General features: G+C 31.5%; 3 protein-coding genes across 7 annotated transcripts; 1 reads left to right on the forward strand and 2 right to left on the reverse strand.

Annotated features, from left to right (window-relative positions):
- Positions 1-30,747: 30,747 nt before the first annotated feature.
- On the reverse strand, positions 30,748-37,771 carry LOC111397767 (UDP-glucuronic acid decarboxylase 6-like). 3 transcript variants are annotated; one of them, XM_023024752.1, is made up of 13 exons: positions 37,595-37,771; positions 36,484-36,586; positions 35,223-35,309; positions 34,994-35,081; positions 33,976-34,067; positions 33,732-33,796; positions 33,563-33,651; positions 32,246-32,323; positions 32,048-32,141; positions 31,716-31,782; positions 31,558-31,621; positions 31,356-31,396; positions 30,748-31,142 (listed from the first exon to the last, which is right to left on the reverse strand). In XM_023024752.1, the coding sequence occupies exons 2-13, from the start codon at positions 36,571-36,573 to the stop codon at positions 30,957-30,959; spliced, it is 1,041 nt and encodes a 346-aa protein (XP_022880520.1). In that variant the 5' UTR covers positions 36,574-36,586; positions 37,595-37,771; the 3' UTR covers positions 30,748-30,956. The 3 variants fall into 3 exon arrangements, with proteins under 3 accessions (XP_022880520.1, XP_022880525.1, XP_022880524.1); XM_023024757.1 differs by lacking the exon at positions 37,595-37,771 and adding an exon at positions 37,464-37,541; XM_023024756.1 differs by lacking the exon at positions 37,595-37,771 and adding an exon at positions 37,303-37,393.
- A 14,544-nt stretch (positions 37,772-52,315) lies between these two features.
- On the reverse strand, positions 52,316-57,012 carry LOC111397780 (auxin transporter-like protein 2). Of its 3 annotated transcripts, none has more exons than XM_023024769.1 (9): positions 56,946-57,012; positions 56,577-56,734; positions 56,264-56,449; positions 56,048-56,160; positions 55,658-55,841; positions 55,433-55,530; positions 53,980-54,187; positions 53,645-53,902; positions 52,316-52,719 (listed from the first exon to the last, which is right to left on the reverse strand). In XM_023024769.1, exons 2-9 carry the CDS (start codon positions 56,718-56,720, stop codon positions 52,516-52,518), a joined length of 1,395 nt encoding a protein of 464 aa, XP_022880537.1. In that variant the 5' UTR covers positions 56,721-56,734; positions 56,946-57,012; the 3' UTR covers positions 52,316-52,515. The 3 variants fall into 3 exon arrangements, with proteins under 3 accessions (XP_022880537.1, XP_022880530.1, XP_022880534.1); XM_023024762.1 differs by lacking the exon at positions 56,946-57,012 and adding an exon at positions 56,804-56,897; XM_023024766.1 differs by lacking the exon at positions 56,946-57,012 and having other exon boundaries at positions 56,577-56,772.
- A 5,744-nt stretch (positions 57,013-62,756) lies between these two features.
- LOC111397795 (UDP-glycosyltransferase 76B1-like) lies at positions 62,757-65,074 on the forward strand. The gene is made up of 2 exons (XM_023024776.1): positions 62,757-63,286; positions 63,989-65,074. Exons 1-2 carry the CDS (start codon positions 62,812-62,814, stop codon positions 64,864-64,866), a joined length of 1,353 nt encoding a protein of 450 aa, XP_022880544.1. The 5' UTR covers positions 62,757-62,811; the 3' UTR covers positions 64,867-65,074.
- The last annotated feature ends 659 nt before the right edge of the window (positions 65,075-65,733 follow it).

Raw genomic sequence — 65,733 nt, forward strand, 5'->3', positions numbered from 1 at the left:
TTTGAAAATTTTATGTGGAATGGGGTGAGGTGTAATTTCCAATTTCCAATTTTTGAAAATTTTTTGGGGATAGGGTGGGTGGAGGGGATAGGTTCGGGGGGCGAGAGAAATTATTCATTGAAATATTATTAGTTTGGTGGGATGGGGTGGTATTATTGGGATGGGATAAGTAATTTCAATTATATATGTTATACCTCTTCCGACAAGACCCGAACTCATGCCACATCGTAGGCGGAACCATGAAGATGACCATGTGGAATATTCTTCTAGCCGAACCCGAGGGACGAGCTCCTTTGTGACTGAACCCACGTTTGGTCCGACCTCACAACATCCGAACCCCTAAGGATGAGCTCCTTTAGGGATGAACCGTCATGCAGGAGCCCTAACCAGATGGACAACGTCAGAAGAGATTGATTGACAGAAGATCTCCTAAATCAATTTTAGTGACACGATTGATTTGACTACCCCGGACACTATCGTCACAGCCAATCTGTTTGGTTGAATCTATAGCCGCAAGCTATGAATTCTGAAAGGCAAGTTGATATTACCATTCATATCTTATGATTGATTGATTCCCATAATGGGAGGTTGTGCTTACATGGATGAGGCCACGTGTCTTCTCATCTGACGGTTCTCACTCATTATCCCATACTATAAAAGCTCACACCTAGTGTCATTGAGAGGTAATGCAAGTTTAGACTCTAATTCCTTATAACTTTGCTCTACATTCACTATCTTCTTGGAAATTGACCCCCTTTATTTTATATTAGAACTCACATTAAGAGCTCTCCCACACTTAATACACATCTTCCCCTACTGACTTGATCGTTGGAGTACAATCGGTCAACTCTACCCCCATCGGAAAAGGCCATGTGTGTCTAACGGTTTGTCCTAGTGTGCAGGTTTACGACTTGTTTGGATGTGAGAGGTTTCGGGATCTATTGACAATTTGGAGATACATTTTTTGTGGTCAACAATATATATATATATATATATATATATATATATATATATAGAGAGAGAGAGAGAGATAAACTTGAAGACCTTATATATATATATATATATATATATTATTTTGAAATGTGATTCTTATATGTAAGAGTTATTTGTTGTTCTCATATTATATTCAAATACAAAGACAAGCTCAATTTAAAAAAAAAAAGAAAAAAAAAAGAGGCTTAATTCATACCTTAAATAACTAGCCCATACCAATAAACCCTTAACCTGTATTCCCTGCCCATATCCTGTATCTCATTCGCAATTCCACATCCCCAAATCTCTAATCCAACATGTCTCTTATCGGCAACATTGCCTCTCGTTGATACTTGTATTCAACAATCACACCGTTTGCAGCAATGACTGCTTGATTCCTCATCATCGGTCCCCTTCCACCACTAATACGCATCACCATCATTGCACACATCTATATATTTCATTTTTGAACATCTATCATTCACACTTTCACAAGTTTCCCTAACATTTCAATTACCAACAATCCCCAACCAATTTTGGCTTTTTTTCCATCCAAAATACTCCTAATCTTCACAATAGTTTCTATTTCAACAACTTGCTCTGTCACTTCAAAATCACTCTGTCCTCATCAAAGCTAATGTGTTTTACTAAGTTTTCTTCTAATTTCAAACCTACCGAATAGCACATTTGAGCTTCAAGAGCTTCGGCCCTTTACACAAACAAACCAATAAGAATGTTTCTAGCCGCTTACAATTAATTTCATAGATTGGCTTCTAGTCTATTTTCTAATTATTGGGCAATAGAAACTAAATTGCACCACAACAGCTTGTGTACAATCTCGTAAGTTTGCAGTTAATTTAACAGTGTAGCAATTTTTTTCATTAGATTGGAACTGGAAACTAGGTGATCAACCAACGGCTTGATTGAACTTTTTTGAGGTATGCCAATTTAGTTATTTGAACGCATTGCTTTTCATTTCGGTGTTTGTGGCATGTCAAACCCCATTTTTAAAAAAATAAAATAAAAAGTGGCGTACAATCCTATGTATAATTCATATAATAGTTCTTAGGGGGATTTGCTTAATGAGCCTAGTCAACAAAGTTTCTTGGTAAAATAGCCTACACTTAATAATGTTTGAAAAAATAGCATTTACTTTATTTCATCATGTGTTAAAGTCTCAAATACCCTTATTGTGAAATGTCTAAAATGCCCAATTTGAAATCAAAATTTACCAAATTCTCCAAACATAGATCCTACTTTCATTCTCACTTTTCATACACAATTTAAAATCAACAGCAAAATGGCATGCCGCCTTTTTAAATGATTGGGTGTCATTTTAACTAATTTCGTGTTCATTTTACTTTATTCACTCTTATCCACGTGAAATTATATAAAAAAGTGTTAATCATATTTGAAGTGAAGTTAGGGGTTCGTGACCCGAATGGCATGATGTTGCTATAAACCGTTCGATGACGTTTTAACTAATTTTTGTTTTCGTTTTACTTGCTCTCTCGTTTTCACATTAAAATTAACATAGACACGTTTTAACAATAATTAGAGTGAAATCAAGATCTCATAATGCCTTGCTATCATTTTAAATGATTAGGTGTCATTTCAACTAATTCCATATACATTTCATTTTATTTTCTTCCATATTTACATGAAAATGAACGAATGCATTTTTCATTACATTTAGACACCAGTATCAATACAAAGTTCCTGCGATAATGATGAGCACTATTGTTTTATGAGTAAACTACACTAGACTTAACTATGAACTAAGTTAGGTAATCTAAATTCAATTATATTCAAATTATGAGACAAGATGCTGAATAATTTACCTTATTTTTTGTATAAGTCTTATAAAATTTTTCGAGATATTAATGACTGGTTTTGAAGTGAAATCGAAACTTCAATAACCCAAAATAGCGTGATATCATTTTAAATTCCTGAGTGCCATTTTAACTATTTGTGTGTCTATTTCACTTTATGTTCATTCGTATCCATATGAAAACAAATGAATGCAAGTTTTCATTACATTTAGATACCAAAGTCGCTATAAAATTTAACGAAATAGTAACCAACAATATTGTTTTGTAAGTAAACTACGCTAAATATCACTATGAACGTATGTAATTAATTTGAATTCAATGATACTCCAACTGTGAGATAAGATACTCAATAAATTAGTATGTTTAACTTATATAAGTCGTCTAAGATGTTATGAAATATGATCGAATAGTTTTGGACCGAAATTGAGACCTCAAGACCTAGAACGACATATTAGTTTCGAAGTGAAATTGATACACCGTGGCCCAAAATGGCATTTGGTCATTTTAAACGTATGCTTGACGTTTCTACTCATTGAGTGTTTATTTCGGTTCATTCACGCTATAACCATGTGAAAGTTTAGGGATAAAAGATTCTACTACATTTCGACGTTGTGATCGACACATTTGTTTAAACTATAGTGAGTCACATCATACATTCTATTGAAAACTACACTATATTTAACTATAAAGGAAAATGTAACAAGTATGGTATACAAAACATAGCGTGTACAATCGTTCAACTCGTATGTCTTATCTATGATGTTCCAAACATTGTTTTTACTAGTTTCAGAGGGAAATTGATATCCCGTGACTCAAAACAACATCTAATCATTTTCAACGTAAAGCTGACATTTCTACTCATTTAGTGTTCGCCTCGATTCATTCACGCTTGTAACCACGTGAAAGTTTAGATATGAAAGTTTTAACTACATTTCGACGTTGCGATCGACATATTTGTTCAAACTATAGAGAGTCCCTTCATAATTTGGTAGAAAATTACACAACATTTGACAATAAAGAAAAACGTAAGTAGCAAGTATTGTATTCAAAACATAGCATGTGTAATTGTTCACTGTGTACCAACCATGTATGATGTTTCAAAGCATGTTTTACTCGTTTCGAAGTGAAATCCTACCACGTGACCCAAAACGGCATCGATCGTTTTAAACATGTGGATGACGTTTCTACTCATTTAATGTTCATTTCGATTCATTCATGTCCGTAACCACGTGAAAGTTTAGGGATGAAAGTTCTAACTACATTTTGACGTTGCAGTCGACACATTTGTTCAAGTTATAGTGAGTCATTTCATAATCCGGTAGAAAACTACACTACAGTTGACAACAATAGAAAAACGTAAGTAGCAGTTATGGTATTCAAAACATAGCATGTGTAGTCGTTCAATGTGTGAGAGTCATGTATGATGTTTCAAAGCACGTTTTACTAGTTTTTTAGTGAAATTGGTATCCCGTGACCCGAAACGGCATTTGGTCATTTTAAACGTATGACTGACATTTTCACTCATTTAGTATTCGTTTTGATTCATTCACGCGTTGTAACCACGTGAAAGTCTAGGGATGAAAATTTTAACTATATTTCGACATTTTGGTCGACACATTTGTTCAAATTATAGCGAGTCGCTCCATAATCTGGTAGGAAACTACACTATACTTGACAACAAAGAAAAACTTAATTAGCAATTATGGTATCCAAAACATAGCATTTGTAATCTTTCAATGTATGATATTTCAAAGCATATTTTACTAGTTTCGGAGTGAAATCGATATCCCACGATCGCAAACCGCATTTGGTTGTTTTAAACGTATGACTAATATTTCTACTCATTTAGTGTTCATTTTAGTTCATTCACACTCGTAACCATGTAAAAATATAGAGATGAAAGTTTTAACTGCATTTCGACGTTGTGGTCGACATACTTGTTCAAACTATAGTGAGTCACTTCATAATTTGCTAGAAAACTACACTTCACTTGACAAAAAAAAAAAAAAAAAAGTAAGTAGGAAGTATCGCATCCAAATCATAGTATGTGTAGTCATTTAGTGTGTAAGAGTCATGTATGATATTTCAAAGCATATTTCACTAGTTTCGGAGTGAAATTGATACCCCGTGACCCAAAACAGCATCTGATCGTTTTAAATGAAGGATTGTCGTTTAGGGTTTAGGTTTTAGGGTTATGGTTTATGTTTTAGGGTATAGGATTTACAAAATAGAAAAATATGTAATTATTCAACATGTACAATTCATATGTGATGTTCGAAACACTATTTTATAATTTTGAAGTGAAATCAATAGTTCGTGATGCTAAATGACATCTGATCAATTTAAATGGAAGGTTGCCATTCAGGGTTTAGGTTTTAAGGTATAAGGTTTAGGTTTTAGGGTATAAGGTTTAGAAAACAGAAAAACATGTAATTGTTCAAAATGTACAAGTCTTATATGTTCAAAACACTATTTTACTAGTTTTAGAGTGAATTTGAGATCTCTTGACACAAAACGGCATGCTATTATTTTACACGTAAGGGTCCCATTTAGGGGGTAGAGTATACAAAAATATAACACGTGTAATCGTTCAATATGATCAAGTGAAGTTGAGATCCTGTTACCCAAAACCACATGTTGTCATTCCAATTTTTATTTTTTAGTGAGATCAAGGACACAAAACAACATGTTGTCATTTTAAATGTATAACTGTCGTTTTCCAGATTGGTTAAATTTGCGTAGTTAAGTATACAATGTGTTTTTCCATCGATAAATATACAAGCTATCATAAAACTGTAACTATGTTTCAACCCTGACTACTTCAATGTTTAAATAAAACATTCATACAATGTAAAACATTGCAAAATTTTATAGTTGCACTAGTCAGCATCCATTACAAAATCAGCATTCAAGCACTTATTTCCAACTAAATCATACAAAACACTCCCATCTAGACAAAATTAGCATCTAAGTCCTATATCCTCCGATCACATAAAATTGAAAAAATACAATGAAAACAATTATGTTAATTTCAGAGTGAAATCGAGAATGTGGCCCAAAATGGCATGTACCACTTATCTATGAACGTCATCTAACATCTCCCGAAAGTAGTCAAGTTTTTTGAAGGGAACACTTCTGTGAAGGTCTCCTTTTAATTCTATCTTCAACGATAATCACATACTCAAATGGGTGATCCATTTCTACAATAAAAAAAAATCATAAAATATTCATGTTAATTAATCAATGAAAAGATGTAAATGATATGAATAATCTAACAATATGTGTTCAAGAAAGACGACCTAATTTAGTTATGTCTAATTCAAATGAAAATGAGTTATGATGAGAGAAACTAATAGACGACAATTCACAAGATCCCTTAATGAAAATGGCAAGAATGAAATCACTATCCAAATCCACAAGGATTATAAATTCTGTCAAAAATATCCCAATATAATATTCGATCATGCATTTTTTTTGCAATTCTGAAGTAATTGAATGTTAAAGTAAAACAAAGAGGTATTAGCTAAGATTAACAAAACATAAGCAGCTTTGGTTTAACACGTGCCTTAACGACCTAAGTCACCATTCCCCTAACTTTTACCTAATTAGTACTATCTTTACTTATAAGCTATTGCATAAGTCCCTAGTTCTTAACTAGAAAACCTATGATAAAGAATCATTTGCCCAATAATACTTTTACAGAACTTACCCTTTAACTTGTAGACTTACAGGCATCGTTAACACACATAGAATTTCGACAATTGTTCTCTGTTTTGGTAGAATCATTCTAAACCTATACATTATATGTAGATCCTCTAAAAGTTGTTCACCGTTAAAATTCTTTATTCCTACTATGGTTAAAATTGCATTGATTCATTTAATCATAGTTTTGGCTAACCAAAAACTTTTAAAAAATTCAAGGTGGAGAATGTGAGGGTGAAAAGACGTTCAATCTCCTTCAACATACATATCAATTACTTCAATAAAATCCAGGAAACTTATTTTTCATTAAATAATTACTTCTTTAATGCATAACTAATTGAATGAGAAAAAAAAATAGACAAACCCACATAAATGAATGCATACCCAATTCAACCACTAGTCTTATAAATCCTTACTTCCTGTTCTTGTTTAAAATTATATCTAAACACTCGTATACCCAATAAAACCATTAGTGCATACAAAAAGTAAAAAAGAAAGAATCAAAGAGCAACAAACTTCCCAAATTTAACCGTTGATCGAGGGGTGTCAATGCTACCAAAAAACCAACATGAATGGATTAGAAAGATGGTTAAGATACAAGAGACTTACTTTAAAGAAAAAAACAACTCAATGGGATACAATAACAAAATATTAACGTGTTGAGAAGCCAACATTTTTCACAAAATTCACACAAAATCTTTCAACAATGGAAAATTGATGACACCTTCATGCCTGAGGTTAGACAACTTAGAAATTGGTTCCTTGAATGAGCTGTTCACGTTGGTTGTTCATATTGGAAGTTGTTCGCTGCGAAGCTGTTCGAGATGGTGGTAGCTTTCCAAATGGAAGAATAATTATAGCTAATCTCATTTAGAGGAAGAAGATATAGAAGAATAGGCATTTGAAAAGGAAGAAATGATGGTGAGGCGTAACTATACAAATCATATCAGTAAGAAAAGGCTTTAGAAATTGCTACTATCTAAAAATTTTATTTGCATAAAATACAGGAATTCTTATTTAATACAACAAGACTCGAGTCACAAAGTTTATTAACACCTTATTGGGTCATTCATACATTAAAAATGACATTTTTAGAATCTTATGAATTGACATTTCGATTAAAGAGTCTAAAATCACCTCGTTCTCTCGACCTTGTGTATTGAGAAATTGCACTAAAAATTACCTAGGAAATAAATCATTATAACAAAGAGACGTGGCATAATTCCGAGCCCTCCATATAAATTTAGAAATATAGTAGCTGCTTCCATATAAATAGTTACTCAGATACAAAATTGCCCAACAACCCAATATTGCAAAAATCACAACTCCCAATGAGTTACAGCTTTTTTTTCTTTCTCCAATAATTCTTCAGCAAGAGAGCAAAGTATAAATAGATAAATGAATCAAGTATGAATATTTGATCTTTACCATTCTTGGAGATTGATAGATACAAATGAGCAACGCTTCCAACCAGTATTAATTAACTCTCACAAATTGATCCCTTATGAGCACACCATTTTAGGGTCCTGATTCGAGATCTCCTTCTAGCTACAATGCCTTTGTTTCTTACAAATTGAATGCAAAGATTCCGAAAAATCTATAGGGGTTTTGACAGATTTTCTTTTCTTCCAGGAAAATGATGTTCCGGTTCGAATTTTAATCCGAAAAGAAATGTTGGTGAAGTACGTAAGGGAAGAGATGGATTAAGGTTTCAAATGTTTTTACGTTCTAGAGAGAAATGGATTGGGAAAGGAAAACGAAAAGGGGAAATTTCTTTGGTTGGAATGAGGGCAATTCAGGTAGTTTGTTAATTTTAATTTAAATAATTTATTTTAATACTTTTATTCTAGTCAAAGGCTAAATTTGCAAAGTATATTATGAGAGAGGCTATTTGACCCAATTTCCACTAGTTCTTATAGCTACTTTATGTCCTTAAGTCACTATAAATATCATGTATCTTCGTTATCCACACAATTATCCTTTGTCTGAGAGTTTTGTTGGGGACTGCATTCTCTTTCTGAACAACTAGGATTTCAACTATGGAAATTTGATGGTCTTATTGGACATGACTCAATTCTTGATTGGGTTAATAGTCTTAAAAAATTCTTTGAATTTCACAACTTGAGTGAATCCCACCATTTTTATAGTGCTAATATAGCACTTATTGGATCTACTAGGTGTTATTGGATTTTTTTTTTTTTTTTTTTTTGCATAATATTGATAACCTAGGTCAATATCTTGTCATTTAAATGAATCTTATGTAATAAATATGCTTCTGTGTATTATCGAACTCAATTACTTAATCAAATCTTTTTACACTGTAGGTAAGGTATGTCCACTATTAATGAATATCTGGCCCACTTCTAAGAGCTGTTGTACAGTTGTGATATTTATATAGCTCTTCATATCATAGCATCTAGGTTTATTGATGGTTTGAATTCTAAAATATTAGTCGATGATATTCATGCATTTCAATTCTTAGATGAACTTACCAATAGGCCAACCAATAGCATATATTCTCCATCTTCATCAAACATGTCACAAGCTTGATCTATCACCCCAATCCAGGCATTCACCTTCCAATTCTAGTTGTGTATCTTTTTGAGAATGATAATGATTTTTATTTTATTTTATTATTATTTTTTTTTTATGTGCCAATTGAGTATTCTGATTGTGAGGATGAGAAATTATCAATCGTGCTACCACCTAAGCCTAAAAATTCAGAGGTCCTCGATCATGGGCCAAAGTTCTTGCCTAAAATTTTGTGTAATTCTAATGTTGATTTTGATATTATTTTACCTCTGCTCCCAACTCGGGTTGCATCATTTACCAAGGTCATTTTCTGTTCACAAACCATTCCTATCGACCTTCGATTGTTACCTACGAATTATCGTCATATTGGTTTGGCTCTATATTTTGTTGATTTTCACGCTGCATTTAAAAGTCAAATTATTTTCAATCATGAATATGCAGAGCTTGCATTTAAGATACTATTAGACACATGTACTTTTTGGTGATTTTTATGCCTTGTTACATGTTTCTTTAACACGATTTTCCACACATATAAATGAAAAAATTGGATCATTCACTTAAACATAATCTATATGACTGGCCCTTGCACTTAAATGAAGTTTTTATTTCCAATAAAGCAAAATTGTTTCCATATTGGGGCACGTTCATTCCATTGGTATTGTACTTATTTGTTTCTGCAAGCTAGTTAACCATGCTAGATCCTTTTGATCTTTGTTATGTACCATTAATTGAAGATTTGATGGATGATTTGCATAAGTTTTTTGTTTCTTGAATTCCCATGTTGGTACTTGGTTAGCAGGAATGATCATATTATTGCGGATGATTTGCAGCTTCAATTGTCATCAATAATTGTTCAATTTCATTATTTAGTTCATAAAAAAGATTGTCCTCCTTGGTATGTGTTCAGTTATATGATGTTGTCCAAGTTCCTATAAAGGCATTTGATCAAGATAAGAGATCGATCTCCTTGAAGCACAGAGTTTCAGTCTATTTTGTTGGGATTGTATTCTTTCAACCCGGAAGAAATGATGGAATATTATAAGAGGTATTGTTTAATTTAGTTTCCAACTTTGAATGCTTATTTTAGAAAACATAATTATAGTTTGATTTTATAGTATTTCTTATTTAGAATAGGATCTTTTGAAACCCTATATAAGGTGTCTTTTGCATTGTAATAAAAAAACTTGATATATTGAAATAATTGATCTCTCCCAATTTGTATCTTTCTCTCTCTCTCTTTCTTTCTTTTCTCCCTCTTTTATCCTCTTCTTTTCCCTTTTCCTACAATTGTTCAAGTATTCAATAGACCATTCATTTTTACAATTCTATCCACTTACACTTTATTACTATAATGAACTATCAACTAAACAAAAAAATTGTGAAACATCCAATTAACATTTATACTCATGGAAAAAGAAAAAAGCTAATAATTCATTGAATTTTTATTTTCTTGATTAGTAAAATAAAATATTTGTATTATCTCAAAAACGCATTCTTTCAAAAAGAAGGTAATAAATTTTATTTCTTTATGAATAATTATATTGAAGTACTCCAAAAATACACCATATTCTACAATTTCTTCGTTGTCACGAGTGCAATTTGAATCTTGAAATCATTCCAAAATATGATAAACTCTATAGTGTTTAAATTTCTTTCTAGAATTCAAGGGTTTAGTAGAAAATTTTCAAAAATAAAACAACCTCAAATTTAAACCCTTCATTACATAAGCAATTGTTGATTATTTTTTAATGCATATAAACAATTTCAATTTTGATCTGCTCATGTTCATAGATAGTTTATAAATACTTTAACTACTTTTTATCCATATATTTCGTGGGATGATCAAGTACTATCCACTTATTCACCTCCAATTTTTATTTCTTATTTATAAACATTTTGCAAACATGATGCAACCAGTGTTTCGTGGATGACTTTTGAAAGTGGTTCCAAAATGTTAAAAGACTAGTGAAAATGCATTGTGTTGCTCCAAATAGAAATTATAGGGAAAGTGGTAGGAGATGTATAAAAGTTTGTACACACAACCTTGCTATAATCTTCCTACAGATTTCTACATAAAGAATTCTAGATATATGATCGTATGATAGAATTTATCTTCACCATACATTCTAAGGAGGTACACCTATATAAGAGCATGGGAGACTCATTTATAAACTATTCAAGTTGAGTAAGTTTGAGTGCACTTATCATATTTTTCTCCAATAATTATGACGAAGATGCTTTGGGATTCATTGCCGGTAATACAACTAGTACTTTTATACTAGAATAATAGATGAACAAATTGAAGTATTGAAATTGTACTCCCTAATATAACATTTGAAAGAAGAATTATTAGCAACAAAGCCATCATTTGGTTTTGTTTGGCCAATTAAACAATTAAAACTATTTGTCTCGCGTTGCTTGGAGGATTGTACATGCTACAATTTGTAGGTTGAAAAGTGAAAATAAGGTGTAACGTGAAGGAAGAAAGAGAAGAAATGTATATAGTAAGAGAAGTGAAGAAATATAATATTTGAAGTGTGAAGCGTCATATTAGAAATAGTACACTATAATCGACCTAATTTCATCCTTTTGAATTCTTATCCCTTAATTCTAATACGGTGTACTATTGCACTATCTACTTTAAATATGTGATAGCTTCATTTCATCGTATAATTCTGGTGCCTCCTTTGGCTTTTTATCGTATACATCACCATACATTAAAGAATTCCAAGAATTTTTTAGCGGACTGGATTGAATATCAAAAGACCATCTTTTGTCATTGAAAATTTTACGTAGTATTTTATAAAATACGGGTCTGGTTGTAACGTTACAGGATTCAGAGTAAAAACCAATATTTTCATTCTCAAAAAACGATTATTGATCGCATGATTAATCATTTTGTTTCCAGTGATGACTATTAAAATTTCTGAGATACATTAGTATTGGAATACATATCAAACTCTAGCTATGGCGGAAATTAGTAGCATGGGGTGTATCCTTTTTGTTTTTTGAATTGTTGCCGATAAGATTCAAGCTGCGAATAAATGTACCACAGTTTTTCAGGCGCATTGTTCGCTAAAAATATATAGCTCAAGCGCATGGGTCGCGTGCAAGTAGTAGAATATACTAAGGAGTTCCGGTTGTTGATCCCATGAAAAATCTTTGCTTAATTACACAATAGTTAATTTAATTTTAACAATGAAACACATAATAAGATTGTATTTCGAAAATGGTAAAATAACTTTAAATCTAATGAAAATACCAAAAGTAACAAATCTGGAAAATATAAAAAGTTTGGACGATAAAATAGTTGGAATTCATGATTTCACTTAACAACTTAATTAATTTATCAACACGTAAATTAACAAATTACTCATTTAGTATGTTAGAACCGATTTTCCTATTTTAACTAACTACCTCTTTTGAGTGAAATTAATCACAATCGATTGGTTTAATATATTATATCTCTATGTCAATAAATATCTAATCAATAACATTAAATCTTCGTGAAAATAGCTCAATGGATCAATTTGGGTTAGGAGTATATTTCTGTTTCTTATAAGTACTTAGGGTATTCACTATTTGATCTAAAATGTACAATATTCCTTCAGACATTGCACAAATTACTCAACACAATCATTTAATGGCTAAATAAATGAAAAATATTAATTAAAATAGTAAATACACATGAAATAAGTATTTTAACATTATAGAGCAGATATTGAAATTAATCAAACTAGGTTAAGCTACATCAATCATCCCAACATTAAAAACTTAGTTCATTGTAACAAATGGCACAAAAGAGAAAGTTAAAGAAGTAAATTACAAAGTAGAGAAAATAAAGGATGAAATGCAAGATAATAGATAGTTCCGTCCCTTAATTGGATTCTTAAAGTATGAATTGACATGATCTTGATTTCTCCCCAAAATCTTTCCACTTTGCTTGTCTTTCTCTTCATTTTCTTGCCTCTTCCTCTCTACTAGGATTGTTGAAAGAATTAATTCCTCCTTTAGAATGTGAGACATGAACCTTTAAAATCCTCAAAAATGTGCACGCATGGAACAACAAAGGAAGCCTCGGCTTCCTTCAAGGGCTCACTTGCATGACTTTGTGTGTTAGATCCTTCAACTTTAATTTTGTACATTTTGGTCCTCGATTTTGATTTTTCATTTGATCATGCTCTTGATAAATTACATTCAAAGTCCTTCAACTTTTAGTACTTTTACATTTTGTTCCCCAGTTAATATTTTTGTGCACTTTCAATCATTTTTCTCTTCTTTTCCATTATTCTCCTTTAATTGGGAGTATTGACCTACAAAAGCAGTATTTACATGATTGTAAGTAGAAATTGGCTCATTTACAAATATTTAACTTGTTTTAGGACTCCAATAAGTGTGTAAAAATGCACTTATCATGCATGTTGCGACATTTTGGACAGCCTACCCCAACCTACACACTTACCCAATTATTTTTCAACAATAATGTAAGTGGACTATCTTAACTCCATCCAACAACATATTTGCCAGCCTCTAGGATGGCTGTAATTCATTTTTCCCCTTTTACTCTCAAACTCTCTATCTTTTATTATCTTCAAAAACCTTTTATTTTTCTTGATCATCAATAAAGTAAAAAAATGAGTAATTTTTCTTCCAAATTCTCTACATTTTAATATGTTCAAACACCTTTTATTTTTCTTGATCACCAATAAAGAAAAAAAGGAATAACATGAAACCAAACTAACTCTCTGAAAATTGAAGGGGAGTTAGTCTTGAAATTTAAGACGAGGGGCAGGTGATCTGGGAAAAAAGAGAAAGAGGGATGGAATGCAACAGATCTTTCTACTTGTTTCTCTTTTCCTTTCATATTGGCTGGGTTTCCTCTTTAAAAGATCCGTTTCATATTTCATCTCTTCAGCAGTCAATTGATCCTACATTCATTGAGATTTCAGTTTCAACATTTATATGAACCTTAATTCTACCATTGATTGAAAAGATTGGTAACCTAAATCATAACTTGATGGGAGTTTTGGCTATATACCACACCCAAAAATACAATATACACCATCAATCTAGAGTGTAGAGTGCTTGGAAGTGTCATTATTTGAAACAAAGGAGAGCTTCTGGAACAACATCAATGATTGGAGGTATGAATTTGATCGATGATTTTTTTTGGTTTTTCGAGTCAATTTGTTTTCGCATAATTGTCTAGATCGATTTTTGTCTAACATTTGGTATTAGAGCAAAATCTAACCTCTACCTTAATGTTTATGGAGCAATCTGTAAAACTCTATCTTCTCTGACCGAATTTTGTTTTTTGAAAATAAATTCAAATTTCTCCATGAAATCACTTTTCTGGACTCTAAACTTAAGTTTTGATGGAGAAAAGGTTGAACATGAGGCGGCATCTGACTGAGTTGATTGCAACCCGTCTGGAGTTTGAAGAAGACTTACATTTTCAAAGCAGAGTTCCATTGGTTTTAATACATAATTCCTTTGCCATCAGTTTATGGTTTTGAGCCCATTCAAAAATCATAACCATTTTATTGAGCCATATTTGTAAGGGCATTTGAAAAATTTTAAATGTGCCATTTCCCTTTTGAGTCAATTGTTGGGCCGACTTGATTATCATATCCAATTATTTATTGGACCATATTATTTTCATAATGCCTGTTTTACTTGTGCAATTATAAATTGGGCCATAACCTATACAGTTCGTTGGACCAACTTATAGAATTCAAACATGTAGTTTTATTTATGGGCCAATTATGCAGTTTAATTCTTAGGCAATTATTTTAATTTTGTATATGATAATTATTTTTAGAATAATATATGCAATTTTATGATGTATTAAATTGTGAATTATGCTCATATTTAGTTTGCATGAGTTAATTATGTTTAAATATTTTATGCAATTTTGTAATGTATATGAGAACATTTTGTGCATAGTCATAACATGTTAGTTTAAGTTATGTTGAAGTTATTATTCTCATATTGGTTAATTGTTTCTGCATAAAACGATAATGTGAAGTGATCTATATAGTTTTATTTATTTAAAAATTAGCCACAACATCTTTAATTAAATAAAATTATATATTAAGATGGGGATCAAACAAGGATTAAGGACAATAACTTGTAACTAATTATACTTAATATAACGAATTTGATCCCATAGGAATTTTATAATATTTATATAATTAATTAGAATAAAATATCAAATTATTTCATAATATGCCCATAGGAATAATGAATAAGTACATAATTTGATAGTTTTATTATAAAGTATACTTTGGGATAAAATATCAAATTGTTTTCATTATAAACTTAATTATGAATTAAATGCATAATTTGATAATTCTATCATAAGGGATAATTGAGTATACTTGAATTAATCATTTAGCCTATAGGCAATTTTATGTTATTATATTCAATTTTAGCATGATTTACATTGGTAAAATATGCAATCTATTCAATTAAGCCTTAAGTTAACATAAGCATTTTTAATATTATGCAACTTCACAACCTGCTAATTTATCTGACATTCGTTGTGATATTCCGAATTAAAGGATGACAATTATAAAGTATGGAAGGAGAGAATTCTTCTCCATTTATGATGGATGGATGTTGATTATGCTATTAAGAAAGACAAACCATCTAAAATTACCGATGTCAGCATTGCAGCAGACATTGCGCTTTGTGAAAAATGGGAGCGATCTAATCGCCTCAGCGTGATGTTCATAAAGACTAAAATTTCTACTAGTATACGTGGTTCTATCGATCAGCATGATAAAGTCCAAGACTTGATAAAGGCCATTGATGATCAATTCATCACTTCAGATAAGGCATTAGCAAATACCCTTATAATGAAGTTCTCATTCTTAAAGCTCACCAATGTGAAAGGTGTGCGTGAGCACATCATGTAGATGAGAGACATTAGGACTCAACTTAAGAAACTCGAGGTTGAGATGTCTGAATCCTTCCTTGTACACTATATCTAGAATAGTTTCCCACGAGAGTACATACAGCTCCAATCTTTCTAAATCCTTGTGGACTAAAAGTACTTAAGATGACAATGTATATATAAAAATAGAGTTTCAACTAAGGTTGTCCCAAAGACACCATTTGAATAATTGAAAGGTTGGAAACCAAATTTGCAACATATATGCATTTGAGATGTCCGTCTAAAGTGAAAATCTATAATCCGCAAGAGAAGAAGCTGGATCCAAGGACCATTGGTGGGTATTTCATTAGATATGTCGAAAGGCCTAAAGAATACAGATTTTATTGTCCATCTCACAATACTAGGATTGTGAATCCAGAAATGCTAAATTTCTGGAAAATGATTTGATTAGTGGGAGCGATCAACTCATTTGTTCTTGAAAATGATCGTTTAGAATCTCAACTTTCTACCTCAGGCGATAGATTAGTCATAGTTCACAGCACTCCTCAAGTACAAATAGGTATTGAACAACCAATCATTGAAATTCCACAAGCTATGACAATGTCCAAGTATATTAGGTAATTCAAGAATTACCAGAGCCTCCTGAACAAATAGTTGAACCACAAGCTTCTCAGGAAGATGATGGTACAACATTAGGAAGATTTTCTAGAACCAAAAGGTCAGCAATTTCTAGTGATTATGAAGTGTATCTACAAGAACCTAACTAAAATAGTGGAGCTGAAAATGATCCTGAATCATTTTTATAGGCCATGAGTTGTAAAGAGTCGGAATTATGGTACAATGCCATCAAGGAATAAATGAGTTCCAAGAAGCCCAATGGAGTCTGGGATCTTGTTGAGTTGCCTAGTGGTGCCAAAGCCATTGGCTGCAAATGAGTCTTTAAGACTAAGAAAGACTCACTATGAAATATTGAGAGATATAAGCGAGACTTTTTGTTTTGGGATTTACTCAAAAGGAGGGAATCAATTACACGAAGACCTTTTCTCCGTCATCTAAGAAAGATTATCTACGTATTACATTAGTAGCCCAATTTGACCTTGAGTTACAACAAATGGATGTGAAAACAGCATTTCTAAATGAAAATTTAGAGGAGGGGGTTTATATGAAACAACCTAAAGAATTCCACTCTAATGATGGTAAGCACGTGGTTTGTAAGCTTAAGAAGTTTATATACAGTCTAAAACAAGCATTCCATCAATGATATTTAAAATTCCATAGAGTAATTTCTTCATTTAGATTTTTTGAAAATCCCATGGATCAATGTATATAATAGAAGGTTAGTGAGAGTAAGATTTGTTTTCTTGTTTTATACGTAGATGATATTTTACTTGCAATCAATAATAAGGGTTCGTGCATGAGGTAAAACAATTCCTCTCTAAACATTTCGATATGAATGATATGGGTGAGGCATCTTACATCATTGACATTAAATTCATAGAGATAGATTACGAGGGATCTTGGGCCTGTCTCAGAAAACATATATCAACAAAGTTTTAGAGAGATTTCGGATGAAGGATTGTTCATCAATTGTAACTCCCATTATGAAGGGTGATAGGTTCAATTTGAACCAATGCCTAAAAAATGATCTAAAAAGGGAAAAAAAATGAAGAGCATTCCATATGTTTCTACTGCTAGAAGTCTAATGCACGCTCAAGTCTGCACAAGGCCTAACATTGCATTTGTTATAGGAATGTTGGGACAATATCAAAGCAATCCAGGTATGGACCACTGGAGAGCAGCAAAGAAAGTAGTGAGGTACCTTTAAGGAACCAAAAATTACATGCTTATGTGTAAACGAACGGATAACTTGGAAATGATTTGATACTTAGATTTAGATTTTGTCAGCTGTGTTGATTTACGAAAATCAACATCACGGTATATTTTTATGATGGCTGGTGGAACTGTATCATGGATGAGTGCCAAACAAACCCTAACTGCTACTTCCATTATGAAAGACAAGTTTGTTTCTTGTTTTGAGGCTATTTCGTATTGTGTATGGATCATGAGTCTCATATTTGGGTTTAGAGTTATGGATTCCATTTCTAGGCCATTGAGAATTTACTGCAACAATTCGGCTGCTGTCTTTATGACTAAGAACAACAAAAGTGGTAGTTGAAGTAAACATATCGACATTAAATATTTAGCCATGAGGGAACGTATTAGAGAAAGAAAAGTGGTCATTGAGCACGTAAGTACTGAATTGATAATTGCTGATCCTTTGACTAAAGACATGCCACCATTGAAATTCAAGGATTATGTAGAGAAAATGGGACTTGGTTACACTATGTAATGGTATATACAATTTTTGTATGAAACTCTTATTTGTTGTGATATTTTCTCATATTCATGTGGGCCTTATTTATTTGAGAAAATATATCTTTGTAGGACCAAGAATAAGATATAGGGTCTTTTCATTAAATAATGTTACCATATAAAGAATAATTTTTGAGAAGCTTAGTACATTATAAAGCATGAAAGATAATACTCGTTATTAGAGGACTCATGCCATGATTCATGTGTTTGTTTTTTAAGAAGGACAATCAATGGAATTAAGTCAAATGTATAGAACAAGTGAGAGAATATAACAGATCTATTTCACGTTTCACCTCTTCAACAGGCAATTAGTCCTACATTCATTGAGATTTCAGTTTCAACATTTATATGAGCTTTAATTCTACTATTGATTGAAAAGATTGGTAACCTAAGCGATAACTTGATGGAAGTTTTGGCTATATATATAGATGAGTTTTGGTCCCCAAGCTCAACATCCAAAAATACAATATACACATCAATTTAGAGTGTAGAGAGCTTGGAAGTTCCATTACCTGGAACAAAGGAGAGTTTCTGGAGCAACATCAATGGTCAGAGGTATGAATTCGATCAGTGAAATTTTTCGATCCAATTTGTTTTCGTATAATTGTTTGGATCGATTTTTGTCTAACATCCCCTTCCTATATTTCTAGTAATTCACATTCATGCTTGCATTTATATATATTGAAATCATATTAAGACTTATTTACGTAAGACTTTTAGGAATAAGAATTAAGTAGGTGCACCCCCTCATATGATGTTTTATGAAGATATCCAATTATACGTTTTCATTTTATAACGTAAAAAATGGGGCACGCATGATGCATATCGTCCTCTTTTTGTGTTAGCATGAAAAGTTAAATTACATATTGATACAATGTGGTGTTTGCTCTATATACGAATAGATGATGCTGTGAATTTCACGGTAGGCCTTAGCCTTCTATAGCAAAGAACTAGTAAGACTTCTTCTTCCTCAATTTTGTGATTTTTTTTTCATACATTGTGTGAAAAGAAATAAAATTAAACCGAGGCATTGGTATCTAGCTTATGATTTAAAAACATAGGTATAGTAGACGGGACAATAAGCGGGGACACAAAATGCTGTAGAAAAATGTGATAAAAAAAGTTATAATTTATATTTATAAATTAAATATTATTGTAAAACTATGAGAAAATTATTGATTATTATTTAGTCATACAGAATATATAGATAAGTCCTATCTACTTTAGAAGAGTTTAATTAATTCAAATTGTAACTTCATTTTGAACCATATAAATATGGGTTTGTTGTTATAGTAAAATTACACACTTGAGTTTTGACTTTCTCTATTTCTCTCTTATTCTTTATTTTTTAACACGTTATCAATACGAAGGAGTTCATCCAAAATTGAGAGAAATAGTGCATATATTCGTAGAATTTGAATCGCTTGCTCATATGTGATTAAAACGTTGATTTATTAGAATTTCGTGGTCTGATCATGGTGAAATTCGGATATAACTTATAAAATCGTTATTCTTAAAGTCGAACAGTTAAGATCAAAATTCTACGATTCATTTGTGAGAAATAGCTACGTAAATAACAGAAAAATAACTACTTAAATAGTAGTAAATTGTTAAAGTACTACAAGATTTTTCAAATTTACGGCTTTGAAGAATATGAGATGTGTCAACTATTCAAAGTTCTTTAAAGCTTTAAAATCCAAGTAAATCTATTCTTTAAAAATATTTGTAATCTATTATATATCATATTTGGTATGTTTTAAATTTGTTGAATCTTTTGATTTAACTCATGCTCATGAAGAAACATATGTTTATTTTATGATACAATATGATATTATTTCTCCTTAATTAGTATTCTGGAAAATTATATAATATTTTTAATTTTCTTCAATAAAGTGCAATATCTAATGATGTGTATGTTCCAAAAGAAGCATAATTAAAAATTGTATTTATTTTAAACGAATATGATGTTGTTGTTTTCGAAAAAACACAACCCATTTTGTATAGATATTTTAGAAGAGTAATATATTATTACTCTTGAAAAGCAAAAGATATTAGATATTAATACTATTGAAGAATACCACATTTCCTACTACACACAAATTTATATGTATCAATAATCTAAAAAAAATTGTTTTGCTCTTGAATAACCTCACATTTATATTATGATAATATTCTTGCAAAATATTACTTTTTCATGAAGGGCATAACATTAAAAGTATCATATTCAATAGGAATATTGTGTTATTGCTTGTGAAGAGCATAATTTTATAAGTTTCAATCTCGAAGAAAATTAATTGTTATGTTGTGCTTCAAAACTAACACAAATTTCAAAAAATATCATATAATTTACAATCATATTTAGTTATATTTATGCTTTCGAAGATGCATATCTAAATATAGTAGCATTAAGCTCCTGTTTGAGCCCATTTGGTAAGAAAATGTAATTTGGAATAGTGATTATTTAGAGAATCTTTGTTAAAAAAAAAAAAAAGCAACATTTTTTGGTTTATATGTAAAATTATTTTATAGGAAACTATGTTATTTAAAATGAGTTTTTGTAAAAATTGGGGCTAAACATAGGCTTGTTATTGTAATAATAATATAAATCAATAAGGTATTGACGTTTTGAAGGGGGGAAAAATACAATCCAATCATATAAATATTCTAGAAGAATATTGTAACATTGTTCCTAAAATAGTATCTATTCTTGCATGTCAATATTTTAGAAGAATATCAAGTTGGAGAATGTGTTTTTGGTTAATAATAAAAATTAATATTAGTGAAATATGAGATTATGCAAGACTTTTTCAAGGCTTCAAAAGAGTTAATATTGTGTGATACGGGGGAACAAAGTTTGCTATTATTAATACTCTGTTCTCCATCAAATATAAAAGAAATTTACAAAATTTCAAAAATGTCTTAACCAGTACACTATGGTATAGTTGAAACACATTTTATATCGAACTCAAAGTTCAATTTAATTTTATTATTTGGCATATTCGGTCAGATCATCTCGATTCAACGATGATACAGAAAATTATTAAAAATTTGAATAATATTAATTGAAGAACTAGAAGATTCTTTAATCAAATGAATTCACATATAATGCTTATTCTCTGTATTATAAATTGTTTATTGACCACCACTAGTTAAACTTGGAACTAAATTTCTATAATTTTGAAAATTAACTAGGATGATACATGGACCTCATCACCCTCTATATTGACCATTTATATATAATTTGTATCTAATTGATACATTTACTATATGAATGTATGGTTTTGACAACCTAAAGTTTGTGAGATTATGTACTCAAATTTTAAATTATAAACATAATTTTGAGATTATACAATTAAGATAGTATATCTTGTCAATGCTAGTGAATCTACATTTCAAATTTTTGATAAATCTTATTTGGGATGACAATAAACGGTTTAACACAATTGATTGTTAAGTACCTCCAATTAATTCCTTTACTATTAGTATTAAGGAAAAAAAGTACTTCTCATTTCTAACAGAAAATGATATTTTATTTGCAGCAACACTAATAAGTATCATGTCAACTTCAAAGTTCTCCTTATTATAATTAACTTGTGGCCAGAGCATAATATTTTTTTATCTAATAATTTTCCACACTTTAATATATGTAAAATTGATCCACCACAATGCATTGTGAAGAACATTAAAGAATGCTGAAAATATATATTTAGTTTGAACCCTCCTATCTTAAATCCTAATGGATTGATATTCTGTAACACGATTTGATGATTGTCATTTGATTGGGTAGTTTTCTCAATTTTACAGGGATGAATTAAGAAGCTGAAAATCATATACATTATGCACTATTATATTTTTTAACCCTTGTTTGGTCCCTGTTATTTTAAAAACACAATTTTTTTATTTTTTATTTTTAACCACACATTTTTAATAAAATAATATTACACGCAAATTTAAAATTTTTTCTTATTTTTTAACCATACATTCTTTATCAAAATAATATTCTAAAATACATTTTTGGGCAAAAAATGAGTTTCAAATAGGCTCTCAGATCCTTACAAAACATATTTCGAACCAGAAGATAATTCATTTAAATGCATCTACTGATTAAAGAGAGAAAATATTACACACAAACTATAAATGCTTCAACTCAAATCATGTCCCGGAAAGATGATTTCTTAACATTATTTTGATAATTCTATAGTAAGCATGAAGCGTGATTACATTCAATTATAAGACATCAAAAGAACATGAAACAAATAAAGAAGATAGTTCCATTGATAAGGCATGTACTCTTGGTGAGTATATAAACATAATAAAATGTAAAACCCTAAAAGATGTTCAGATACTCAAAATATTTAAAGCTAAGACATCTCAATAAATTATGTCACTATAGGAAACAAATAAAATTGAAACGAAAAATTATCGACAACACTTTTGTACTTGATGTCCTATTTCATATCATAAATAATGAAGATATCGAAACATATTCTTCGAAACACATCGATTGAGGAAGTAATTGGCCAAATAAAATGACGCATTACTAGAAAAACCTGAAGTTTTTGAACTTGTAGTTTTTTTGCACTTAGAGGTATATACTTATACGAAGAGGAAATAAGAAAAATAAAGTTGTAGGATGCAATGCACAACTCTCAGCATAATAAAATTTTGGAAAGATCGTGTTGGATGCAATCATAAGTCCACGTTTTGTTAGCCTAAGAATGCTTGAAATTTGATATGTGTATAATAATGTGATTATAGTCAACCTATCTTGCTTGACTTTAATATTATCACTGAAAGATTTTATGCCCAAAGCATAATTTGCAAGTGATATTGTTTTGAGGTGGAATAAATATATGTTGTACTATTTTTTCTTTACCAAGATTTTTTCTGATCATGACCTTCACTTACAGAATTGAACTGCAACTGCTACTCGCTATCAGACCAAGAGAAAGAAAGGACGGGGGCGACCATTGTTTGACTCCCCAAAAGTGTCGGCTTGAATTTTTCTATCAAAGTTTTTTAATGTGGTCGATCTTGTAGTATATTTAATGGAAGTACTATTTTTTCTTTATTAGGATTTTTCTCCCTGGATTTTTTCAAGTAAGGTTTTAATGAGTCATATTTATATTTTTGTAATGAATATCCATAACATGTAAATATTCACTCTCGAGATAATGCTCTTATATGTTACAAAATATATACAAGACTCTTGAAGAGAACTATTACAAGATTCATTTTCTATGGACTATGATGCTGACTAAAGTCAAAAATGATAAATAAATATCTTGTATGAAAATTGTATTGTTTGAAGGCTATAACAAGAAAGTAAGAAATATATTTCACCAGAATTACGATAATGAAGATATTGGGGTACTAGACATGGGCGACTCAATATAAGGATTTCATTTATTGAAATCAAGAAGAGTAATTGTACTTTTTTCCTTCACTCAAGAACCATTTTCTTTTTTTAACAATGTTTTAACGAGGTAGCATTTTCCATTTTGCTATAAATATTTATACTTTTTTTTCCCTTCATTTGGTATTTTTCTCCAATTGAATTTTTGCCAAATTAGGTTTTAATGAGATAGTTATTGTGCAAGTAGTCATCAAATAGAGAGTATTGTATAACTATGAGTAGGTGAGTTTTACCCACTTTAAAAGAGTTTATTTTTTCATATTGTAAATCTTATTATGAACCCTATAATATGATCCATTATAATAAAATTACACATTTAAGTTTTGACTCTCTATTTCTCTCACGTTCTTTTAGTTTTATAAAAAATATTAAATTATTGAAAATCTATTTAATATTATTTTTTTAACTCCCATTAATTGTTAATTTATTGTAGTATAATAATTAAAATTTTGAAATTGTATAAATTGTTTGTTGAACTCGAACTTAAGTTACTTCTTCATTGAAGCCCACAAAATGTCCATGATAGTGTGAAATTCAAAATCTATGTTTTGAAATACTTTGAAGAAGTTTCTAAAACATTTCATGAAGCCTCGAGGTCGAGGTCCAAATATGATTAAAAATTTTAAAAATTACGAAAACATTTTATAATTTTTGAAAAGTTTTCCAAAGATTTTCAATTTTTGAAATATATTTGAAATGAAGATTTGGTCACTCTAAGTTGAGCTAAAATCTCCAATATAAAACACCTTATTTTGGTAGAAAAATATATCTAAGACTGAGTATGGAGCATATAGTAAGTATTGTGACCATCTATTCTTTAAGTGCTCCTTCACTTCCTCATTATGGGGGAGCATTAGGAGATGGCTTGGCATCGCAACATCTATGTCTACACTTGCCATTGCGCTTAAGTGGATGAAAAAGGAGAATCGTGGAACTTCGTGGAGGATCAAGACGAAGAGAGTTGCTCTTGCTAGCACCGTTTACTACATATGGCTTACGAGGAATAGGAAGATTTTTGAAGACCTACCGGCCGACTTGGATTCTATTGCTAGAAGGATCAAGACACACGTATACAAAGTCATGTTTACTTTATATCCGGATGTCTTGATTCTTTTTGAATCCTTGGCCGTGGATCATTGATCTCTTATGTATTTTGCCTTCTTTGTGTCTCCCGGATATGTTCGGAGTAGTTGTTTTAGTTTTGGATTTTGATTTGCCCGGGAATGCTCGGTGTACTTGTACTTATCATTGACTTTGTTTCGCCCGGGTATGCCCGGTGTACTTGTATTTTATTTTGACATTGTCTTGCCCGGGTATGCCTGGTGTATTTGTACATGTTACAGTGTTGATCAATATATTCACATTTACCGATCAAAAAAAAAAAAAAAAGAAGGGGCCGCACTGCACAATAGAATGATGTTGTCCACCTTGAAGGAATTACTTTGCCCCATTCGAGACGAAATCAATGACTTGAAAAACAACTGTACGGAAACCTTCACAAGTTGTGCAGGTCTGCGTGGAAAGTATCCAACTGCCTGTTAGCAAATTTGTGCACTGAAACAAGAAAATGACTTAGACTGTAAAGACGTAGGTACACCACCACCTGCACCATGTTGGGCTCCAAAGGCTAAACAATTCGGTCTGCATTTGCTTATTGTTGGACTTCTTGTTAGGATTTGGAGTTATATTCTAAAAGTTCAACCTTATTAAGAAGAGTAGTTCAAATCTTTATATGTTGATTTATTTTTTCATCTTTATTTGATGTGGAATTTATCTCTTAACGTGCCTTTGCAATATGATGGCTTGTTTGATATCTGATTTATCCCAAAACACTTGTAATCCTCCTATTTAATCTTTCTGAAAGATTAAGTTCTAAGGCATAAAGAGTTAACTTGTACTTTTCTATAAGTCAACTAGAAATAGTGTTGGGTAATTGTCTCAAAAGTCAAAAGTTGAAGGACTTCTGTTGCAAATAATAAAATGTAATTATTGTATAGAAAACTTCTAACTAAAGTTGAGAGCAGAATCCTTGCATAATTTGGTCTCCAATTTACAGTCAATTTTGGAGTCTTGCTCATGAAAGAATCTTTGTTGAGTTAAAGGAGTCTTGTTTGAATGTAAATTAAACTCTTTTACTTGCTTATTGATCCTATAAATAATGGATGTTTTTCATTATTTTGGGTATGGCTAGAGAGTTGGTCTTAGAAGAAAATATTGTGGGTATAGTATCTTAAGACTTTTCGTACATTGGGTAGAAAAGTGATGTGGTAAAACTCGAGTTTATTTTTCTTGTAATACTTGGGGATTTGGTTGATGAGTGAAATTCTATACGATTGTAACAATTTTTCATATAGTAAAAATTTTTGACGGTTCATTTAATTTATGCAATTATATTCTTTATTTTTTCTTGTTTGCTAATATTCTCTTGAACAACAAAAGATCCTATGGATAAATAGAAATAAAAGGATTTGACATAAAATTTCCGACAACTCGTATCAGAGCGTCAAGAGGTTCGAAGTATTGGAGCAACAAAAAAATATGTCGTCGTTGTTTGAATTACACTTGGGTTAGATTCAAATTGAAAGATATATAATACTTATACATGAGTATTCTATAATTTTGAATATGAGAGTTTTATTGAATTTTGAACGTGTGGGAAATTGTTGTATGATTGTTTGAAATCAATAAAATGGGTATGGAAAGGAAAATGGAATTGGAGGCCAAAACATATATCTATGAGACTACATAGGCCAATGTTGCATGGCCCTGCCAGGAAACCAATTATGTTGTCGCATAGGTTTGGTCTATGCTACTGCATGGCGTTAAAAAAGTGGCCGTTTATGGCCGTTGTTGTTTTGAATTTGGTGACTTTTCAACTTATTTTGGAACCACTTCGTGGGATCTTGATGAGACCTATAAATAGGTGATTGAAACTCATAATAAAACACTAGAAAAACAAGTTTTGGCAATTACATTTCCATTCCACAAAATATTATCAATTTTCTTCTTCTTATTCAATCATTTCCTTTGTGATTTTAAATTTTGAAGGATCCCACTTAATGCTTGAGTGATTAATCATTTTCAAGGCTTGATAATTCCAGCAAATCATTTGCCAAGTATCCCTTAAGCATCTTGCTTAATCAGAGAGAGGGTAAATATTGTTTGAAGACTACAATATTGTGTTCGGGCCTTCCATTTCCATATTCTTCCTGGTTTATACTATGTCTTCGTCTTTGGTGGAATTGATATTCTTGGTTCTAAGGTTTTTGAAAATTAGATACGAATGACACTAAAAATGGAGTCGATTGTTGATTTGTGTAACATTTTCAATCCTTTCCCTCTGTCTTTTCAATCGATTCGTGTTTGCTAGAAGTTACTTCTACAATAGTAAATTGTAAATTCCTTTTTGGAATTGCAGGTGGTATGTTGATACAAAGTATTCCTTCTTTGTCATTCAAGAAGGTAGTGCACCAGGAGATTACATGGTTTGATAATCCTCGCAACTCAAGGCTTACTATTTCTTTGATTTTATTCAATTGATACTAAAAGAGAAGTGTTCCTGGACGCACAGCCTTGATAATCTCAAGAACCCTGCTACGGCCCTGTACTTCTACAGGTTATCCTTTCTAAGTCCCTGAAAAATAAAAAGATAAACACTCCCAAGACCCAAATGGCCTCCCTCAATTCTTCTCTAATATGAGATATTTACAGAAAGCACCAAGATTTGTTACTTCTCTATATGCTTCACTATCCCAGAGAAATTCTAGCTATGACAAAATCTTACTCCTCCAAAACACAGATAATTTTAGGAGTCGAGAGATTGAAAGAAAACAACGTAACATGAAAAAATATAGATAGAAACCACCACCATGCTACAGACTTGTTTTCTGCTCCTTTGACCCAACCAAACCCTACTTAAATCCTCTGCTAGAATACCCCGACAACCACTCTGACAAGGTGCAAAAGATTTTTAGTTTTGGTTCCGTAGATCTAAAAGATGAGGGCAATGTGCTCGGTCGATGACGAAGGCAGTGCTGATGGTTTTTGGAGTCGCGATGGCAGTGGTGGCAATGGCGTTGATGTTTGGTGGGTGATGGTGGTGCGAGGGTTCGGTAATCGTCGTATTGAAAGAGACTACTATTATTTTCTAGCATTTGTCATGTTAAATAAGTAACTTTTGAAAATATAAAAATTGTAGTGTTCTAAATAGTGGCGTCATCTAGGCGTGATGCTCGGCTAAAATGCCAAACCAAGTGACTTAGCGCCTTATTTGGCGGTCAATGGCAATCGTTGACCACTAATACGCGCCTAGGCGCAATTATGCACGCATTATCATCTTTTTTTTATTTTTTCTTTTAGATTTTGTGTTGTTAAAAAATTATTAATGGCTAATTTTTTTCATTTTGCCCTAATTTAAAACAACTTGAACTTTAGATAAGATTTAAGTTTCTATACTATTTATTTACTATTTTTGTATTAAAATTTGAACTTATCTTTTTGTTGAAAATTTGGAAAAAAATGAATAAAATTCCTATAAATCTGTTTTAAATGTTTTATAAGTATTATTTTTAACTATTAAATAATTTTTTGATTTATTAAAAATTAAAATAATATTAAAGTAAGAAAACGCCTTTTTACGCCTAAGTCACTTGGTCTCTGCGCATAACCACGCATTACGCCTTTTAGAACACTGAAAAATAGAGGTATATGTTAAAAAAATGTCATTTGATTGAGGGTGAATACTAAAAAACTTTAAAAAAGAGGGTATTTTTTTAATTTTTTGAATTAATTAAGGTTTAGGTTGGATATAATTGGTGATTCTTAATGGTTGAGGATGAATTGCTCGTTCCTTATAGATTGAGGATGAATTGGTATTTTTAATAGTTGGATGACCAAATTACATTTTTCTTATAGATTGAGGATGAATTGCTCGTTCCTTGTAGTTGGATGACCAAATAACTATAACCTTATAGTTGGAGGATAGAAATGGTGATTCACCAAATTGCTACTTCATAATAGTTGAAGGACTAAATTGTCATTTCATAGTAATTCTATCAAAAATAACTATTTCAATAATTGGAGGACATGATTGCTTTTAAAGTATAGTTGGATGGCCCTCTTAAAGTATAGTAGGATGACCCATTTGAAGTTTCCTAAAAGTTGAACAACTAAATTGTGCTTAAAATTGAAAGCTGAAGCATTAAATTTCTTTTGAAGTATAGTCAGATGACCCAATTGATGTTTTCAAAAAGTTGAAGCATTAAATTGCTTTTAAACTATAGTTGGATGATCCAATTGAAAGTTGAAGCACCAAATTGTTTTAAACTATAGTTTGATGATCCAATTGAATTTTCCTGAAAATTGAAGCACAAAATTGCGTTTAAACTGTAGTTGGATGACCCAATTCAATTTTTCGAAACGTTGAACAACTAAATTATGCTTAAATTATAGTTGGATGACCCAATTAACGTTTCCTAAAAGTTGATTTAAACTATAGTTGGATGACCCAATTGATGTTTCCTAAAAGTTTGCATTAAATTGGTTTTGAACTATGGTTGGATAGCCCAATTGAATTTTCCTCAAAGTTGAATCACTAAATTGCTTTTAAACTATTGTTGATGACCCAATAGATTTCAAGAATTTGACGGACTAAATTTTTCCACACTATATTTGATGACCCATTAGAAGTTTCATAAACTTTGAAGGATGAAATTGCTTTTAAACTATAATTAGACTACCCAAATTGATTTTTCCAAAAGTCAAAGGACTAATTACTTTTGAGCTCTAGTTGGATGACCCAATTGAGTTTTAAGAAAAGTTGAAGGACTAAATTGTTGTTAAGCTATAGCTGGATGACTCAATATTAGTTTCCGTCAAGCTGAAGGATGAAATTGATTTTAAACTATAGATGGATGACCTAATTGAAGTTTTCTAGAAGTTAAAGGATGGAATTGCTTTTTATGTATAATCGAGGGATGATTGAATTAATGTTTCCTTAAAGACGAGGGACTAAATTTCTCTTAAACTATAGTTTGATGACCCAATTGAATTCTCCAAAATGACAAATGATTCAATTGCTTTTAAACTAAAGTTGTATGGATCAACTAAAGTTTCCCAAAATTAGAAGGACTGAATTGCTTTTATACTGTTGTTGGATGACTCAATTGAAGTTTCCCAAAATCGGAAGGGTGAAATTGCTCTGAGATATAGTTGGATGACTCACTAGAAGTTTCCTAAAAGTTGAAGTATGAAGATGCCTTTAAACTATAGTTGGATGACCAAATTGCTTCTCCATCTAACTTTTAACATTAATTTGATCCTCCACTTATTCTTAAACTTTAATTTGATCCTCCTAATAACTTTAACATCAATTTGATCCTCAAACTATTTTTGAACATTAATTTGGTTCTCCAGCTAAATCTAAGTGTAAATTTTGTCCTCCAACTTACCTTAAATGACGAATTGATTGTCCAACTAATTTTAAATGTCAATTTGACCCTCAATCTTAAGTTAATCTCAACTTAGATTTTAATTCCCAAAAAAATAAAATAAAAATAAAAAATAAAAAATTACTAAATTGCAATCAAATCATTGATTAATTACTAATAGCTATACAGGTCACTTAATCCATAATTATCGTTACAAGACATTGTTGCCTAGACATACTTCCCAATGTTTATCGTGGACTTCACAAGATCAACCATAACTAAAGGAAAACATGTCACACTACGAAATAATTAAATATTTCCAGAACGTATTTTCAATACAAAGTGACATTGCAACTTCTTATATACAATTTCCTTCATTATTATTCTCCTTTCACACACCGTAAAATGCAAAGGAATATTATGTTATCAATTTGGGCCAAATAAAGGATAAATGGACCAAGACTAAAAGCCATCCAATAGGTAAATATATGTGGGTCGTGAGCATCATTATTTTCTTATTACAATTCCATGACCAACACACAACAATCTCCAATGAATTCTACATATATATATATATATATATTAACGCAGAAAGAAATCAATAATAAACTTACTTCCAACATGTTATTAATATCAGCTGAAGTTTTCCATTATGAAAAGACTTGCCCAATTGTATAATAAAGAAAATAACCAGGCATGATCGAGAACTCCACAAAGGACTTGAAGATGTGTAAAGCCGCATGTAATTATATCTATAAAAGATCCAAAATTCAGGAACCATGCTATATGAACCCGGTCGACTTTTAATTCTTCCTCAATATTCCAAGCCTCTTGCGGAAATCCTCCTCCATGAGGGGAAGCCCTTCACGCAACTTGACTTTTGGTTCCCAGCCAAGCAACTCCTTTGCCTTTGTTATGTCAGGCTTTCTCTGGCGAGGATCGTCTGGTGTATTTTCCACAGTTACAATTTTCACATCTGAATTGATAGTCTATAAAGGCACAGAAATCGTGAGTTAGTTTCAGAAAGCCATTAAGTGGATATCTGCTAGGAATGACAACCACCAGGGAGCTAAATAGAATCTTTAATAACATAATGAGGTACTTTTATACGAAGTAGGAAAACATTGATGCCGTCTAGATTGGCAGTTCTATCTAGGAGATTGCCAAGTACAACCAAACCATGCACAAGCTTTAGAAGTTACCTCCTTGACAGTCTCAGCAAGCTCAAGCATTGTGAATTCACCTAATAAAAATTCAGAACATAAGAAATTGTAACAAAATATTTTTCAGCAAACCTAGACTTCATTCTGGAGAGTGAGAGAGAGAGAGATGCAATAATTAATACGAGATTGGCATTTCAGCATCAGAATTCTTGGTCGACAATCAAGTGACGGTAATAATTACCTGGATTCCCAATGTTGATTGGCCCAGTGTTATCTCCTTCCATCAGTCGAATAAGACCATCAACCTTAAACATCCCAAAGAAATTAGATGAAGTCCAGATACGATATTAATATGGGGTTCTAATTGAACAACCAAAATAATAGGATACTCTGACGTACCATATCAGAGACATAGCAAAAACTTCTTGTTTGTGTTCCAGGCAACTGAACTGTCAAAGGTTCATCACTGCATGGTACATCAATTTAAATAAGTGAATCCGAACATAATTTGCCTATCAAATAGAGGAGCTGAAAATTAAGGTATATATATAAATTGGTAGTTGGTAGTGAACTGGCATTAGGAATATGGTAATATTATTGATAACAGAATAGCAGCTTCGTAATGGAATAACGATCCACTCATGCATTTTGTAACAATAAACAGGGTCTAGCACCATTGCATCAGGAGAACATTATGGTCCGTTGCTTATAGATTTCCCTTAACAGCATACCGTATTGCTTGAGCTATGAAATTGCTGACAACCCGGCCATCATCAATATTCATTCGGGGGCCATAGGTGTTGAAGATCCTTGCAATCCGTATTTCTGTCAAGTCAACATTTCAAATTGGTAAGAAATGTCGAAATATATAGAGATAGCTATTAAATATAAGGATTCCATAGCAGGTGAAAAAAGGGAGGGACTTGTACCAATTCCATGCTGCCTGTGATAATCAAACATCAAAGTTTCAGCTACCCTTTTTCCCTCGTCATAGCAACTTCTAACTCCTGCAATGTACATAAAATATAATCAGTGTTCCATAAAAGTATGCCCTGCATTTCTTGGTTCAAACTCTGCACCAGAAATTTTAGTAAGAGACTGAAGTATTAAGTGAGACTCTCCTCCTACATATATTCGATACTCGTAAATATAGTCTATCTAATGTTAGAGAAGGTGAAAGAAGAAATTCAGTAAGACGCTGACATTAAGGAAATAATACCAAAATTCAAAGGTTCAACGTCTCGTAATATACAAGGAACCAGATACTCGCAAACGATAGACCTGCTCAAGTTTTCATTTCGAACCATGCCCATGGTAGAGGCTTAAGATAATATTCTCCCTCTTATTTTTTTAAAAATCAAGGCTTGCATCTTGAGGTGTCAGGTGAGGCCTTCAGCAAAAGCCTCAGTGCAAGTGGCTTGAGGCTTAAGCCTCTTGTCGATCAGCGCCTTCTTAGTCTTGACCTTTGCGTGTTATTAACATCAACTTCTGGCACTAGTTTTACATAGCCTAAAATGTTTTAATGGTTTTTTGAGCTGTTTTATAAAAGCTTAACCTTAAAAGATAGAAAGAAGAGAAATTTATATTAGAGAAGACAAGAAGTGAAGCTGGACTTTTGTTATCCCCTGCTACTAAAATGCAATAAGCCCCCAGGCGACGTATTTTTTCACTAGTAGACACAGCAAAAAAAGATATCTAAGACATAACTCCATTATTTTCTTTTATATTTTTCCCGTAGTCCTACTATCTTATTTTCTTTTTTTAAAAGAAGTTAAAGCAAGAAAATTTCTTAAATAATTGCTCAGTTGTGTAAGTTATTTTAGAATTTCAGTTGTAGTCATGAATTAGAGGCCTTTTTATTTGATAGCTACTTTAATATTCACTTTCTTATTATTCTATTTCATGTTTCTAGTTGCAGTCAGAGTTTTAACTTTATTGAAATATTATATTTTTGATTTTTAGATTTTATTTGAAGTTTTACATGATAATATCGATGTATCCTTATGAATTATTTTACTGGTTCATGATGAAGCTTACAACTTAAAGCACATGGCACCTCACTTAACATAGGCAAAATGCCTTGATAATAAATTTATCCTTTTTAACAATGCTCCTGCTCACTGCCATGAAACACGTGTCTCAAGTTATTATCTAGCTATCAACCCACTGTGACTTGACAAGTTCTCAAGCATCTCTAAACAGAACTTTTGGCAGATGAACAGATAATTTTGGGGGAATCATAATACCTATAGGATTCACATTGCCCCAATAGCTCTCATCCTGAGGATGCACAAGAGGGTCACCATAAACCTCTGATGTTGATGTCAGCAAAATCCTGTATATATAGTAAGATTAGTGAAATCACTACCACAATATACAAAATCAAACTAAATATGCTAAAAAGCCAATTCAAACCTCGCTCCAACACGCTTGGCAAGTCCCAACATGTTTAGGGTCCCAATTACATTTGTTTTTATTGTCTGTTAAGCATCAGAGAAAGAAGGAAGCCAGTATAAATGTCTTCGTCTGATCTTAAAAAGTGTGTTTCCAGCAACACCAGAAAGATGTCATCTTTGAACTTCATTTTACTTCCTTATGCAGAGAAAAAATTTCATAACATAAAAATGAGAAAGAGAGAGATTATTCTCTGGTGGATGACCTTCACGGGATTGTATTTGTAAAAAATTGGGGAAGCAGGACAAGCAAGATGGTATATCTGATCAACTTCAATTAGCAATGGCTCCGTGACATCTGCATAAAGAAAGGACTAATAGGATAAGAAAGTGATTCACAGAAAACTATGGCCTGGAGGAATCAAGGACATTCAGAATGCTCAGTGATAGAAGCAATGAAGAGAGGAAAACTTGTCTGAGATATCAGGTGTTGATGGTTATTATACATAGTTTCCAGTTTTGATGCGCTTTTTAGGAAACATAATTAGGGTTTGATTTAATAGCTTTCATTGTATAATTCCTACTTAGAATAGAATCATTGAAACCTTATATAAAGGGATATTATGCTTTGTAATAAAAGAAACTTTGATATATGAAATAATACTTCAATTTGGTAACAGAGCAATTTGTTTTCCTTTGACTTTGTTAAGATTTGGGGTTTCATCTTAAAATATCTATCTTATTAAGAGAAGTAGCTTAAACCCTTATAAATTGGTCTATGTTTTCGTCTTTATTCGATATGGGATTTTATCCCTTAACATGCATCCACAAAATGGTGGCTCGTTTGACCAGATCAATTTTGAAATTCGATGCTCATTTTTTGTGTCTTAATCGAATGGAATTGCTCGTTAGAACTTAATGGGCTCTAATACCAAGTTAAGACTTGTGATTTTATCTTAAAAGATTAGTCTTAATAAAATGAGTAACTTAAGCCCTTATAAATTGGTTAATGTTTTCATCTTTATTCGATGCAAAATTTTATCCTTAAGAGTCTAACATCCTTATTCTCAAATCCTAAAATCCACCAATCATTTCTATCCAATCCATATACAGACTCCCTACTACACCACCACAACCACACATTTCGCACCACCCATGAGTTACATATGCAAATTCCCATAGCATCCTACGTCACATATAATTTACATGACCAGCAAGTGAGGATGACAGCTAAACCATATTGGAGTGTAAAACGGAAATCTTATAATTTTTATAAAAGCCTACCATGACGGATAAGTTCAAATCTCGGATGACCAATCCATTGGCTTAGGTTGTCCTTTGAGCCAGTGAAGTAGTTATCCACAACAATCACCTGAGTATAATAAAATATATTCATGTAACGTTTGGCTACAATGCATGTCCTTGTGAATAGAAGTGTTATTTATTTTACTGCAGGATAAGTTCCAAGGATATCAATCGTCAAAAATTTTTGTTGCTGCACAGAAATACCTACCTCATTCTTCTCATTTTCCATCAGTTTGTCAACTAGGTGAGAGCCAATGAACCCAGCTCCACCGGTAACCAAAATTCTCATGTTTGCCTGTCATAAAGGTGTCATTTAGCATACTAAAAACCACATTGCCAAAACTTAACGGGAAAACGTCAACGGTCCTGGGTAGGAAGAAAACAGTGAATTGAAAAGAACTATTTAGCAAAATTTGTATATGCTCGAAAGATTGACAAAAGAACTCAACTTTCACCAAGTCCTCCTATATGGAAATTGATGCATATCTAGTGCTTGTTTGAATAAAATTATAAGTTGTTGAAATTATAATGTGAGAGATATGAGCGGTCAATAAGTGGACACTGACAGTAGTTGTGGGTCTTCAAATTGTGTCATTAAAATTAACATTTGACCTTGACTATTAAATTATAAGAAAACTATAATGTTTCCCAAACATGCACCGAGTATACCTACTTTTAAAAGAAAAGGAGTGGTAAATAAAATTCTGTTCCGCATTGGGAACCTCAGTTAAAATAAATACATGGACATAACCATCAATCTTACAGCGTACACAAGAAATGAGGAGTCCCATTGCAGTTAACTGTTAAATTATTTACCAGACTACCAGCTTGGAATCACCACCATAACCACCACAAGAAAAGAAAGAAAAATAGAGATGCGTAATCAAAATAAAAGGATCAAAGCAAATAAGTTTTCGTATTTTTTTCATTTCATGATACAACGGCAGTTGATAAGAGAATGAAGTTCTCATTGAGTGATACATTAGTGATTGAGCCACCCCTGCATGCGAAGAAAGAAAGTCAGGTTCACGCAGTTGATCAAAAAAAATATTTCTTTCCCTTTGTTTATGACAGAGCAACTGAATGAAGCAATGCGCAGCCTCTAAGATTATGAATAAGCTATTCATTTTCCATCCTATTAAAGAAAAGACCTTCGGCATGATAGTAGTAGAGTACAAACTGAGATTTTTTATTTATTTATTTATTATTTTTTTTTTTATAAGTAGAGTACAAAGTGAGATTAAACTTGCAATAGAATCCAAAACCCAGTGATATTCAGTCAAATACAGGTCTTAGAAATTTAGAACCTTATGGTCATACAACACTTACTGCAATTAGTTAAACACAACTAAAAGAGCCATACAATGTTTATCAAAAGCGACCCCAATAGAAAGAAAAATGTACACCAGGGACATATAATGAGATCTGGAATTTAAAAAACCTAGTGTTTATCATGAACCATATTAAACCTGAAAAAATTTTGCTTTTCTCAATGGCGAGGGCTCTGGAGGAGGTTTTCTAGTAACATGGTTATCTCCATTTGATGCATCCTTGGCCATTTGTTAGATTCCTCTGAATTCAAAACCAATTAGATCAAAATTAGCATCCTCAATGATATAATCAGTCCCACTCCAAAATGCCCTCAGTTCAATGCGAACTACTTCATAAATGCATAAAGCATGACAAGATCATCTTCTTTTCCTTAGTAATACCAACAAGAATATCCAACTCGTAATTTTTACAAGCATAGACAGCATTCATACAAGTAAATCCAGAAAGCAATAAAAATAAAAGAATATATGGAATTCTTCTGAAGGATTAACCCCGGTATCATTCTATAATTTCAATGCAATTCCAAAATAGATCATTATATCATAACACCAAAAAGGGGAAAATAGAAAGCAATGTATGTCCCTTTACACGGATCAGTGTAATGAATTTCCTACTTGCATCTTTATACACCAAACGCAGATTTGAAAAACTTAAAAGACAAAAAGAAAATCTCTCTTATTAGTGTATCCCCACAAGGTATCATATTTTCTATCAAAATTAACAGAAGATCAAGTTTCAAACGCATAATGTACTTAACAAAAATTCCAACTTAATTCTTCTGCACTAATGCAACTTAACACGGAGATTATAGCAAACAATCTCAAAGCTAAGAATAAAAGAGTTCTTCCTTTACCAAATAATATAATTTGGGTACAGAGAAAAATTATAGCATATAATCATTACAAAATTAAAAGTAAAATAAAAGATTTCAGTAAAATGGAGCTCCGATCACCCACTTTATCAATTTAACACTTCACCTCCAGCAGTGGTGACAATTGCAAAGACTTGACCTTTATATACAAAATTTGAAAACCTAAAAAAATAAAATTACAAACTACTCAATTCAATTCAACAACAAAACACGAAAAACACGCCTGCAATCATAAATTTCCATTACCAACTGGCAAGCGAGAGAGAAATGAATCTTAAAGATTACGTCAAGTCGGTGCCGTAATCAATAATGCTTAATTACAACGCAAAATCAGATCTACATATTGGCATTTATGTAACCGGCAACTAATTAATTACCTTTTAATTAGATTTTAATAATCACCGATTCTATATTACTTCTGCACGATCCAATATATTCCTACAGAGACCAGATTTATAAATGAATAAGGTAAGCACAGCGCTGGTAGTAAATGAGTAAAATTCTATTGGATTTTCTAATCAGATTCCATGTCCCTTTTGCACCACATTTTGATTCTATGCGAAGGAAAATAATAATGATATAATTATTGATTATTATTTTGTATTATGTTTTATGTAGTTTAGAAAATTTATTTTATTCCAATTTTAAAAACATTGGTTATTAATAATACGCATAAGTCTATTAATTTTTTTTACTTTCTTCTCTTTTTCTATCTAATTTATAACACGTTATCAACGCGATAGATCAATTTTTTTCAAAATCTAATATTTTTTATGAAGAGGAGAAAAAATGTAGTAGACCCTCCTGAATTTTTCGACAGAGAAGACTTGAAAATCTAGGGTGGATCTCTAATATGTAATTTTAATAATAAGTTTAGACATACTTTATATAGTGAAGATAAATAGTTAAATATTATTATAGATTTACTTGTAAATTTAAGAGAAAATTTAGAAAGGAGTATAAACTTTATTAGAAAATATAAATAAAAATATAAAAATTTTAGAAACTAATCTAGAATATATTAAAAATCAAAACACCGAAATACTAAAAATAAAATCTAATAATATAGGAGAAACAAAATTTAGTTCTAACTTAGAAAAATTGGAAAGCATGGTTAAAGCATTAGAAAAGTATATAGATAATAGACAAGATTTAGATAATATATTAAATAAACTAGAAAAAATAGATTTAAGTAAAACTAAAAAATCTAGTAGATTTAAGAAAACTAAGTGAATTTATACATAATGGATAAAGGAAAATAAATCGTAGCCAGTAGTAGTAAACTAGTAGGTAATCCTTTATTAAGAACATTAAGTAGAAAAACAGAATCCGAAACAAGACTAGAATCTCTAATAGATATAGAAGAACAAATAGAAATGTTTAGACAACATAAACTAAAATTAGTAAAAACTTTAGACATATTTAAAAAAGGAAAATTACTTAGCAAATATTTAATATATCAGCATTATGGAGAAAGATATATTTTCCGTACACATGAAGATCAATTTATATCTCTAGATTTAATAGAAAAAGAATCTTATAAAGAAATTGTTAATAAAAATATTTAATAGACTCATTTAAGATTAATAATAATAGGAGTAAAATGGCTTCATAGAGAAAATTTAGGAACTAAAATATTAGTATGTTTGTATGATAGTAGATTCACAGATATAGAATAACGATTATTAGAAAGCGTATAATTAGATATGAATAATAAATGTGGAATAGTATATTTTACACTAAACTATTTAGTTAGAACAAAGAATTTCTATAAAGATATTAAAATAGGAATAAAAACAAAAGGATATCAAATGAAAAGAGGTGATGATAATTTATTAATTTGCACAGGATTCATAAAAAGATTTAGTGAAAATAGTACTACTAATTATAAATTAGAAAATAATCAAATAATTACATTATTATGACAAAGAGGTATAAGGACTATCCCAGCAAAGAAATTCTCTTCAGAAACATATGCAAAATTAGATTGGAACTTAGGAAATTTTCTACAAAAATCAATATTAGTACCAGGAAATAATATTATATACTAAAATAGTAATGGAACTTTAAGAATTAGATTTGAAAATTATAATTATCAAGTAGAACAGACATAGTATAATGAGGAAGAAAATGAAGGAGAATGTGGATATTTTGAAATAGAGGACTACGAAAGTGAAGATGAAATTAATGTCTTAAATGAAGATAGTGAAGAATATGAAAGCGAGGACGATGAAAAAATTTGGATATATAGATATAGAATATTATAGAAATCTTAGAAAAGTTAGAGAAATAGAAACTAAAATGTTAAAAGAAAAAGATCAAGTAGACATAGGAAGCAGATGGAAAAAATAGCAAGAGAGTTAAAATGGATACAGATCAAGAATTTGGGCAAAAAAAAAAAAAAAAAAAAAACCTATGAATACAAAATACGATATAGGAGGTAAATATCCTTTTCCCTTGCAAGAGACTTTGAATGGATTGATAAAAAATATAAAAGTTTAGGAAAAAGACAAACGGAAGAAGAATGTAATTTACCATTAGCAAACGATAAAGGATTAATGTTAGAGTTAAATAATTGTAAACTACAAAACAAACCTAATACTATAACTAAATGGGAAAATTATGTAATTAGAGCATATAATAGTGTACCTAGAAGAAATGTGGGCTTACTTAGAAACTTATTTAGGAAAAACTACTTTAGATGCATACGTTATAGCAAAAAGACTAAAATTAGATGAAATTAGATTAAGAATTGCTGGATGAGATAATCCTAGAAATTTTAATTATAGGTTTTGATCTCAATAAAGATAACACGAATAAAATAAAGTTTTAGAAGACTTAGAAAAATTAAGTATTAGTAATATGAAATACATACAACCATTTTGTTAGACTTTGAAAAATTAGCAAGCGTAGCAGGATTAACATTAGATTACCCTATATTTGAAAGATTATATAGAAAGATACCAACACCATGAAATGATAAAATTAGAAAAGATGTAGAGTCAAACCCAACAACGGAAATAACTATTAGTTTCCATCATAAAATTTGTAACTAATAAATTAAAAGAATATTTGAGTAGAATAAATAGCTAGAAAGCAAATAAAGAAATTAAATTATTCTTTTTCATCAAATTTATATACACCACAGGCATATGATTACAGAAGAAGAAGAAGAAATTATATAAAAAAAAGATAATATATATATATATATATATATATATATATAAAAGGCAATATCAAAATAAAAATAAAAATAATATTAGACCAAGTAGAACATACTATAAAAATAAAAAACCCAATTATAATAGATATGTTAGAAAACCAAAAACTAAAAAAGATTGTAAATATTATATTTGGGGAGACATTAGACATTTTGCTAATAAATGCCCAAATAAATATATAAATAAAGAAAAAACAGCTAAATCTATGATAATTAAAGAAATACAATGTAACATAATAGAATTATCTGATAACGAATCTTGTAGCTCAATATATAGTATTTACACAGATGAAGAGTTAAATAATTTAAAAATAACAAGTAATTCTGAAGACAGTTATGACAATTTAGAAAAACTAGATTTTTCAGTTTTAGATATAAATATGATGAATGTAGAATAAGAATGTATCCATGAATGGATTAGAGGACAATGATCAATGATGAATAAATGTAAAATATATCCAGGACATAAAAATAGAAATCAGTGTAAGAATTATCTAAAAATTCAATGCAATAATTGTTTAGGGATTAAAGAAGAAATAAACAATAATAAAAATAAAGACTATAGTGAAAGTATAGAAAGATTAGAAAATAAAATAACAGATACAAATAATAGAATAGATAAAATACACAAAACAATAAGAGAAATACAATATAGGATCAGAAATATAGAAACAAAGGGAAAACAGTCTATAGATAATTACACAAAATAATTATTAGGAAACAAAAAATCAAGAAGAAATAATTTATCAAATATCTAAAGTAAAGACGACAAAAAGTATCAGAATACCTATATAAGTACAAATAAACAAAATGATTAAATTAAATTTAATAGCATTAATAGACACAAGTTATACATTTAATATAATCAGAAAATATTTAGTGCTAGAAGACTGTAGACAGGAATTAGAATATGAAATAAGAGGAAGTCAAATGGACGGTGGTAAAATAGGATTCGAAGAAAGACTTTTTGACGATTGTAAGATTAAATTCTAAAAAAGACAGTATAGTTTAACGACTACATTAGTAAGCGCATTGATAAAAGATGAATTTGTTATAAGTATAAAATTCTTGCTAAGTAGAAATGGAAGTTTAATAATTACTCCTGATGTCATAATTTTTGAAAAAGACAAAAAAGACACTTCTATTATTAATAATATAGGATCATCAAAGTTGAGCTAAGCGTTATGAACCCTTACAATCAAAACTAGAACCAAACCCAAAAATTGAAGAAAACTTAAAATTTTTATCTTTACAAACTTTAAAAACAAATTTTATACCAAGAAATAAAGAATTAATAATTTTTAACAAGACATCTTCTAAAACAGATAGTATAAACAAAATTTTAGAATTAGCTGAAAAATTCAAATAATAAGAAAAGACTTTATAAAACATTGGGACAGAAATAAAATAGAAACTAAATTAGAAATAATAAGTGAAAATATAAAAATTAGAATAGCAGAAATAAAACGTATGAATCAAGATATAGAAGATTTTAACATACAAATTAAAGAATTATTAGATTTAAAAGTAATAAGACCGTCTAGTAGTCAACACAGATCAGCAACTTTAATGGTTAGAAATCATAGTGAAATAAAAAAAGAAAAAGCAATAATGGTTATAAACTATAAAAGATTAAATGATAATACTGTAGAAGATGGATATAAGATATCAGATAAAGATATGCTAATAAATAAAATACAAAATAGCAAGATATTTTCTAAATTTGATTGTAAATTTGAATTTTGGCAAATAAAAATGGCAAAAGATTATATTCCTTGGACATCTTTTACTATTCCATTAGGACACTTTGAATGGTTAGTCATATACCTTTTGGATTAAAAAATGCACCTTCTATTTTTCAAAGAAAGATGAATAATATATTTGATTCTTTTCCATTTGTTTATGTATATATAGATGATATTCTAGTACATAGTACAAACTATAAAGCACATATGAAACATCTAGAGATAACCTTCAATGAATTTATAGAAAATGGTTTAATTATACGTAAAAAGATGAAAATAAGTAAACAAAAAATTGAATTTTAAGGAATAAATTTAGGAGAAGGAAAGATTCAGTTACAACCGCATATAGTCCAGATAATTTTATAATTTTCAGATAAAATTGAAGAAACCAAGAAATTACAAGTCTTTTTAGGAATATTAAATTATGCTAGATATTTTATTAAAGATTTAGGAAGGAAAGTAGGACCACTGTACAACAAATTGTCCAGTTAAGGACAAAGATATTTTAATCAATCAGGTATAGAATTAGTTAAAAAGATAAAAGTAGAAATTAAAAATTTACTGCCATTAGAATTACCATTAAATAATGAATATAAATATAATAGAAACAGATGGATGTGAATTAGGATGGGGAGGAATTTTATATTTCAAACCAAATAAATATAGTGATAAAAAAGAATTTTTTTGTAGATTTGCTAGCGAAAAATACAAGATAAAAGGAAATTTTTTCACTAATTTAGATTATGAAATAATGGTCACCATACATAGTATAGAAAACTTTAAATTATTTTTAAACATTGAATTTACAATTAGGACAGATTGTAAAATTATAGTAAAATTTATTAAAAAAACAATTTTGATAAGATAAGACATAAAAGATTGTTGAAATTATATGAGATATTAAGCAACTATAATATTTTAGCATGTAATTTAAGTAAGTAAGTTATTAATTTTCTAACTCATTATCTTCATGATGCAGATGGATCAAAGGATGATGAATTTTGAGAATGTCACTCTAGGAGTGGGCCCTTAAGGATTTAATATTCGATTCAGAGGAAATAATTTAGAAAGATTACCAGAAAGGGAGCATTATCTACTGAATAATCTCTAGATGACACGTGCCTCTAACCAAAATTAGAGAGCATTAGTGCCCTAGCTAACTATTTTAGACAGATCCATAATCAAGTAGAAAGCAGAAATTTTAATTTCTTTGCAGTAATTAAAGGTAGAAAACCAGGTATATATAATTATTGGTCAAAATTACTAAAACTAGTAGAAAGATTTCCTAACCCTATTTTCAAAGGATTTTATACGCTTGAAAAAGTTTTAAATATTTGTAGAGAAATTATAGGATTTAATTTTCATATATCTTAAAGAGTTAGACAGATCATGCAAACTCCCTTTCAAATTTCATCATCATCTTCATCAATACAACTTTGTGACAATTGTGAAACTATGACAAAAGTTGTTAAAAATTTAAATCTTAAAAAGTTGTTAGAAGAAAGACTACAACTCTTTGAAGATCAAATTTCTTCATTCCAACAAACTATTAGTAAATATCAAAATGAGATTCTTCAATTGCATGAATACACTTGAAAAACCTATTTCTAAAGACATCACCTCTACAAGTAGAAATTATTTTGATAAAATAGAAAGACTTATTGAACTAATAAATTCTATTGCTACAGGACAAGAAAAAACTTTATACGAATTAGAACAGAAAATTGGTGATTGCGCCATTATTGTTCGAAATTCTATAAAGAATTCCGTTGTACAGAAAATTATAGATTTTACTCAAATTTTAAGTTACTATCATAATGAAAACAGATACTTCCTTAGACATGGTCCCAAACACGATTCAGCCCAAAATTCAGCATTTCTTAGATACAATTATCCAACAATTTCCTTTGATTATATAATCTTTGAAGAAAAAGACATTTTTTACCCAATTTTACAATTTGATATGATAGATATTATATACATATTAAATAGATCTTTTCGATTTTTTTCACTAAAACTTAAACAGATTTTTTGACCAGTTAAAAGATCATTCCTTAATGATTCAATTCATTTCCATTCCTCCTCGTGTAACTAATGGCATTGTAATTCCAGTTTTTCATCGTATTTTAATTTATCAAGAAGCCAAAAGATTTAGACCCTCTTCGAGGATGAATATTAAAATAAAAATTAGACAGATTGATTATGAAAGAAGAATATCAGAAATCGCAACTATGATGGAAGTTCAAAATAATGATTTCAAATTAGTAGCATAATGGAACAATAGAGTTATTTTCGGCCAAGAGCACCTTGCCATGAGAATTAAGCAGAAAAAATTCAAGCACCAAATGTTGAACAAAAAGATTTATATATGATGGCGTTTCTAGAGACTAATGGAGAATTTATAGAAATCCAATCAGATACAAAAAAGGAAACATACATATCTGATGGCAACGATAATGAGATGGATCCAGAACTGAAGAAGCCATAGCATAAATGAAGGACAGATAAGATTAATAATTGAAAAGGACAAGAAAGAAAGACAGAATTATCGAGACAAGGAAGTCAAAAAGAAAAAGGTAATGATAAAGCTTTTTGAACAAATTTCAAATATATGTAAAGTTGATTCTCAGATATCAAGCAAAGTCAGACAAAGTTGTCAAAAGCATCTTTTCAAATAATTCATTCTTTAATTACTGAAATAGAGAATTGTACATTGTTTTTCTTTCTTTGATCACACAACTGTAAAGTTTGCACAGTATTCTTCAATTATTGATAGTACACTTACAACACCAACAGAATAGACGTGATGTACCAACGTCTATAAATACCCACACTTCCCATGAAAGAAAACACATCGAAAAAAGCACAAAACATACTATCACACTTATACTAAAAAATCTCTCCACCATTTTTGTAAATTCAAAGACATCCTTGTAAATTCAAATGCTTCGTAATTAAAGTAAGTTCTTTTCATAACTTCTCTTGTTTATAATTTTCGTTTACTTTAGTTATTTTTCAGGCAAAGCCTAAAAAGGGAAACAAGTAAACAATTAATTTATTCACAAATAATATTTTATTTCTATTTCAAAAATATAATTTTAACGCTCTTAGCCCCTTTATTCTGGATTCCATGGCCAAAAGATAAAGTAATCATCTGAGTTAAGTTGGCTAATTTGTGTCCCAATAATGGGAGTTTGTTAAAGCTTGTTTAAATATGATGAAAATCCTTTAAATTTGCTGAACAGTAAAATACTTAAAGGCCATTATAAACGTATCGTTTTAAAATTCTAATATTTTATGCCTTTAAATTACACTATCTTACTTACTTGTTCATTAAAAAGTTTTAGCGAATATATTAATACTTTTTTAAAAAACAAAGATATAAGAAGATTAGTTATTGTAGGAAGTCATATTTTATCCGCTCTAGATGGAAATAGATGTAACTCCTCTTTACATATCAAGAAGCAAATCACTGAGCTCTCTATTTCTCAGTGTCGAAGTTTCTTGATAAAAAATTCTAAATATTGTAAAGAAAGACAACAACTAGCAAAGATTGTAAGAGAAAATAATAAAAAAAATTTCAGTAGAACTAGTTAGACATATTTAAAGTTGAATTTTAGTAGCAAAGATAATATAAATTGGTGTAAAAAAATTTTTTTCTAACTTTTCAAACGTATTGAAATTCTTGAAATACTTTACTTTCTTTGACAAAGACCTTTTGCTACAAAGATTTTTTTTAAAAAGACTACAAGACTTTTTCTTACAAAGAATTTATTACAAAAATTTTCAAAATATGTTTAAATTGGTGGTTTTTCTAAAGACTTTTCTTTTATTACCTGTCTTTTTTTTACAAGATTTTTTCCTACAAGAAAAATTTTCTACAAATATTTATTGCTACAAAAAAAAAAAAGGCTTGCTCCCGAATTGGTATAAAAGTGTAATTGGTATTGTTACTAGTCAATACAGAAAGGTCTACGTGGTGACCTCATATGCATACACATGGCGAGCACCCAATAATTGGTGCAGAAAAGACTAACGTCCAAAGCTATCAAAGGAAGTATCGAGGTCGTTGTACTAAGTTGATCCGAGGTGGTTCGCCTTCTGTCGCCGAACCACTCTACTATCCGAAGTCCTTGACAAACAGAAGAGGGTCGGACAAGCGCATCTCTAAAGTTGACTAATGTGACGTGCGTAGTTAATAAGTGTTAGGAATGTCAGCCTAGCTTATAGAGTGACTGACCTCTTGTCAAAAGTCTATCAATATAATTAATAAATGATAGAGTTGATGTAACAGTTAGGGTCGACATATCAGGCCACGTGGATCCAATTCTACAGTGATTACGTCGGCCTGATCACTATAAATAGGAAATTCTTGTATCAATTTAAAGATCTGAAAAAATACAGTGAAGGGAATAATATACTTGCACAGTCCACTATTCACCTTCTTTTACAAACATTCATATTTATAGTAGAAATACTACATAATAAATCCACGTGTATATTATCTTGTATCAACACCTGTCGACCATTTTCTAGGGTCAACAGATTGACGCCGTCTGTGAGAAGCTTGGAAAAGTTAAACCACGAAAATCCCGTAGAGGAAAAATCTGAGTTTCAAAGGAGAAACCAAAAAGAAAAATCCTTGAATAAAGGTAGACAACTCCTAGAACAGAGTCAAAGAAAGGCTATCCACCAAGAAGAAGCGACCATGAGTCCGAAGAAGGAAGGAATCAAGCCAAGTCGAACCAAAGAACATGATAGTGAGGAGACATCCTCACAAAACGCCCCAGTGGTCTGACACCAAAGAAGTGGTTCGAGGAGCAGGCCTAAGCTAGCAGTAACGCTCACCAAAGAGATGGCTGCCGTCACCGCAGATATGAGAGCGATCTCTCGACAAAACACCGCAATGCGTAAACTACTCAGGCACATAACTGGCCAGATCCTTTCAAAAGGAGGAAATTGTTCCCCTAGAGATAGGGGTAAATGTGGACATAGTTACCAATTACGACATCGATCGAATAACTTAGGAGGTTGTCGTTCTTGTAGAAGGCAGCTCGACTAATGCACCAAGGGGATGGGCCAGTGTCTTTGATAGGCTTGGTCCTACAAGAGACAGAAAAGATTGACGCCACCTTCCACCCGCTCAAATCGGGTGCCCTCCTATTTCCTCTAATAGACCACATATGTTCAATTCCTTTTCGGAGGAAAATCAGCGTGGACAACCTCAGCCAAGAACCGCAGATGAGCTCGCTTTTAGATAATGTATTCCTTGCCTAGAAATAGGTGGGAAAGACGAGCTACATTAGCTCGGATGTGGACTTATCTAGGCGGGAAAGACGAGCTGCATTAGCTCAGATGCGGATCTATCAAAACTGATCACGCAAGAGGAAAAAGCTCAAGGCCCAGAGAAGCTCTCGTACAGAAAAAAGTGCTAAGACATATAACTACCAAGCCGAACTTCACAACCCCAGCCAACCTTCCCAGGAGGTCGGTGAACTAAGGACACAAACCTCACAGAAAAGTAATACGCTGTCTTTCCCATCCCATCCAAGAGATAGAGATAGGAGACAGACGTCATAACCACCATTTTAATGAGAAAGGCAGAAGGTCTTGTCCAAAAAAATGAGCGTCAATTTGGCCGCCCCAAATTAGCTCCTCTTGTAGAAAGAGGCGCTAAGGTATATAATTGCCAGGGCAGGCCCTATCGACATCGGCCAGCAGAAGTTGACCCATCGACAGCAGTCGCTGGAAAGTAAGATTTGTCGTCCTCTCCAGTTAAAGCAGCTCAGCCATAAGCCTCACAGAATTATATTGCCTAAGGAAGCTTGTGCACAAAAGATGAAGGCTGATCCCTTCATCTCAAAGCTAAAACTCCGGTCCCATCCGAATAAGAAAGTCGGAATGGGTCAGAAGTCGTACCTCAACCCTGTATACATAACCCCACAACGAGCTATGCAAAATAAGCGTGTTCAAAGAAGAGGTGAAGATGAAACCACCTCAGTCGAGTCACCAAATGCAGAAAAAGAAAGACCCCACATGGAGCTACTCCCAAAATATGCTGAAAAGGAAGACTATGCAGTTAATCAAGTAAAAACCAAAAAGATATGCACAAAGATCTGAGAACTGCGGAGAATAAGGACCTCAGTTTCCTTCATAATGTATTCAAAGAGGGCAACGTCGGCACATAGCCTCATTTCCCCCAAGGACCTCGAGCAACATCTTCTGTAAAAACTTGTGAAAATTTGCATCAAGTTATGTCTTATTTCTAGAACCTCATTGTTTTAACATCTACTGTTAAATTTGAAATTATTACATTGCTTGTATATAACAATTACAGCTAGCATATTTTACGACCCATCACATCAATCTTTTTATCGTGCATGTCGATTCACACTGTACTCGAACATCAAACATGACATGATCCACTCCATGAAGAAGAGACTACCGAAGACCTCAGCAAAGTGCATAGTACTTTCTAAGGTAGTTCTTTTGAAGGAACAGGAAAAAGCATAGCCCAAAGGGCATCGTCCCATAGAGACACTTCAGAATATGAGCTAAAAAGCATCTGCAAGGCTTAGCCTAAGAAAGGGCACCTCGATAAAAGAAGTGGGCGCATGAAGATATCCTCCTCAGATATAAAAAATCGCCCTAAGTGCAGAATAACTCAAAGGATCGGATCCTACAAAATTGACCCTCGTGAAGGCACAAAAGTTACCTACAAAAGGATAAGAAAATAGAGCCTACCGCAAGGGCACGACCCCCTTCTAAAAAACGACCCCAAATACGAAGCAGTGATAATTTGAAGTCCAAACACATTCGCATAAAAGGTAAAATTTTATTCATCACTACGAAACATTACAATTAAGGGCAATCAAAGCCATTTTCAAAGCATTACATAGCATAAAAAGAGAATGGATGGTAAAAATAAAAAATAAATGATGATAAAGTGTAGCCACTGTATATAAATCGCCGAACCTCTTCTCCTTAAGAATGTCCACTATATGCTGCGACCTTCACATTTGCAAGACCTGCGAGACTATGTTGAAACTCAAGGTTTCAGCTACAATACACTCTGCCTAGTTCATACTAGCAAATGAGGTAGCCTAATTGCTCAGGGGAGGACGAGTTCATCGACCTGCTGCGAAGGTAGGCTCAAAGTTGGCCCAAGTCGCACCCTATTGCAACATAATACAAGGCAATGGGTGACCCTCCGCATAGGGCATTCAAAGAAGATTGTGCTGAGGTTATATTTACATTTTTCATTTTCACAAATCCAAGCATCCCATCCATTGCACCCAAGAAACATCCAACTTGCACTCTTCATGGCATTACCCAAAACCAAGCAAACCCTTGCACCAACTCCTCTCAAGATCTACCAAGCATAAATACGATTTTTTGTCATATTGCAAAGAAACATCACAGAGTAATTCACACCAGTAAATCAATGTTCAAGCAAGAATGAGCCTTTTTATAGGCAAACACATGAGTTTTCGACCGTCAGATCTTAAGAATCTGGACTGTCCAAATTCGGGGCACTTATAAGCCACAAAATAAAATCGACGCTTAAGCTTTAGGGCCTCGATTGAAACACATGACAATGCCTTGAAAATTGAGGGCACCACCTTCCTGGGGAAGACTAAACGTCAACATAGCAACTTGTGTCAATAAATGATAAAAGACGGTCTAACTACCCAAACCGTCTCAAGCATCACAATTTCAGATGCACAACAAAGACAACTAATCATTACAGCACAAAAGACCATTAACATATTCCCATGCTGACCTTATCCAACCCCTCTATGTGACACTTGCAACCTCGACAACACTATAGCACAAAGGTACCTCGACCTACATTTTAAAGCACTTTGGTTCTGCTACGAAAGCACCTCAGTTGATCTCCCTCGAAAGCCCCGAACCGAACTGAGGGACTATAAGCTCAAAATTCAACGTCACCACTCTTTCACAAATTCTAATTCCCACATCAATGTTAGTAAATTAGATTTGGGGGACTGATATCCATCATGAATTTATTTTTTTGGAATTTTTCTTAAAAACTTTGAAATTAATTACAAATTCTATGTACAACATAAATAATCATATATAGACTTGGGGGAACTATTGATACTAGTCAATATAGAAAGGTCTACGTGGAGACTCACATGCATACACATGGCGAGCACCCAAGAATTGATGTAGAAGGGACTAAAGTTCGAAGCTGTCAAAGGAAGGGCCGAGGTCGTTGCACTAAGTTGATCTGAGGTGGTTTGCCTTCTACCGTCGAACCACTCTACTATCTGAAATCCTTGACAAACAAAAGAGGGTCGGACAAGCGCGTATCCAAAGTTGACTAATGTGACATGCGTAGTTAATAAGCATCAGGAATGTCAGCCTAACTTATAAAGTGGCTGACCTCTTGTCAAATGTCTATTAATGTAATTAATAGATGACATAATTGATGTAATAGTTAGGGTCGACAGACAAGCTACGGGATCCAATTCTACGGTGATCACGTCGACCTGATCACTATAAATAGGGAATTCTTGTATCAATTGAAAGATCTTAAAAAAATACAGTGAAGGGAATAAGATACACGTCCATGTGTATATTATCTTGTATCAACACTTGTCGACCATTTTCTAGGGTCAACATTTATCAAAAAGTCTTGCTCTCGAATTTAATTTTATAATAACTTTTAGCGCCCAAGATAACATAGATTAACCTTTTAGATGCACACTCAAAGATAAAGAGCTTTTTGTCCCTTCACGCCCTAAAACATATTGGCCCAAAATCTCGATAATTCAAATGTATTAATGCAAAGGTTGTTTTGTGTGGTGAATCCGCTCACTATGAAAACATTTGTGGGATGTTTGATATAAGAGATTGTAATTTATTGAAATATTTAAAAGAAAAAAATAGTTAAAATCTTAAATATCGTGTATCCCCTACCTTGTCTCCTTTCCCTCTCCAAAATCTTCCTTCTCCCTTCCATTTCTTTATTCCAACTACTGAAAACTCTTGTCGGAGACCATCGCAGTTGTCTCCGCTATGAGGACAAATCGTGTTGCAGGGAGACATTGCCGTTGCAGTGCAACGTAAATGGAGCTGTTGCAACAGTGCTTGCTATGCAACAATCTCAGTGACATCGTCACTGTGAGCGAGGAATGATAGGGGATCTAGGAAAAAAACTTGGTTGCAATCTCGTGCAAGAGTTTTGTTAGTTTTGTGAGTTTTTTTGGTCACAGTTTGGTGCCGAAAAAATTGGAGTGAGTTTTATTGGTTTTTTGCAGTTGGCTGTTGTGGCAGTGGCGGTGGCTCTGATAGTGGTTGTTGTGTTGACAGTGCTCATGAGATAGTGGTGATGTTGGCGATGAAGATTATTTGTTGGGATGGAATTTGTTGGTTGTGTGCAGTTGGTGATGATGCAAGCTATGGTGGTATTGAGGTGGTGGTAATGTTGGCGGCACTAGTTGTTTTTTGGGCTGGGTTTTGTTGGTTTCTTTAGTAGTTTGTGGCGGTGGCAGTGGTGGTGGTGGTGGTGGTGGTGCGGTGGTTGTGGCCTTTAGGGATGGGGTGGGGGTGAAAAGAAAAGTGTTTTTGACCAATTTAGTTGATTGTGATTAATGAAATAGATAATTTGAAACCAATAAATAATATGTAACCTAAAAAATATGAGATTTCAACAATTTATAATCATGACTTACAATTTGTTAAGTTATGACCAATTAATTTAATAATTTATGATTGAGAAATAGTTTGACTGATTATTTGATAATTTGTAATGTAATTTGTGATTCGTGGCCGAAAACTAGTATATGACCTATTAATTTGATAATTTATGAACAATAAATAAATTGTGACTTATAAAATTTTTGATTTGTAACTTATACAATTTTTTATTTGTGATCGAAAAAGAATTTGTGATAAATTAATTTAATAATTTGTGATCATATTGTATAGAATTGTGACTTTAATATATTTAATTATTATTTCATAAATAAAATTTAATAATATCTGATTTTTGAAAATTTAAAACTTGTTTCTTAATTTTGATATAGATTATAGTTAACTTCTTGGATATGAAATTTTCCATGTATAAATTGTCACTAAATATCAATTTTAGTGATAGTGCCGTATTATTGCTTTAAGTCTTAGAAATCAAATCATTTCCACGTATTACTATGGATATATGGTAATTTTATACTAACATATTTTTCCTAAGCAGAAAGAGTAGATACAATTGGGACATTGCTGGATCCCTTCAGCGCAGCCCAGCCCAGCCCAGCCTATCCTACCCCATAATAGTTATACTAAGGCACAGTGATAAATTTTGTCATTAGTTATGTGGTGGAGTTTTGGGGTTGCACTGATAACATTTGGCAAAGAGACCAAATGTATCAACTTGTTTAATGAAATTGGTCATGCTTGCCCACCCTCCAAATCCAAATCCAACAACAAAAACCCATGCCACCACAAAAATATTCATCATGTACACGCCTGTCCAGCTGGGGAGGAAGAATGGAGGCTTCTCTGCTGCATTCTGCATATACATACAAGATTATTTGAGTAAATAGCGGTGCATAATACACATGGTAACATACTTAGTGTGATGGTATTACTAGTCGGGACTTGATAGTTTGGTGAGTACGATCTGCATTTTTTTTAATGCTATCTATGTCCTTGTGACCGATGTTAGATTCGAGTGAACAAGGCAAATTAGTTAAAATTTTGGGAGTTGTTTATAAACAATCTATTAGATAGAACTGGGTGGTAACTATTTGTAGATCATAAGACATATATGGATAAAATGTAGTTTGACTATTTATAAACGAATTATAAAGGGTTTAAAGAATCTGTATTTATAGCAATAAGTGGCAATGAAGTTTCATGTAAAGTGAGTTGGATGAGTATGACACTATTGGAGTTCTTGGCTCAAGATTTGTTTTTTGCAATAAGTGACAACGAACCTTGGTGTAAAGTGAGTTAGATTAGTACGTTACTTTTCATTGGATGAAACCATGGCTAAGAGAACTAATCTCGTTCCATCCTGGATGGTCAAATCCATGATGTTTATTCTTTCATCCTCGAAGAGCTCAAGGAGTTCATGAAAGCAGAACTAGAGGGTGGAGTTCTTGGCTCAAGATTTGTTTTAATTTTCTCTAAAGAAATATTAATATAAAAATTATATGCCAATGTGAGTTGTCTTTAAACAGCTGAGATCCTTCTCGCTCTAGGCCAGGCCACACCTAGATTCACACCCATAACAAAGACGAATAATGTTGAAGAAACGGGGAAAAAATGGGTGAGTTTGCAGTTTATGATTGAGTGTTTTTATGTATTTTTCTTCCCAATTTTCAACTAAAATTGTCAGGTGTTGTCTGAAAATAATTTTCAGTCATTGACTCTAACCATGTAGTATGATTGAACAAAGATAGAGAGGAGAAGAGAAAGATTGAACTAATTACCTCTCGGGCCGATGCCTTGCGGTAGGTGAGCATATGTGCAAGAGAAGGGATGATATAAACTGTAAAGGTAACCAAAAATGCCCCAACAGCAGAATTAATGGGCCCGAAGAAGGGAAAAATAATGGCCAAGAACCATACAGGTATAACCACTGGTAGCCTAGCTAGTGCTCTTAAGCATATGCTCTTAGTCTCATGCACGCCAATTGCTTTCTCCCACACAAAGTACAAAGGAGTGCAAGCAAATCCAAATGTTATAAACTGCACCCAAATTCGAAAACCTGTCAAGTAAATTCACATACTTTATTGAATAAATGTAATTTAGACCATTTTAAGACCTGGTGGATGAGCATAAGAATGACAGCAGCATCACGAAAACCAGTTCGCGGAAGAAGCGAAAAGGCATTGGCATGTGTAAGGAGTTGATCGCCAAAGGCCCAGTAAACGGCAGCGGCTGATGGAATTGTAAGAGTGAAGACATACAAGGTTGCAATCAGGTATATGTACTTGAATTTTTTAGGTCTCCACATTGCATGCATAATTTCCCTGCACAAATTAATTAATGCCCGTTAATGCAATTGAAATTAAAGCTATATATGTTAAAGAATAATATTATCTATTACCAGTAGTGCTAAGCACGGGTTTAGGTAGCTACAAACTATAGGTTCAATTAAATGAGTCGCGTGACATTGCGTTTAAATGCATCTACCATTTAATGCTATGTAATTATCACCTAAATTAGTGATGAATAGCATTACTCGTTAAGAATAATGTAGGTTTGGTTGAAAAAATATTGTGTTTTGACGTTTGACACAAAAACCAACATACTCTAAAATCTAAATTACTACCTCTAATCTATAAAGATAGACTTATTTCTATTTTCATACAGATTGAGAAAACTTAATTAATTTATATTGGAACTATAAATTTTACATCTATTTTTCCTAATATACCCCTACATCGTATAATAGTAATTCATACTTCATATTTGTTGATAACAGTGCATATTAAATAAAGGTATATTAGAAAATGAAGATACTAATTATATTCTCAACAAGGAAAGTGACATATAATTTGGGACAAACAAAAAAGAGGAAAACAAACCTATTTTTACGAGAAGTAGGTAGCATGAGTAAAATTCTAATAATTGTGGAGTTTGGAACTCAATAATTTTTACATTATTTAATTGACATATATACGTCGAGGTCCTAGTTAAATAGTGAATTCTAATTTTTCAATACACAAGTCTATTAAATATCAAAACTGCTATACGTACATTGTAGAATTACACTATGATTTATACTCTTTCGTGTGACATTATTTATACCATTGATTTTTTCCCACTTTTATCAATCAATGCACAGATGCTCCCCACATAGGAGGAATGTCATGCAAGTGTACATCAAACATTATTCATTAAGCTCTTGTTTGAGCTCTATTATTTCCATCAAAATACATTCTTTAAAGTGATTTGACTCATTTCAACAACAAATTCTTCATTAAAATAATATTTCACGCAAATTTAAATTTTTTTTTATTTTTTAACCACACATTTTCCATCAATATACTATTCAAAAATATATTTTTTTTGACGAGAATAGAGCTCAAACAAGGGCTAAATATTGACGAGTACTGAATACTCTATACATAGTGAGAGCACTAAAATTATTACCAATGTACGTCTTAAAAGGAGAGGAATTTAGACCCCACACTGTTTTTGAGATGAAAAATCCCCTCAGATAATTGCAATGATTTTATATTATTTTTCCTCTATGAAATAAAAATACTCACACGGTGATGGCATGTCCGCCGAAAGTGTAAAGTATGTTGGTGGCTCCAGTAAAATAGAGTACCAGTTTCTTTGGTCCAGAGTGAGTTACTCCTTCCACCTAAAAATATGGTAAAGAAATTAGATTGTCGATATACCATTTTAATGTGAAAACTTGTCGATTAAACTCTTTTTCAAATAGAAGTGACTCGCATTAGCCGAGAATATTGTCTCAGTTGTGTCATTACCTGGCCATGAACAAGGGATGCGATGGTTAAGTACCAAGCGGTGTAGGTCGTCATTCCTAGTCCCAGAAAGGACCATATTCTATAGTTGTGATACGACGGTATAAACACTGTAGTTGCACAACAAGCCCCGAATATGTACGTCCAAGTTCTCTTGTCCAACCGATCATTAATGTAGTATATGTTACTGCAAATCATAATTCTGATTAATTTATCATTAATCGCAATAAGCAAATAAAAGAATAATTTATTCGTAGTCAGCGATTGCAATAGTCTGACAACTTGATATTTGATGCATCAAAAAATTAATGTTTGAAATAACAAGCCATCAATGACTATTGCAGTCGCTAACTATGAATAGCATTATTCGAAAAAAAAAATTATAATCAAGACCTTGCACAAGCTATAAGTTGGATCACAGTGCCAAACAAAAGAAAAGTACAATTGAAGGCTAATCCCACTGCTTTCCAGTAGGAACCCAACAAGCCATCCAACACCTCAAACCACTGCATATAATAATTAAGTAGGAAGTCCGATGAATAAGTGGAGTTTAGTGGAGTCGAGTCTAACGTACCAAACAGGTCAAATTAGATGGCTAAATAAATAAACCTGTATGATATGGTTGTTGAAGTTGACATTCTCTTTCTCTTTTCTGGTTCTGTACTCAATATAGAGGACACTAATGAGATAAGCAGTCCAACTTCCTAATACACCATAGAAAACTTGAAAAATTACTCCTGAAAGCATTCCCAGTTGAGAGAATGAGTATGGCAAAGTTAAAAGAACCTGTGCCACCTACATCCACAATCCAAATCTTCATCATTCTCAAACCACCAAAGCCCATGTTAGCTAAAAGAAGAACCAATCTTTCTATTGAATTTGAGGACAACTTAACAACAACATTAATTTTTAGGCTAATTACCTGATTTGATGCACAACTGAACCAAGCATCATAAACAGATCCTCCATGCCAAACAAGGGTTTTGAAGCTAAGCATTGAAGAATCCAGTTTTTCTTCCCCTCTCAACTCATCTTGAGCATTCTCATCTTGTTTTTGAGGCTCCATCTCTCCTTCAAAATCTGATCAACAAACATTACATGATTTAGAGTAAAAACAAACACACATACCCCTAAAAGTTAAAAGACAACCTTTGCCAAGAAAGTATTTGTATTGATGTTATGTATAAAATTTAGGAATTCTTGTTTAGTGACAGAAGCTTTATTTGTGCAGATCCAAGAGATCAGTTTCAAACTCTTTTTGTTAAAGAAAACGCTTTTGCTATTTGCTTACCTTTTATTCAAATTTGATCGATGCACGTTGCGGTGACGGTTACAGATGTACCGTGTTGACTTGATTTTCAAGAACCATAAAGTCATTAGATTTGTTGAATATAATTGCTTTCTAGAATTAATGGCGCTATAATATCAATTTAGACTATAAAGTTAAATGATTCATACAATTCATTTAATTGTATATAATCAAGGAGGATTTTTTTTCTCTACATTGAATGTGGGTTAAATAGAAAGAGAAATGCTATTCAAAACATTCTAGTTGTCTATTAAGGCCCCGTTTGATAGTGATTTTGAGAATTGATTTTGTGACCGTTATGATAAAAATGGGGGTCACTTGTGAGAAAAGAAGTCAAACTTTACGATTGAAATGGTGAAATAACAGTCAAAAAATTAATTTTTGGGGATAAAAATCACTCCCAAACAAGCTCTAAGTATCGTTAAATGATTTACAAATATAATTTATATTTAAAAGTTAAAATGTCCAATCAATTAATTGAAATTTAGGCTGTGCTAAGCACTAGCAAAGTTGAATAAAATTATTTAAATAGAAGTAAAGGGATTGATTGCCAAAGTTTTGATAAAAGTTTTGATTGAATAACATTATACACACACACATATGTGCTATACATAAGGGAATATAAAAGTTGATGTTTTATATGTTTTTTTTTCTGTCACATATTAAGCTATACAATAAGGAATATATTACAGTATTACATATATACCTTATTTCTATTAACAAATTTATCATTGATAGAGTCCAAAGTTATGAGTCCAAAGTTGTATAAAGATCTAAAGAAATTTTTTAAATGATGGAGCGTGTCAGTTAATTATGATAAGTAACAGTAAAATGGAAAAGTGGAGGACTTTTGTTGCCAAGGGAATGGTTATGCAGACAGAATATAATTGTAAACAAGATGGGATTTACAATAATTAAGCGGATATTTGGAATTGATTTTTCACACCAAAAAATCAATTTTTTGGCCGTTATTTCACCATTCAGTCGTTATTTTTGACTTTTTCTCTCATAGATGGAATTCATTTTTCTCTGTAACGGTCCAAAAATCAATTCTCATAATCACTACTGAACAATTTTCATAATAACTACAATCATTATTCATTAGTATAGTTAAGCTTTTTGGTATTTGAACAATCATTTGCTAGCTTTTATTTTTAAAACTTTATTGGTGGGTTTTATTGGATAAATAAATGCAGAAGACCTTGTGAATGACCACATACAGCATGTATGAGTGACCATAAAGAGGAGAGTAAAAATTCTTGTTCAGTTGAGGCATTTGAAATCAAGATTCAAGTGAACGTTCTCTCAATTTTTCAATTGATATTAGAGACTTCATGTCGAGTAAATACCCAATTGACATGATAAGAAAGAATCTTAGAACTCCAAAAAGTTAATTGGATTAAAAGCTTGAATATACAAATAATAGGTAAGGATTATACCCTTAAAGCATGGTGTTAAGTGGCTATCTATATCAATAAGCTAGCTTTCATGCCGCGTTAGCCTTCTCTCTTCTCCTTTTACATGTCTGTTTAGGGGAAATATGATACGAGCAAAATTCTAGATCATTAGGAAAATGTATCCTTAAGTGACATCTTTATGTCTCAATAATTATCGCAACATTTAATTTTCTCAATCATCCTTGAACCTATTTCATTAGATCAATTAAGTTCTACATCTATTTTGGAGTCAAGAGAGGGACTAAAACAAAATTACAAGACCTGGACTCCAATGGATGATATTTCCAAAATTGTTCAATTCTTGACCAGTTGAGATTCATTTTAATTTATTTCAATTCATTCCACTAAGAAATTGAAATTGCACTCTCGAATCAAGTGATAATTATTAAAATAAGTCGTGATCTAATTATAATATCATATGATCATTATGTCGCAAGTCAACCTCCTTTGACTCTCATATATTGGAGCTGCCAAAATGATCATTTTGCCCTTTAAATATATTCATTCAAGTCCCGTTTTTTACAAGGCATAAAATTCATCTTGAACAAATCACAACATGGAAGTCAATCATTTCATCATCGGACTAGTGAGCTCATATTAAATTGCCCACGAGGAACATCAGTGTTCCCATTTTAGGGTCTAGATAAATACCAATAAGAATAATACAATTTTATTATCACAAAGTGTCCTACTTTATGTATCGATCGTGAGCGATATGTATAGATCATATCACAAATTGTATTTTACTATAATCAACCCATCAAGTATAAAATTTGAAATATTTTGCATGACCATGAAAACTTAGGGCCCATTATGTTTATGTCTTAGATTTCAGTTTTAAACATTGATCTCATTTTATTTTCTGGTTTATTATTCTGAAAAATTGTTCTTCAAAACATAAAACATGAGAATGCATTTTGCTTGAAATTTTGAGACCTTGTTTTATGACATTTTATTTTATAAAATTTGATTATTTAGTAAAGTAAATCAATTTTTTGTTTATATATATATATATATATATATATACTAGTTTGCGTCTCGTGCGTTGCACGAATTTTATATTTATTTTGATTTTATTAGCATAAAATTTATAGATTGTACAAAAAGTATTTGGAAATAAGAAATGTTTGTTTGATTCTCATCTTTTGGTCGACTGTATATTTTATGTCACGATAATTTATTTTTATTCTTATAAATAAGTATAATGAATGTTGTGATTGTATATATGTCAACGATAATTTATTTTCAATTATTTATTGTATTTTTTTTTTAATGTAGATGAAGATATTTCTTTTATCTGATATTGCAAATAATTTGTAAATTGAATTTTGTAAAATGCTTTTCTTAAGTAACATCGATTCGAAAGGCTATACTTGTAGTTCAAAAATAATACATGCAATTGTAAATTAAAAGAGAATATCCACATACACAAATATTTAAATAACAAACTCAGGTTCGCACGTAAAATAACCTGAAGTGACACTTACTGGATGGTCAACTCCCCTGTTGGTGTAAGAATTAGAACCCTAATAGCAGGCTTATTCTTTGGATGATACAACAGTCACTCCAAAGTTGGTAGGGCAAAAAAATTTGAAAAAAAAAATTTAAATAAAATTTATTCGAAAGGGAAAAGAATTAAAAAGAAATTTAAATAAATTGATAAAAAAATGAATTATTTATAAAGCAAAATTTTCAATTTTAATTAAATAATATTTATATATTCTTCATTTAATTTTCATAACTTTATTTTATTTTTTACTTCTAAATAATTTTAAACAAATCTTTTTACTTATATAAGTAATTTTTACATATATTAGAAATATTTTTTGTTAATATGTTTATTTTAAATTTTTTTTTTTTACTAAAAGTGATTTTTGAAAAATTAAGTTTTATTTGGAAGAGAAAATAATTGATTTTTTAAAGAAGAAAACGTATTTGTTAACACATACGTTTAATTTTCGTTTAACTATTTTCAATATTTATTTAGATTATTCGATGTCTCTACGATATAGTTCTCAAAATGAGTTTCGAGAAAATGTAAAATATTTATCAATTCGACTATCGTGCAATCGTCGACGAATTTTTAAAGTTAGCTTGTTATCGAAAATTTCGAAATAGTAATAAAATAATTGATTCTTTTAAGAAAAAAAGACTTATGCGTATTTTTTAACACATACGTTTAATGTCCGTTTAACTATTTTTTTTAAATATTTGTGTTTTTTACATTATAAATTTTTTTTTCAATTTAAAATTCTTTTTTCTTAATAATTTCAAACAGAAACTTAGATTTGAGAAATTTTTTTCTGTATAGTTTTACGTTATAAATAATAGTTTTTTCAATTTAGAATTCTTTTTTAATTTTTTCTTCAAATTTTTTATTATCAATCAATATTTTTTAATAATTTGAGATAAAATTTAATTTTCTTGTAATAATTCAATATATAAAAAGATGGAAAAAAAGCATATTCACTCCGTGCATGGAGAAAAAAATTTCCGTCATACCATATAAATTTTTTTGAGCAAAATAATGCATTGAGAAAATTGTTGCAAAAAAAGAATAAATAGTAATAAAATAATTGATTTTTTTAGAAAAAACGACGTATACGCATTTTTTAACACATACGTTTAATTTTCGTTTAACTATTTTCGATATTTATTTAGATCATCTGATATCTTTACGATATAGTTCTCAAAATGAGTTTCGAGAGAATATAAAACATTTATCAATTCGACTATCATACAATCGTCGACGAATTTTTAAAATTAGCTTGTTATCGAAAATTTCGAAATAGTAATAAAATAATTGATTTTTTTAAGAAAAACGACTTATGCATATTTTTTAATACATACGTTTAATGTCCGTTTAACTATTTTCGATATCTATTTAGATCATTCGATATCTCTATAATATAATTCTCAAAATGAGTTTCAAGAGAATGTAAAACGTTTATCGATTCGACTATCGTATAATCATCGATAAATTTTTAAAGTTAGCTTGTTATCGAAAATTTCGAAATATAATTTGAAAATGCCTACTTTGACGTCCCATAACATTTGCTACGATTGCCCGTTTCACGCACTGTCAACAACATGCAATACCATGCCGCGAGTACTTCAAAAAGATATTAAGAATGTAATATTTTGACTTCGTTTGATATCCCGTAATAAGCCCGAAAATGAACACAAAAACATAATAAAAAAAAATCATGGTCTCCGTGCAGGGAGTCTTCCAAAATTTATTATTATTATTTTTTCTTTCGTGCATGGAGACTAATGTCTCCGTGCACGGAGAGATTATCTTTTTTTTTGTTGTGTAGTTTTACGTTATAATTTTTTTTTAAATTTAAAATTCTCTTTAATTCTTTTCTCTTCAAATTTTTTAGCTATAAGTAATATATTGAAAAAAAATTTCAGTCGCATATTATCTCTATCTTTTTTTTTTATACAAAAGTGATTTTTTTCTTATATCCCTACTATATATATCTATATCGAAGTGGGAAGGAATGGAAATTGCATGTTGCAGTAAATTTGGAGGTAGTGTATAATAAAATAAAATATATATCAAGCAAACAGCGTAGTTTTTGGCCCCCAATTGAAAAAAAAAAAGAAATGCTACAGTAAAGATGGATCAAGACACTGTTGCTTTCTACAGTGTCCTCACATTCCCCTTTTTTATATAGTAGGGATATATAGATACATAACGAATAATTTTCCGCTACAAAAGTATAAGAAAAACTAATAATAAATTGAGTTTGCAAAAAAATAGAAAATAAAAAATAATGACGTGGACTGAGAAGTTTTATACATGTCCATTTAAAAATATTTTTATTTATAATTTTTATTTTAGAATTATTTTTTTCAAAATTTTTAGTTTCTAGTACTTATTAAATTTTTATTTTTTAATAAAATTCTTTAAAACTTTATAATTTTGATTTTTAGAATTTTAATTATATTTATATTTAAATAATTTTTTATAACGACCCTCTCTACCCTCCATTGCCTGCAGAACTTAAATTTACTTTTCTCCCCTTTACTTACCTTCATTTTTTTTTTCTAAATTTTAATAACTCTTATTTTGTTTTCAAGTAGAAATAACTTAGAAATAAGAGTGCATGGTTTGTATAAAAAGAGTGCACTGATCTTTAAAAGAAAAAGAAAAAGAAAAAGAAAAAGAAAATATAAAATAATATATTTTACTTTGGTGTTGATACAATTTTCTTCAATCCTTTAAATTTCGTTAAACGAGAACCACAAAAAACAGCTGTCTCCATCACTCTGACTCTGAGTCAACAGTCTTTGTGGAAAGAAGAAAAAATGTAAAACTGAGAGAAAGTTGCAACAATAAAAAAAAAAAAAAAAACTGCTTATTTCCACATTCGGAAAAACCATCCATGGCGGACAAAGGCGTACGCGGGCGGCTTCTATTCTTCCCACTGCCACTCCAAGGCCACGTTACTCCCATGCTTCAATTAGCCGAAATTTTTTATTCTAAAGGCTTTTCCATAACCATAATTCACACCAAATACAATTCTCCAAATCCATCCAGTTATCCCAACTTCACCTTTCTCCCAATCTCCGATGGCTTGTCCGAGAAAGAAACCTCGGAACTTAGTATCTTTGCTCTTGCTTCGATTCTCAACGTTAATTGTTTAGAGCCTTTTAAAGATTGTCTGACGGGTTTATTGTCTGAAGAGTCTGAGGTGCACACCACCTGTTTGATATCAGATACTGTATTGCATTTTACTAGGGAAGTTGCGGAGAGTTTTAAGCTGCCGAGGTTTGTGTTAAGAACGTCTGGCGTTGGAGTTTTCCGTGCTTTTGCGGCTATTCCACTTCTTCGTGAAAAAGGATATCTCCCTATTCAAGGTTTGTCTTAACCCAATGGTGTTTCATAGTTTTACTATACTTGATGGTGTATACACAAGTGTGAAATTTTCAATTTTATTTCCTGTACATGGAAATCAAATTCTTGTAAAAATTCTTTTCATGATATGGAATTTGATATGTGCAGTTTCTTTTATGGGCTACGAATTTTAACATATATTAGTTACTAAATTAGTCACTGCAAGAACTCGTCGGGGAAATAAAATAAACTATGAATTACTGGTAAATGAAACATTTGCAAAACACCATAAATTAGACACAAGTTCTTGAGAAGTAGCATTAAAATCTCAGAAACCAGTAGGGTCTATTTGTTTGGACGAAATTAAATCTTGATAATTAGAAATCTGAATTCCAAATATATTGATCCTTTGGAGTTCAGACTTTTTTTTTCCTTTCAATTGTAAAAGGAGTTAAAAGACTGAGGATATATTTTCCTGGTATGTACTTTGGTTTGAATCATGGATTCTTACATAGAGTAATGATGTAAAAGAGTCCAGTTATAGTCAGCAAAAGAAGAGATCCTAGTATGTTTTTGAAATTTCAGATAAGAGTTTGTTTTAGAAACTGATGTTTCAACTTATGCTGCCAATTTGATTGAAATATCACACGTCTTCTATATCACTAATTTTAAACCAAACCCGATCATTGAGATCATTAGTCTCTTCTTTTCCTGTTTGCCTGCAGCTTCTCGACTAGAAGAGCCTGTTCCAGAGCTTCCTCCTCTAAGAGTTAAGGATCTTCCTGTTATCAATGTACCAAATGCAGAGATGTTCTATCAACTAATTGCAGGACTGGTCAATGAAGCTAAGACTTCTTCAGGCGTAATTTTCAACTCGTTTGAAGAACTTGAACAATCTGCAGTTGCTGCAGTTCGCCAAGAATTTCCAGCCCCAATATTCCCAGTTGGCCCATTTCACCAGTACTTTCCATCTGCTTCAAGTAGCTTGGTGCAACCAGATGAGACTTCTATTTCTTGGCTCGATAAACAAGCCCCTAAATCTGTAATTTATGTGAGCTTTGGAAGTATAGCTGCAGTAAAAGAAAATGAATTTTTAGAGATTGCTTGGGGGCTAGCAAATTGCAACCATCCTTTCTTATGGGTAATTCGACCTGGATCAATTCATGGCTCACAACATCTAGAATCATTGCCTGGTGGTTTCCTGGATATGTTGGGTGAAAAAGGACATATTGTCAAATGGGCTCCTCAACTAGAGGTGCTTGCGCATCCTGCTGTAGGAGCATTTTGGACACATAATGGCTGGAACTCGACTCTAGAGAGCATTTGTGCCGGCGTCCCTATGATCTGCATGCCATGTTTTACGGACCAGTTTGTGATTGCAAGGTATGTTATTCACATTTGGAAAGTTGGGGTACAACTGGGTAATGGCTTGGAGAGGAAAACTATTGTGGAGGTCATCAGAAAACTAATGGAGGATGAAGAAGGAGAAGAGATTAGAAATAGAGTAGTGGATTTCAAACAGAAGGCAAATTTTTCCTTGAGGCCCGGTGGCTCTTCATATGAAACTCTGGAAAGCCTAATAAGCTGCATCTCATCATCCTGATTACATTGAAAGATGGTTATAAACCCGTACATTGGTTTGTAATTTGCCTATAAAACAAACCATCTTTGTATCTGTATTGCGTTCTAATATATCTTGAATAATCATGCTCTCTTATTTGTGCATCATTTATAATGGTATTGTAGAATTCACTGCAGCGATGCTGGGATTGCTTATTACATAAATGAAGATGCTTTAGTTTAGAACAAAATGAACCATCTGGCAGCTTAACCTAGATTAGTTACTCTATTTCCCGAAAAGAAACCAATGTGCTATGTCATAAATTTTGAATTTATTTGGTCTCTGAATACCTTTTTCTTTGTATATGTAGAATCTCTTCTATGCAAGTGTAATGCTTTTTTTTATTCTCGATCCTGTTCCATTCCTGAAAGGGGAAGTTCAACACTTGGATTTTTTGGATATTGGATGGATTTACAATTGGTTCATGATCTGGCAGGTGCAAAATTATATCTTACATTCTCAATTCAATTCCATGACAATTTTTACGAAAGCTATGAATTTGCTTTTTTCCCATTAAGTATCCTAATTCTTCTGATGATGATCTAATCGGTGAGGATTTGAGCATATATACAATTTTTTTTCCGAAGTGTTGCACTTCCGTTATTACTTGATTAGAAGAACCAGTTTCTAGAGCTTCCTCCCCTTAGTGTTAAAGATGTTCCTGTTATTATGAACTACTAGAAGGGATGATTCAAGATACCCAAGGATTATTCCCATAAAATGAAATTCATTTGAACTGGCACCTGTCACACTACACTGGGACTCCATCACACATTTGACTAATGCTCCAAGTACAGGAAAAATTTAACAGAATTTGTACGGATGCTAAAATGGCAAAATGTGATTGTA

This window comes from Olea europaea, chromosome 1 (genome assembly GCF_002742605.1).
Source record: "Olea europaea var. sylvestris chromosome 1, O_europaea_v1, whole genome shotgun sequence".
Classification (NCBI taxonomy): Eukaryota; Viridiplantae; Streptophyta; class Magnoliopsida; order Lamiales; family Oleaceae; genus Olea; species Olea europaea.

Bases quoted from the DNA above. Each gene is read 5' to 3' on its own strand.
- LOC111397767 (XM_023024752.1), bottom strand. From the start codon at position 36,573: ATGGCCAAGGATGCATCAAATGGAGATAACCATGTTACTAGAAAACCT. The intron at 35,082-35,222 runs GTAGGTATTTCT...TATTATACTCAG, and splicing joins TGGAAAATGAGAAGAATGAG to GTGATTGTTGTGGATAACTA. The intron at 31,783-32,047 runs GTATGCTGTTAA...TGTACCATGCAG, and splicing joins TTCATAGCTCAAGCAATACG to TGATGAACCTTTGACAGTTC.
- LOC111397780 (XM_023024769.1), bottom strand. From the start codon at position 56,720: ATGGAGCCTCAAAAACAAGATGAGAATGCTCAAGATGAGTTGAGAGGG. The intron at 56,161-56,263 runs GTTTATTTATTT...TATTATATGCAG, and splicing joins TCAACAACCATATCATACAG to TGGTTTGAGGTGTTGGATGG. The intron at 52,720-53,644 runs GTAATTAGTTCA...ATGTATATGCAG, and splicing joins GCAAGGCATCGGCCCGAGAG to AATGCAGCAGAGAAGCCTCC.
- LOC111397795 (XM_023024776.1), top strand. From the start codon at position 62,812: ATGGCGGACAAAGGCGTACGCGGGCGGCTTCTATTCTTCCCACTGCCA. The intron at 63,287-63,988 runs GTTTGTCTTAAC...GTTTGCCTGCAG, and splicing joins AGGATATCTCCCTATTCAAG to CTTCTCGACTAGAAGAGCCT.